Raw genomic sequence first — 62,113 nt, 5'->3', positions numbered from 1 at the left:
TGTCTCTTTTAGTGACACTTTGCAGGTGAAGCAGAAGTCTCAGGTGCTGTTGTTGCTTCAAAAACTGCAGCTGAACACACTGGAGATGAAGAGAGGCTGTCATGTTTCTGTCCAAAACTTCCTGTCACAGCAGATCCACACTGACACTTTTTACAGATATTACTGTATACTAAATACTACAGTACACTATATATATCAAATTGCCCCTCCATCCATGTGTCATGCACTGCAAGTTCGGGGACAAAAGAGGGTCAATTCTCAGAAATCTTACCAGAGTGAGATAAGATAACAGTCAGATAAGACAGACTACATGGAAAATCACCAATATTTGAGGTGCATTAAATCAAATTTCTTGTTTAATGATTTCAAAACATAGTCAGTGTGTGTGTGTGTGTGTGTGTGTGTGTGTGTGTGTGTGTGTGTGTGTGTGTGTGTGTGTGTTGTGAATGTATTTCGTGGTGTTTCTTATTTCAGTGATGCTTCCTCATTATTTTACAATATAAGTGGTTGGCTAGCCACGACCTCCAATATTCACACTTTGGCCATTTGACGTGTGTTTGACAATAACCATGAAAAGGAACAGTAACATTTGGCTTTTCTTTGGAAAATTACAGAAGAGGGTGAGGCTCAGCAGCACATAGTTTGAGGACCCGCCCACTGATACGATCTGGTCCTGATGCTTTGATAAGGGACATTTGAGGGCCTTCCTGGCGCCATGTTCAGAAAGGGTGATATGTGTGAAAGGTGCACCCACCATTTCCATTAACCTCTGCTTCAGCTGTTTTTGCGTGTTGGCTGCCAATGGCCTCAAAGCAAGCATACAAGTTGTTTAGCTCACCTGCTAGAGATGCATCAGCACTTGACAAGGCCCCAGCCCTGAGTTGTAGGCTGCAGTGCGTGTTGCTTCTGTTGTTTTACAAATCAAATCCACCACAGACTCAGTGAATCCATTGATGTCATCTGTGACATTGACTGTGGGGTCCTGGAACGGGTTCCAGACTGCATCATGTAGTGCAGACTGTAGGGCGGCCTCTGGTTGGCCTGACCTAACCTGACAGGTTAGAGGACAGAGTCGTCAGACTACATAGAAAATCCCCAATAAATCAAATTTCTTGTTAATTGATTTCAAAACATGGTGTGTGTGTGTGTGTGTGTGTGTGTGTGTGTGTGTGAATTTATTTCTTGGTGTTTCTTCATTTCAGTGGACTAAAATTGTCAAAAACACCATAAGAATACATCTAAGCAACACATTAATTTAATGGAATACACAAATTCTAAGCGCTGATGCATTCACACAGTGGTGATTTTGCAGCGGTGTTGCTTTTAGCCTGATAATGTGTTTCATGTGATTTCAAAACATAGTGTGTGTGTGTGTGCATGTGAATTTATTTCTTGGTGTTTCTTCATTTCAGTGGTGCTTCCTCATCATTTTACAATAGAAGTGGTTGTTCAAATCAATGCACACACACACTGCGTATGCATGAAAACAAAAATTAAAAACAAATTCAACAGCAGTCATGTTAATATTGTTAAATTACTACAAAACATTCTCTCGTTTTCCTCTTGTGTTATCTAACTATGATGATATTTAGAGAGAGAAATCTCAGAAACTGGGTATATAAAACAAACTATCATGGCTAGATGCAACTTGGCAGAAACAGATATTGATATTTAACAATGTTTTTAAAATCTGATAATATATATCAGCCAATATAAAAAATTTTATGTAAACATATAAACACAGATATTTGATAAGGATTCCTTACACTTGTTATTATTATTAAACAATATCTGTACAGAGGACATTTTACACTTGAAAAATAAACTTTGTTTTCAAAAACATAACACTAACCAGAAAAATAACTGCAAATTTTAAACAATAATTAAAGTGGCAATAGACATTTCCAGTATTATTGTTTGCTCTGCTGTCGCAAAGACAATCGAATCGCTTCCCGTTTCCTCAGAGCCTACCAACAACACAGGACACACTGTTTCCTAATTTCTGTGAAGAAATGATCAGCACCACTTTGTGAAGAAGTGAAATTGTCATAATTTTATATTAAGCAATAACATAGTTTGAGTATTGATCCTAGCAAACAAGTAACTACCGTTAGCAGCCTGGCTACTGTCCAAGCCAAGAAACAACCCTAAGAATCCCAATTTGAACTAGAAACCCAGATGTGAGTGCTATGATAACACTTATTGATCTGGTAGAAAGAATGACAGCTGAATGTCGGTTTGTAACCTTGTTTGTCCAGGAGCCCTCTCCATCCAGTGAATGTCTGTCCGTGGTTCACTCTTGTTTGACCTTGTTTTTTTTCTCTCTCCGTCTTCGCCGTCTTTGTCTCCTCCGTCAACTGGACTCTTTTTGCCATGTAGTTTCCACAGTTACTCCAGTTGTTCCACCGCCTGCAATTTCCGCTTCATGGGGATAGCTACCATAGCTACCAGGGAAAACAGAAGCGCTTTCTTTCTTTTTTTAAGAACTTTATTGAAACAATTATAAAACAAGTTTACAACAGCTTGTATATACAGTGCTAAACAAATTTATTAGACCACCTCTCATAAAATTGAGAAAACACAAATATTTTAGAAATCTGTCAAAAACTTGTTTCAAACTAAAAATTGTTATTTATTAGGCAAATAACAAACTGGAACAACTAAATAGTCCTTATTCACATATATTAACCAAAAATCTTAATATTTTGTATGACCTCCTTTGGCCCTGATAACAGCTTGCATTCTTGCAACCACAAAACAAATTTGTCTGTTCAGGAATGCAAGTAAATAACTGTAATTTGGCATCTCAATCAAGAAATAATAATGGCTTTACTATTTTTTTCTGCTTTTTTGTAAAATAGTAAATTTGAGAATTCATGGATAACAACAATAATTATATTTTAGCATTAAAGATATAATTTGGATTAAAGAGCTTGACTTGCACATATTGGTGGATTAACCATTACAGAAACATAAAATATTTTGGTAATAAGCAATACTGTTAATTTAGGGCAGCGGTGGTAAACACCTTACACTGGGTGGTGGTCTAATAAATTTGTTAAGCACTGTATATGTGTGTGTGTATAAAGAGAACGTTAGAGAGAACGGTAAAATCGCTAACCTCTTTCTGTTTTGGTTGCCATGGTTGACGCACTTTCTTTGTGCAGTAAATCGATATTTATAAGGAACCAATATAAACGCAGATGGTGTCATTATTCCATAATTACATTGCAACATTACATTTACCTCATATTGACACATTAAAGCAAAAAACTTGTCTATTGCCACTTTAAAAGATAATGTTGTGTAAATGTTGCGTCATATGTGGTGAGAGAGACTGTGAAGGAGTAGACAAACAGGTAAACGACCAGGAGGGAGACCAGGACGTCATGTTTCATATTTACTTCTTGGTGTTGTTTTGTCATTTTTGTGATGCTTCCCTATTATTGTTCTGTGGAACTGGTTGGTGGTCCAACGCCCTAACATGTGGTCAAGTCACTGTGAAAGTGCAGAAAAATTAAGTAACAGTCCATGTCAGACTGCACAACAGATGTTACAACATCTATTATTTCTCAGCCATCCAACAACTAAACACCAACACTAAAATCACTAAAGTCACCTTCAAGAGCAACAAAGTCATTTCAACATTTATTAACTCACACTGGGAGCTGCCCAGTAACACTGGAAATCCTCAGAGGCGTAATGTTTCCAAGTGTTCAAATGTGCATAATGCATGCTGACGAATGCATGATGTGCAAACATCAGCAGTGGACAATACAAAGGTGTAATGTTTCAATGTCAAAGAGTCTGAACTAAAAGACTGCACATTAATATTGTAGCAGGTAACATTTGTTATTATTTGTGATTTTGTATGTCATCAAAGTTTTCTGCTCTTAGGCTAAGTTAGATTTCTGTGTTGTACCTGTCTGAGACTTATATTTCCCTTAATAAGCTTGAGAGTTAATGTTTAATTAAGGCAATATATTGTTAACACGTCCATAAAACACCTCAAAGATGTTATGTCTTATGTTACTGTGACAGTTTCTGATGATGTAAAGCGGTGGTATCTTGCTGTTGCTTCCTCTTAGTTTACATGATGTGATTGGTTAGCAGTGAGTATATTAAGACCTGTGTGTTTCAGACTCTTCAGTTCATCAGTCATGGACAAAAGTGTGCTGCTGGTCCTGTTCTGTCTGCAGGCTTTCCTGCTCATCACGGCCTTCACTTCTACTGATGCAGCCGCTCAGGTGACTGATGATCATCAACAACGACAGTCTCTTGAGCTGGTAAGAAGATCCACTGACTGCAACAAGCTTTTCTTGTGTTGTAAGAAGGTCCTTGATGCACATGGTGTTTTCTCATTGCACTGATTAAGTGTAAATATCAAACATGTCGCTGAAGAAGGTGGTTTTCTGTTATACTAATGCTGTTTTTGGTCTCTTTTTGTTACAGGAAGGACCTCCAGGAAAAGTAGTAAAGCCGAAAACTCAGATCAGGAGAAGCTGTCTGGGAAGACCAGGAGCATGTGGCCCTTTCATACGAGTAAGCTTGCTTTACTTTGACTTTATTTCTCTCCTCTCTGTCTGTCTTGCAATATATTAGGAAGCTACACTTTGAAAAATGCTGAAAAAAATCACTATAGAAATTTTTACATCTCAATGTGCTCATCACTGAAAAGTGATATGACAGTTGGTGCATTACTTTGTTGATATTTAAATGACAGTTTGTCTTTCTCTGTCTGTCTCCTGCTGTTTAGCCCCCCACTTCTCATCATAAAGACAAGACCAGTTTGCGTCTTAAGGAAACGAAGAGCACGTCAACCTGATGGAAATGGCCTCAGTTTCAGTCAGCATTCAAACTCCAGAAGTTTGGAACAAGCTTTTCTGCAATGCTACATTGAGGAGTGGAAATGAACATGCTGTATGTTGTATTGCTTATGAAATGTGCAATAACTCATTCGGCTCACAAATTGTTTATTTACAAAATAAAAGGTTTTAAATCAGATATTGAGTGGTTTCTTGCGTCCTTTTTGTTCATTTTGTGTCTTTTTGTGATTGTTTTGTGTCTCTTAGTAGTTGTTTTGGGTGGGTGACCCAGAATAGTTTGATCTAAGCAGCCTGATTCGACTGCCAATCTCACAGTGGCGTGCCTTTTCTGCATCAATTTATGGTGGAAATGTCTTCATTCATGTAAAGGAACACATAAAATTCAGATGCCAGGTGACAATTCAAAATATAATGGAATATAATGCAATAAGGCTCTCTGTATTGCTTTCAAATATTTATCAACTTTTCTCATTTAATGTCACCCTTGCTGAGTCAACACATGTAGGTATGATTTACTCTTCCATCCTCTTTCGTGTCTTTTGTTTTGGGGAAGAAACCTCTTTAAACGTGCATGTGGCACTATGCTGTCCTCGCAAAAAGTTGTTGCAGGCAACGTATCTTTCAGCTATACAGCTAGCTTAACATGATATTCTCCAGCATCATCAAAATACTGTACTCAAACCCAAGACACAGGAACATAAACATGTTGATATAACTGTAAATAGTAGATAACTTGCGGATGAAGCCGTTTTGTGGACTTAAATGCGAAGGATTAAGAGGATTGTTACAATGAGATGCTCACTCTGAACACTTCTTGCTGTTATTCTGAATATTTATCAGCTCACTTCCTCTTCATTTCAGCTATTTGCGAGATGGTACTAAAGAACACTCACTCAAAAAACAATACACTGATTCCAATACGGGCACCTATTCACGTCAATGATCAATTAATTCATTAACTCATTTATAAACCCCTGAATTTTAATAGCTCATATGTTTTTTCAGCAAGATTCCTGCTCATGTTCAAAACTTTCTGCATATTCAAAATATATCTGTGTTTTGAAATGTTATTGAAGTTGATTGAAAACAAGCAAGCTTTAATTATGGGCAGGCAACATTACCTTAAGATTAGTTAGCTAGTTAACAACACTTGAAAAACATCCCCTAGTAGCTCATTTGCTCCCATCTCAACTCACAACTTGGTTTTGAAACTTTTTGAGAAGAAAAAATGCCCTGGTAACAGACCTTCTCTTACTTTTCCCTTCCGGGTTATCAACTGTGGATAGTTGCTTCATCTTCTTTCTTTTTTTATGGCAGATTACAACCATTGCTCTTAGGTTGCCACCACCTACTTTACCTCCGAAACACACGCCTGTGTTTGGATATACTGCAGATTTGTTCAAATCCTATTTACAAATTTTTATTTAGCTGAGGTACAAAATAGGTTGTTTTTGTCAAATATTTTAATACAATATTGTCTAACAGAGAGGTTGTAAAATACCAGTAAGTTTAAGTTATGTAATTTTATGTATATGATATGATCAGGAAATGTCCACGGGGGGTGGCAGAGGAAGGAAGCAGATGCACATCAGTCAAACCAGAAGTCAATATTATGGTTAAATTAGTCTTGTGGTTAAACAAACCATTTCAAATTATGCCTGTGCGTGTGGGTGGGTAATCTTGCATCTGCATGCACCCTCTTAATTGCTTTCTCTTTCTCCACATGAAAGTGGTTGGTTGGCAGGGAGTATTTAAAGACCCGTGTGTTTCACAGCTGTATCAAACTCTTCAGTTCATCAGTCATGGACAGAACTGTGCTGCTGGTCCTGTTGTGTCTGCAGGTTTTCCTGCTCATCACAACCTTCACTTCTACTGATGCAGCCGCTCTGCTGAGAGGTTCTCAACTGTCTTCTGATCCGGTGAGACGATCCACTGATTGTAAAAAGCTTCTGGTATTGTCACAGGGTCCTAATTAGGTCTAAATACCAAGTTCCTGAGAGAAATGTACAAAAGACTGGATGGGTAATGCTTTCAGGTTATAGCTTGCACTTTTATTTCTTTTGTCGGGGGGCAACTAACATGTTATTACTGCTCTGTAACTGTATTTTATTTCATTTTATGCTTTATTGTATTGTTTGTATTTGAATTATTTTCTTTATTTGCATATAAATCACCTTGAGTCGCCTTTGTGTTTGAAATATGCTATATAAAAAAAGCTACCTTGCCTTGCAAATTACAATGTAAATAGCTTATGCATACGGGGTAGTCAAAAAATATTTCACATGTTCCCCAGCACCGATCATTTAGACCATATTAATAATACTAAGTACTGTGTATTTTTGCAATGTAAGTTCTCAAAGTATTATTTTTACATCATCATTTTAAAATGAAGGACAACAACTTTCATTGCAATATTGACACTATTTCCCTGTCTTGTTACCCATTAACAATATTATTGTACCCTGTAATTATTAAATACTATGCCATTAAAAACTTTTTAAAATGTTTTATTCCCTAACCTCTTCTTCCATTGTACTCACATATTTCTCCCAGTATAGATACCCAGAAAGTATTTTGATGATACCCCATATGTACTAAATATTTACACTGTGCGGGCTGTAATTGAAAGCATTTTCAAAGATTTTGTTTTGTTTGAATTTGCATTTTGGAGTTCATCAATTTGTTGAGAGATGACAGACAACTGTAATTTGTTATAGAGAGGGAATGACCACAGCCCACTTGGATACAGACTTGGAAGAGCACTATCCAACTGTAGCTGGAGACCAGGAGCATGTTCATTGGCAGCTTTGAAGGTAAGACCAAGCTTGTTTAACACAGAGTTTATTCTCTTCCATCTTACAATTAGGGGAGACTGAATCTCCCAGAACCTACGTCTCAATAAACAGCTGCTAAAGATCATCACTGTCAGATGTCAACATTTGAATTTGCTCGTTATTGAAAAGGCAGGGGAAGTTGTATCAGTGATAGTTCTGAAAACTGCTGAGGTGTTAATTTGTGCTTTCATAAATACAATTCTTTGAACTGATTTGCTGACTGTGTCCCTGTTACAGCCCAAACGTACTCCTCCTCCTCCTCCTCCTCCTTCTCCACCTCCAGGTAAGAGATCATTCCCCATGTCAACACATGATATATATCCAACATCCTTGATTAAAAGACATAATATAAATTAAAATAATTTAAAGAGTCAGCAGCTAAATAATTTGTGCTGTCAAGCAGCAGGGTTTAGATGTAAAATCAAACAAAATGTTTACAGTTTATGTTTGATTATGTAAAGTAACTTGGACTAGGTTTTCTGTAAACCGTTTGTAAGCATCTGCATTGATATTTGTGTTTATTCTCTTTCTGAACGTGAAATTGACCGTTTGCCAAACCCCTCCCCCAAACAGTGACTGTCCAATCACAGCTTAGTAACTGTAACTAGGCAGGGCAGGTCTGTCAAGCTTGGGATTTCTGCACATATTGAAATATATGTATATGCTGTAATATATGTGAACGCTGCATTAGCCTCAGACTTAGTATCATGATATCATTATGGAGCTAGCGTTAAGCCTTAATTTGCTAGCTTAACAAACATCAATTGATGAGTCATTTTGTGTAACTACTTTCTTTTTCTCTGTCTCCAGACCAGAAAGAAGATCAGGCGGACATATGGATACATCGGGTGATAGATAGATAGATTGATTATTGATTGACATTGTACTTATTGAGCTACTTCCACAGAGATGAATTTTGGTGATCGTGTAACTGCTGCATATATACATACACACAGCTCTAACAGAGAATAACCGAGAATCACTCACTGCTGTGCTAAATCATGTGCTCACATTGTTCCACCACAAGTTTTATACATATCACAATAAAATGTGCTACTGATTAAAAAACAATGAAAAGGTGTAAATTTCCATAAATCTATGCATCTTGTTTTTTTATTCAATGCTATAGTTTCTAACCAATTAGCTGCAAAAGTGATGACATTCCCATCAGCCTCAGCGGGACTAAGATGGAGAACATGGTTAACATACTGCACTGCTAAACATCAGCATGTTAGCATTGTCATTGTTAGCATGCTGATGTTGGTATTTAGCTCCAAGCACTGTTGTGTCTAAGTACGGCCTCACAGGACAGCTAGCGTGGCTTTAGACTCTTAGTCTTGTTAATGTGTGACCATAAATGTCCTGCTCAAACCAAGAGAGAAGCCAGATGGAATATTTTCTCAGTTGGATGATAGCTTGTGATAATTGATAACATTGGTTTCTACATGGCTAACTTAATGTTCACATTTCAGACCTGGGATCAAAACTAACTAATTTTAAGCCAATAATGTAAACACATATTCTAAACAAACACGTTACAGATAATATAACAGTAAATATTAAACAATGAACTCTACTGAAAATTAAAAAAAATATTATGAAACAGAAGAAGATTAGAGTTTTCTGTGTAAAACATTGCATCATTTATCCTCATGTCATCATAGGTGGTTGACTACAGAAAAAGGATGTAAACACACAGGATCCAACTGTTGACAGAGGACAGGATGTCTCCTCATTTACTGCTTGATGATACTTCATCATTATTTTGTTGTCGAAGATGTTGTCCAGGAAAACAATGCGCCTCGGTAAAACTTAACTTGTTGCAGTTGGAGGTCTGGGACAGTGCCTCTGGAGTGGCAGACCAGTGTGACGGTTCCCATTTTTAAGACAGGGGACCAGAGGGTGTGCTCCAATTATTAGGGTATCACACTGCTCAGCCTATTCCAGGGTGCTGGAAAGGAGGCTCCGACCGAGCTCTTTATGCTCACAGGGTTGCTGGGTGGAAGTTTGCCCATCCAGTCTACATGTGTTTTGTGGACTTGGAGAAGGCTTATAACTGTGTCCCCTGGAGGGTCCTGTGGGGGGTACTGCAGGAGTATGGGATATCAGGGCCGTTGCAACAAGCCATCCGGTCCTTATATTACCAAAATGAGAGCTGTGTCCGTGTTCTCAAATACATTTTCGGTGGGTGTTGGACTCGGCCAGGGTTGTCCCTTGTCCCTGATTCTGTCTGTGATATTCGTGGACAGGATCTCAAGGCGCAGCTGGGGGGGGGGGGACCTCAAAATTGCATCGCTGCTCTTTGCAGATGATGTGGTTCTGTTGACTTCATCAGACTATGACCTACAGCACGCACTGGGGCGGTTTTCAGCTGAGCATGAAGCGGTCAAAATGAGAGTCAGCACCTCCAAGTCTGAGGCCATGGTTTTCTGTCGGAAAAAGGTGTATCACTCCGTCGGGGTTGAGAGTGAGGTACTGTCTCAAGCAAAGGAGTTCAAGTATCTCGGGGTCTTGCTGATGAGTGAGAGTAAAGTAGAGCATAAGATAAGATAAACAGGTGAATTGGTGTGGTGTCAGCTGTACTGAACCGTCGTGGTGAAGAGGGAGCTGAGCTGGACGGCAAAGCTTTCCATTTACCAGTCAATCTATGTTCCAAACCTCATGAGCTTTGGGTAGTGACCGAAAGATGGTGGTAGGGGCATCTGATAAAGATGCTGGATGCTGGACGCTGCTGGCATACACTATGTTTACTGATCTGGGCAGAGATGTCAAAGGAGCGATTGCAACAGAAGGAAGCAGAGATTTCAGTTAAACAGGGAGTCAATATTATGATGAAATGGGACTTTAAACAAACAGTTCAGATCACAGCGGCATCAAACTCTTCAGTTCATCAGTCATGGACAGAACTGTGCTGCTGGTCCTGTTGTGTCTGCAGGTTTCCCTGCTCATCACAGCCTTCACTTCTGCTGATGCAGCGGCTCTGGTGACAGATGATCAACAACAACAACAGTCTCCTGAGCGGGTAAGAAGATCCACTGCTGGTCACTGAGTGTATGGAGCTTTCCTGAAGGTTCTTGATTCACATGATGTTTTCTTGTGGGACTGTTGAGGTGTAAATGTCAAACATGTTTCTGAGAGAGAGACAAAGCAAAATAAGTTGTTCTGTTTACAAATTAGAAATGCATAGTGAAACAGTAGAAGGTGATTTCCTGTGCAAAGTAGTGCACTTTGATATAATGATATATTTTGTTGTTCTTTAGGTCATTGCAGAAACCAACAAAAGGGGCTGTTGTGAAGAATATTATCCAGGATCATTAAGCTTCTGGGTAAAACTTAACTTTTTTGATTTTGAGTGTATTTCCTTCTCTCTTGCAATTACAATAAATTCCGCAAAAGCTACATCTTGAAAAACACATCTAAATCGTCTTGTAAATCATCTCCTTTAAATTTCTACATTTTAGTTTGCTCATTGTGGAAAATCCCTCTGGCGTCTGTCTAATCAGTGGTTATATTGAGCATGTTTTATTTGTAGTAACATAACTGTATCATATGTATCATGTAGAGACGGAAGACATTTTCAAAACTGTGAATTATTATTATTTTCAGTGATTTACAGGCATACATAGACCTCCAATGAAAAAGACACAAAAACAAGGATGTCTTTCAGGCTACGTGGTTTATTTCCTTGCTGTCCTAAAATACAATAACTGCGTCCCCCTAATCTCCATCTCAATAACATTCATCAGTCTGCAATATTTTATTTTTCTCATCATTTAAAATGCTGATGCAGCAGGTGAAATACAGTGGTTTAATTGAGTAAAGAAAAAGAAAACAGTGATGTTTATGATACAAACTGGTTACATAAGAATAACCTGTCTCTTGCTTTTATCAAGTTATTTCAATAGGATGTGAAAGTGACCATCGACAAGAGGACCTGAGTGCTCCACTCCTCATTGCTCAACAATCATCAACCCAAGAACAACACATCTCATCTTTTAAGGAAATGAAGAGCATGTCAATGTGAAGGAAACAGCCACCACCAAGTCAAGACTGATTGATTGACTCTGCATTCATTGCTTCTAGAAAGGTGCATTTATTTCTGTTGTATTTCTGATTGAGTTGTTTCTAAATCATTTGTAGTTATTAGTTACTTAATTATTTATTATTAAATGCAGTCATCGATCAAGTAAAACAACAGAGGAATTGAAGACGTCTTCAAGCATGTTGTATATCTGTTAGTTCACTTTGTGTACTTTGCTGCAAACAAAATAAAAATGTTTGAATTAAAAATACACAAGCAGTGCATCATTTTTAAGCCTCCATTACTGATAACATATAAGAAATATTACTGTATTTTTTACTCCACAACATTTATCTGACATTTGTAGTTATTAGTTACTTTTCATATTAAGATTTTACATAAAATAACATGTGATGAGTTTATAAAACACAGTACCTGGTTGAAGATTAAACCAGTGGCTCCCAACTTTATTGACTTTTGACCCTTTGCTATGAAGTCCTGAGTTGTTTGCAGTTCATCCAAAGAGACATTTCCCCTCTAAACGTCTCTGATGGTTTCATTCAAATAAACTGTTCAAATGTTTTTTTGCTGTTGTTGTTTTTTTAAAAAGCAAAGATTGAAGAAAAGTCCAGACAAATGATACACACACATTGTCCAACTTTGTTTCTCCGTCTGTCCTGATCATCTGTAAACAAGACGGCCACATTCAATGGCTCTCCTGAAGGGATTCTCTTCTCATAGACAATAATTGAACGATATTATTGTTGACTTCAACTTTCCTCAGCATCTAGTCTGTGTCATGTCATCATCAACATATAATCAGTTAATACCTTTACATGCACATTATTGTCCCGTTATGACTTATCTTGGTTTTAATTATATTCAGGAGGTGATATGGAAAATATTCCACCAGGGATCGGTACATTTTCTTATCCAGCAAGCTGCTGGCATACACTATGTTTACTGATCTGGGCAGGGATGTCAAAGGAGCGATTGCAACAGAAGGAAGCAGAGATTTCAGTTAAAAATATACAGGGAGTCAATATTATGATGAAATGGGACTTTTTAAACAAACAGTTCAGATCACAGCGGCATCAAACTCTTCAGTTCATCAGTCATGGACAGAACTGTGCTGCTGGTCCTGTTGTGTCTGCAGGTTTCCCTGCTCATCACAGCCTTCACTTCTGCTGATGCAGCCGCTCTGGTGACAGATGATCAACAACAACAACAACAACAACAACAACAACAACAACAGTCTCCTGAGCGGGTAAGAAGATCCACTGCTGGTCACTGACTGTATGGAGCTTTCCTGAAGGTTCTTGATTCACATGATGTTTTCTTGTGGGACTGTTGAGGTGTAAATGTCAAACATGTTTCTGAGAGAGAGACAAAGCAAAATAAGTTGTTCTGTTTACAAATTAGAAATGCATAGTGAAACAGTAGAAGGTGATTTCCTGTGCAAAGTAGTGCACTTTGATATAATGATATATTTTGTTGTTCTTTAGGTCATTGCAGAAACCAACAAAAGGGGCTGTTGTGAAAAATATTTTCCAGGATCATTCAGCTTCTGGGTAAAACTTAACTTTTTTGATTTTGAGTGTATTTCCTTCTCTCTTGCAATTACAATAAATTCCCCAAAAGCTACATCTTAAAAAACACATCTAAATCGTCTTGTTAATCATCTCCTTTAAATTTCTACATTTTAGTTTGCTCATTGTGGAAAAGACAGATAAAATCCCTCTGGCGTCTGTCTAATCAGTGGTTATATTGAGCATGTTTTATTTGTAGTAACATAACTGTATCATATGTATCATGTAGAGATGGAAGACATTTTCAAAACTGTGAATTATTATTATTTTCAGTGATTTACAGGCATACATAGACCTCCAATGAAAAAGACACAAAAACAAGGATGTCTTTCAGGCTACATGGTTTATTTCCTTGCTGTCCTAAAATACAATAACTGCGTCCCCCTAATCTCCATCTCAATAACATTCATCAGTCTGCAATATTTTATTTTGCTCATCATTTAAAATGCTGATGCAGCAGGTGAAATACAGTGGTTTAATTGAGTAAAGAAAAAGAAAACAGTGATGTTTATGATACAAACTGGTTACATAAGAATAACCTCTCTCTTGCTTTTATCAAGTTATTTCTATAGGATGTGAAAGTGATCATCGACAAGAGGACCTGAGTGCTCCACTCCTCATTGCTCAACAATCATCAACCCAAGAACAACACATCTCATCTTTTAAGGAAATGAAGAGCATGTCAATGTGAAGGAAACAGCCACCACCAAGTCAAGACTGATTGATTGACTCTGCATTCATTGCTTCTAGAGAGGTGCATTTATTTCTGTTCTATTTCTGATTGAGTTGTTTCTAAATCATTTGTAGTTATTAGTTACTTAATTATTTATTATTAAATGCAGTCATCGATCAAGTAAAACAACAGAGGAATTGAAGACGTCTTCAAGCATGTTGTATATCTGTTAGTTCACTTTGTGTACTTTGCTGCAAACAAAATAAAAATGTTTGAATTAAAAATACACAAGCAGTGCATCATTCTTAAGCCTCCATTACTGATAACATATAAGAAATATTACTGTACTTTTTACTCCACTACATTTATCTGACATTTGTAGTTATTAGTTACTTTTCATATTAAGATTTTACATAAAATAACATGTGATGAGTTTATAAAACACAGTACCTGGTTGAAGATTAAACCAGTGGCTCCCAACTTTATTGACTTTCGACCCTTTGCTATGAAGTCCTGAGTTGTTTGCAGTTCATCCAAAGAGACATTTCCCCTCTAAACGTCTCTGATGGTTTCATTCAAATAAACTGTTCAAATGTTTTTTTGCTGTTGTTGTTTTTTTAAAAAGCAAAGATTGAAGAAAAGTCCAGACAAATGATACACACACATTGTCCAGCTTTGTTTCTCCGTCTGTCCTGATCATCTGTAAACAAGACGGCCACATTCAATGGCTCTCCTGAAGGGATTCTCTTCTCATAGACAATAATTGAACGATATTATTGTTGACTTCAACTTTCCTCAGCATCTAGTCTGTGTCATGTCATCATCAACATATAATCAGTTAATACCTTTACATGCACATTATTGTCCCGTTATGACTTATCTTGGTTTTAATTATATTCAGGAGGTGATATGGAAAATATTCCACCAGGGATCGGTACATTTTCTTATCCAGCAAGCTGCTGGCATACACTATGTATACTGATCTGGGCAGGGATGTCAAAGGAGCGATTGCAACAGAAGGAGGCAGAGATTTCAGTTAAACATATACAGGGAGTCAATATTATGATGAAATGGGACTTTTTAAACAAGCAGTTCAGATCACAGCGGCATCAAACTCTTCAGTTCATCAGTCATGGACAGAACTGTGCTGCTGGTCCTGTTGTGTCTGCAGGTTTCCCTGCTCATCACAGCCTTCACTTCTGCTGATGCAGCCGCTCTGGTGACGGATGATCAACAACAACAACAACAACAACAACAACAACAGTCTCCTGAGCGGGTAAGAAGATCCACTGCTGGTCACTGACTGTATGGAGCTTTCCTGAAGGTTCTTGATTCACATGATGTTTTCTTGTGGGACTGTTGAGGTGTAAATGTCAAACACGTTTCTGAGAGAGAGACAAAGCAAAATAAGTTGTTCTGTTTACAAATTAGAAATGCATAGTGAAACAGTAGAAGGTGATTTCCTGTGCAAAGTAGTGCACTTTGATATAATGATATATTTTGTTGTTCTTTAGGTCATTGCAGAAACCAACAAAAGGGGCTGTTGTGAAAAATATTTTCCAGGATCATTCAGCTTCTGGGTAAAACTTAACTTTTTTGATTTTGAGTGTATTTCCTTCTCTCTTGCAATTACAATAAATTCCCCAAAAGCTACATCTTAAAAAACACATCTAAATCATCTTGTTAATCATCTCCTTTAAATTTCTACATTTTAGTTTGCTCATTGTGGAAAAGACAGATAAAATCCCTCTGGCGTCTGTCTAATCAGTGGTTATATTGAGCATGTTTTATTTGTAGTAACATAACTGTATCATATGTATCATGTAGAGACGGAAGACATTTTCAAAACTGTGAATTATTATTATTTTCAGTGATTTACAGGCATACATAGACCTCCAATGAAAAAGACACAAAAAAAAGGATGTCTTTCAGGCTACATGGTTTATTTCCTTGCTGTCCTAAAATACAATAACTGCGTCCCCCTAATCTCCATCTCAATAACATTCATCAGTCTGCAATATTTTATTTTGCTCATCATTTAAAATGCTGATGCAGCAGGTGAAATACAGTGGTTTAATTGAGTAAAGAAAAAGAAAACAGTGATGTTTATGATACAAACTGGTTACATAAGAATAACCTCTCTCTTGCTTTTATCAAGTCATTTCGATAGGATGTGAAAGTGATCATCGACAAGAGGACCTGAGTGCTCCACTCCTCATTGCTCAACAATCATCAACCCAAGAACAACACATCTCATCTTTTAAGGAAATGAAGAGCATGTCAATGTGAAGGAAACAGCCACCACCAAGTCAAGACTGATTGATTGACTCTGCATTCATTGCTTCTAGAGAGGTGCATTTATTTCTGTTCTATTTCTGATTGAGTTGTTTCTAAATCATTTGTAGTTATTAGTTACTTAATTATTTATTATTAAATGCAGTCATCGATCAAGTAAAACAACAGAGGAATTGAAGACGTCTTCAAGCATGTTGTATATCTGTTAGTTCACTTTGTGTACTTTGCTGCAAACAAAATAAAAATGTTTGAATTAAAAATACACAAGCAGTGCATCATTTTTAAGCCTCCATTACTGATAACATATAAGAAATATTACTGTATTTTTTACTCCACTACATTTATCTGACATTTGTAGTTATTAGTTACTTTTCATATTAAGATTTTACATAAAATAACATGTGATGAGTTTATAAAACACAGTACCTGGTTGAAGATTAAACCAGTGGCTCCCAACTTTATTGACTTTCGACCCTTTGCTATGAAGTCCTGAGTTGTTTGCAGTTCATCCAAAGAGACATTTCCCCTCTAAACGTCTCTGATGGTTTCATTCAAATAAACTGTTCAAATGTTTTTTTGCTGTTGTTGTTTTTTTAAAAAGCAAAGATTGAAGAAAAGTCCAGACAAATGATATACACACATTGTCCAGCTTTGTTTCTCCGTCTGTCCTGATCATCTGTAAACAAGACGGCCACATTCAATGGCTCTCCTGAAGGGATTCTCTTCTCATAGACAATAATTGAACGATATTATTGTTGACTTCAACTTTCCTCAGCATCTAGTCTGTGTCATGTCATCATCAACATATAATCAGTTAATACCTTTACATGCACATTATTGTCCCGTTATGACTTATCTTGGTTTTAATTATATTCAGGAGGTGATATGGAAAATATTCCACCAGGGATCGGTACATTTTCTTATCCAGCAAGCTGCTGGCATACACTATGTATACTGATCTGGGCAGGGATGTCAAAGGAGCAATTGCAACAGAAGGAAGCAGAGATTTCAGTTAAACATATACAGGGAGTCAATATTATGATGAAATGGGACTTTTTAAACAAGCAGTTCAGATCACAGCGGCATCAAACTCTTCAGTTCATCAGTCATGGACAGAACTGTGCTGCTGGTCCTGTTGTGTCTGCAGGTTTCCCTGCTCATCACAGCCTTCACTTCTGCTGATGCAGCCGCTCTGGTGACGGATGATCAACAACAACAACAACAACAACAGTCTCCTGAGCGGGTAAGAAGATCCACTGCTGGTCACTGACTGTATGGAGCTTTCCTGAAGGTTCTTGATTCACATGATGTTTTCTTGTGGGACTGTTGAGGTGTAAATGTCAAACACGTTTCTGAGAGAGAGACAAAGCAAAATAAGTTGTTCTGTTTACAAATTAGAAATGCATAGTGAAACAGTAGAAGGTGATTTCCTGTGCAAAGTGATGCATTTTGATATAATAATGTATTTTGTTGTTCTTCAGGTGGAGAGCAGGACGTCAAGTAAGGTCGTTGCAAAAACTAACAAAAGGGGCTGTTGTCAAGGATCTTATCCAGGATCATATGGCGCCTTGGTACAACTTAACTTTTTTGATTTTGAGTGTATTTCCTTCTCTCTTGCAATTACAATAAATTCCCCAAAAGCTACATCTTGAAAAACATATCTAAATCGTCTTGTTAATCATCTCCTTTAAATTTCTACATTTTAGTTTGCTCATTGTGGAAAAGACAGATAAAATCCCTCTGGCGTCTGTCTAATCAGTGGTTATATTGAGCATGTTTTATTTGTAGTAACATAACTGTATCATATGTATCATGTAGAGACGGAAGACATTTTCAAATCTGTGAATTATTATTATTTTCAGTGATTTACAGGCATACATAGACCTCCAATGAAAAAGACACAAAAACAAGGATGTCTTTCAGGCTACATGGTTTATTTCCTTGCTGTCCTAAAATACAATAACTGCGTCCCCCTAATCTCCATCTCAATAACATTCATCAGTCTGCAATATTTTATTTTTCTCATCATTTAAAATGCTGATGCAGCAGGTGAAATACAGTGGTTTAATTGAGTAAAGAAAAAGAAAACAATGATGATTATGATGCAACCTGGTTACATAAGAATAACTTCTCTTTCGCTTTTATCAAGAGCCCGGTCTAAAGTATCTGAAAGTGACCATCAACAAGAGGACCTGAGTGCTCCACTCCTCATTGCTCAACAATCATCAACCCAAGAACAACAGATCTCATCTTTTAAGGAAATGAAGAGCATGTCAATGTGAAGGAAACAGCCACCACCAAGTCAAGACTGATTGATTGACTCTGCATTCATTGCTTCTAGAGAGGTGCATTTATTTCTGTTCTATTTCTGATTGAGTTGTTTCTAAATCAGTCATCGATCAAGTAAAATAACAGAGGAATTGAAGACGTCTTCAAGCATGTTGTATATCTTATCTGCTGTAGTTTCAATGTGGTTAAATAGAAAGTATTCCTTTAAGTGCCGCATAATGTGACCACAAGGTGAAGCCAGTCAGCCTTTTTTATTTACAGCAATAGTTCACTTTGTGTACTTTGCTGCAAACAAAATAAAAATGTTTGAATTAAAAATACACAAGCAGTGCATCATTTTTAAGCCTCCATTACTGATAACATATAAGAAATATTACTGTATTTTTTACTCCACTACATTTATCCGACATTTGTAGTTATTAGTTACTTTTCATATTAAGATTTTACATAAAATAACATGTGATGAGTTTATAAAACACAGTACCTGGTTGAAGATTAAACCAGTGGCTCCCAACTTTATTGACTTTCGACCCTTTGCTATGAAGTCCTGAGTTGTTTGCAGTTCATCCAAAGAGACATTTCCCCTCTAAACGTCTCTGATGGTTTCATTCAAATAAACTGTTCAAATGTTTTTTTGCTGTTGTTGTTTTTTTAAAAAGCAAAGATTGAAGAAAAGTCCAGACAAATGATACACACACATTGTCCAGCTTTGTTTCTCCGTCTTACCTGATCATCTGTAAACAAGACGGCCACATTCAATGGCTCTCCTGAAGGGATTCTCTTCTCATAGACAATAATTGAACGATATTATTGTTGACTTCAACTTTCCTCAGCATCTAGTCTGTGTCATGTCATCATCAACATATAATCAGTTAATACCTTTACATGCACATTATTGTCCCGTTACGACTTATCTTGGTTTTAATTATATTCAGGACATGATATGGAAAATATTCCACCAGGGATCGGTACATTTTCTTATCCAACAAGCTGCTGGCATACACTATGTATACTGATCTGGGCAGGGATGTCAAAGGAGCGATTGCAACAGAAGGAGGCAGAGATTTCAGTTAAACATATACAGGGAGTCAATATTATGATGAAATGGGACTTTTTAAACAAGCAGTTCAGATCACAGCGTCATCCAACTCTTCAGTTCATCAGTCATGGACAGAACTGTGCTGCTGGTCCTGTTGTGTCTGCAGGTTTCCCTGCTCATCACAGCCTTCACTTCTGCTGATGCAGCCGCTCTGGTGACAGATGATCAGAAACTTCAACAGTCTCCTGATCTGGTAAGAAGATCCACTGCAGGAGCTTCTCTGGTGTTGTAAAATCTTTGATTCAAATTGTGTTTTCTCACAGGACAGTTTCTGTCTAAATTTTGCTGAAAGAGAGATGATGACTTTATTCTGTTTGTATTGACAGTTTGGGATCACTACATAGATTAATACGTGTGACTTTGAATACATCACAACTGTAGAATAAGGTGGTTTACTTAAATGGCTGATTTCTCCTGATTCTGTTATAGGTGGAGGGAGTAAGTGTGCATCAGAGAGAAAACAGGAGAAAAAGACAAACATCCTACTGTAGTTGGTGGCCAGGTGCATGTTCAATCGTCGGCCAAGTAAGACGAACAGATTTTTTTTTTTTATTTACTGTAAAATAAGTGCATCCCCCAGAATATACATACTTTCATCTTTTTCAAAACAGTTGGTGAGTTTGTTTTGTGTAACTCACAGTACCATATCAAGTAATACATTATTTGTTTGTTTTGTCACAGCTGGATCCTGATTTCGTGAATGAAATGGAACTGAGAGAGGTATACTGAATACCAAACAAAGAAAAAGTATTTACAACAAATAAGTGGAAGAAAATAATGCAAACAAATGAGCAGGTCACATCTGCAATATCAAGACTGTAGCAAGTGGATGAATGAAACCATGAAGCAAGACATTCAATTGTCTGCGGAGAGGAGATCTCAACAGGACTACTCTAGCTTTTACGCATGAGGCACACCGAGCGCAGGTGTGTCCCATGTAGCTGATTGTGCCGCCTTCAGGTACAACAGCTGCAGATAGAAAACAGAGCGCGCAGGCGGGCCGTCCCTGTCACACTTGTGTTTTATTATCTGTGAACTGTGTTGAATTTCTCCTTTTGAGACTCTCTCTTTCTCTCTGTTTATAGTATCCAACAACAAAGCCTTGATTGTCGGTTTTGTCCAGTCAGTGATCAGAAGAAAATCGAACAAGCAAGACGAGAGAACTGAAGACAGACATGAAAACCTGCACTAATACGTCTTCTCTTCAAGAAAGCTGTCATCTTTTGCCTTTTCATTTGCTACAATAGTTTTGTCTTTTAGATGCTATGATAAACTGCTTACAAACTTTTACTTTTAGGATAGATAATGAGGTGATCTTTCACTCACACACACAGGTTTTTCATGAGTAATTCACTTTGTGTACTTGGCTGCAAACAAAATAAAGTGTTTGAAAGAATAATACACAGGAGTGCTTCATCTTTTAGTCTCCCATTACTGACAGCATGCTACATGATGTTAGCTATAACTTTCTGAGAAACATCAAAACTCAGCTGAAGCTTTTTTCCTTTATAATCAATAAAATAAATTCTTTAATTTAAACTTTTATTTATTCTGTTAAAGCAGGAATAAAAACAAAACAAAGTTACAAAGTACCATGGGCGTAACCACGCATTCTTTGGGGGGTTGTGAAAATACCAATACCAGTAGAAAATGTGTTAAATATGTCCTCCTTTTATGTACCTGTCTCTTGTTAATTCCTTATTTATTCCCATTTGTTAAGGAAAACACAAGTGTGTCATTGTATGAAGCGTTGTGGCTTACCACAAAAGAAACAAAAGAAGAAGATACTTGTGCGTGTATATGCACACACACCTTCTGGTAAAAAGAGAGAATAGAAAGTCGAGAATAGAAAGTTTGTAGAAACTTGCTAGCGGCCAACCTCCATATCGCTAGCTGTTGTCCTGAGGTCTCTGTCTCTCTTTGGGTAGTCTGACTCACTGGATGCAGGCTGTTGGGATAAGTCAGCATTCTCCTCCCCTTCAGCCACGTGTGTTAGTGTTTTACAAGGACACCGTCACTGCATCCTGGGCTTAGTGCCGCCCAGATTGTGATTGTTTATTTTAGAAATACAAACAAGCCAGAGCCAGAGTTTTTTTCCACTATCCCAGAATGATAATGGGCTGAGCCAGAGCTTTCTCCGAACTCTCTGGGTTACTTGCTTCACTAAAACTTACATTGGTGATCCTGGATAACTGGTACTGGGTTGTTAAATGCTACGTTACAAGCCACATAATCAGAATCATGAATGAAGTACTGAGATGACAAAAAACGGACAGGTGATAGTACACACTGGAAGAATGCGCTGCTTTACTTTAATGTGCTGATGGCTGGGGTTTTTTCTTCTCTTTTTCTTGGGAGGGTTGGGAGTTCTTTACAGAGGGTCACCTGCACGCACTCTTTCTGAGGTGTCAATCTCCCTCCTACTCAAAAATGATAAAGATCCTCTTCTCAGTGGCAGCTATATGCCCATTTCAATTTTGAATGTAGACCTGAAGATTCTATCAAAGATTCAAGCCCAACGTCTGCAGCAGGTATTACTAGGCTTAATTTCATCCAATCAAACAGGATTCATGCAAGGAAGACACTCGTTCCATAATACAAGGAGGCTTCTTAATGTTCTTAATGTTCTTCTAGCTCTAAACTCCCGGAAGTAATTGTTTTTCTTGATGTAGAGAAGGTATTCGACAGGGTGGAGTGGAGGTACCTTTTCTTCATTCTACAGAAATTTGGTTTTAGCTCTGACTTCTGATTTCTTGGATTAGGTTACTGTATGCTTCTCCAGTCGCCTCAGTCAATACAAATGGACTTCAGTCTACCTTGTTTCCCTTTTACTGAGGGACTAGAAAGGGTTATCCCCTCTCTTCCCTCTTTATCACCCTAGCTATTGAACCCATGGCCATCTGGTTGCATCAGGAGGAAAGGTTTGAGGTATCACCCAGGAAGGAACAATTCATAAATTATCTTTGTATGCAGATAACCTCCTTTTATATGTCCAACCCAGCTACTTCTCTCCCTGTGGTACTCACTACCTTAGAAAAGTTTGCCTCCTACTCAGGATATAAACTGAACCTCCACAAAAGTGAACTTCTTCCCACTAATTCTTTGGACAAAAATATACCTTAATTCCCTCCCTTTCAAACGTGTGACTGTTTTTGTTACTAATTCAATTACGGACATTTTTTCTAAAAATCTCTAACCCCTTTTTGAAAGGTGTAAACTTGACTTTGGTAAATGGGCTGGCTGTCCATTATCTCTGGTGGATCGGGTTAAACTGGTTGAAATAGTCAAGAAATACCCAAGTTCCAATACGTTTTCCAACACATCCCAGTGCTCATCAAGAAGTCCTTCTTCAGATAAATTTATCAACTAATAAGTTATTTTCTGTGGGGCAGCAAAACTATAAATTGGGAGATCCGTTTTACAGCTCTCGCCGGATGTTGGTGGCCTGGCATTGCCAAATTTCATTCACTACTACTGATCTTTTAGAATTCATAAACTTTTATACTGGCTTGATAATATATCTAATAATCTACGCCCCTCATGGATAAATATGAAGCTTTCATCCTCTGAACTCTCTTTGTTCCCTGGTTTGTTTTCCACTCCCCTTGGCTGCTATTAATTTTACCTCTAACCCAATAGTTATTAACTCTATCAAAATTTGGACTCAAATCAGGAAGAGTCAGGGCCTTCATGGAGCCTCCCCCACTTTAAATTGATGATTTATTTTTACCCTCTTGCACAGACTCAACCCTCCGTGTTTGGTTTAACAGAGGTACCGTATAACTACATTAAAGGATCTTCATGAACATAGGGTTTTGATGTCCTTTGCAGAGCTTTCAAATAAGTTTTTTTTCCAAATAAGCATTTTATACAGAATCAAAATCCCAAATTCCTTCGTCGTCCCCCAGAAACCCTCATTGATTCCTCATAAGCTCTTGACCTGAATCAAAAAAAGCTAAACTATTATATTTACCGTATCATTACTTCTACCACTGAGCACCCGACAAAGAGCCCTAAGGACTCTTGGGAGCGGAAATGCAACATGTTCTAGCCTTTACCACCTTATTGGCAAGCTGATTTATTCTTCTTGACTGGAAACATGTTCTGCCTCTGACTCATAATAGGTGGGTGAAGGCTACTTTACTGTCCATTAGACAAGCTTAGAATTAATTTGGGTTTTTTAATTCTTTTGAAAGGACTTGGAGACTTCACCTAAACAATATTGAATCTCCGACCTCCTTGTCTGGTTGTGACGACTGAGCCCCCATGTTTGTTGTTTTTTTTCTTGCATGTGTATTGTTATTTTTGCTGTCACCACTGCCTTTAAGTCTGGTTAAAACTGTGTTGCCATTAGTATGATGGCAGTTATTCCTTTTATGTTTGTTCCAGTCCCTCTTTTGGGGGAAGGAGGGCAGGTAAACATGTTCACGCATGTTTAAAAAAATATAAGGTTTCCTAACCCTAACCCTGGTTCTTGGTGTCTGTCACTTATGGTAAGACCGGTGCCTGAACTGACTATTGGGTGTATTCACATTACAGACATGAGTCAAAGCCTGTACTGCAGCTACTATAATCCTGTAAGTCATTTGTGATATTATATTTGATTGAATCTGATTTTGGGGACACTTGCCAATCTAGTATTCCCAGATTCAAATCTAAACAATAAGAGGAAAATACTACTTGACCAGAATGTTCCCAATGTCAGAATGGCTTTTATACTGTGCATTTACTCAAATACTGTACTTAGTACAACTTTGAGGTACTTGTACTTTACCTGAGTGTTTCCATTTTATGCTATGTCATACTTGTACTCCACTACATTTCTGTGTAAAATATTGTACTTTTTGCTCCACTACATTTATCTGGCAGTTGTTACTTTCCATAGAATCACAGGGGCCATTTTGTTTGTTTTGGATTTTTGATACTTTAAGTACATTGTGCTTATAATACCTCTTTTACTTCAGTAAGATTTTGAATGCAGGACTTTTACTTGTAATTAAGTATTTTCAGGTTGGTAGTTTTTCTTAAGAAAAGGATCTAAGTACTTCTTCCACCACTGATCATCTGTAAAGAAGGCAGTTTTTGGCCAAACACGATCCTCTCCTGAGGTGATTCTCTTCTCATAGGCAATTATTGAATTATATTTTAGTTTAATTCAACTTTCCTGAGCTTCTAGTCTGTGTCATGTCATCATCAACACATAATAAATGAGTACCTTTACATGCACATTAGTGTCATTTTATGAATTATTCTGGTTTTAATAATATTAAGGATGTGATATGGAACATATTTTCTTATTAACAAGCTGCTTGTACTAATATGGGAAAGGTTGTCAAAGGAGGGATTGCAACAGAAGGAAGCAGAGATTTCAGTTAAACATACAGGAAGTCAATATCATGACGACATTGGACTTCTTACATCAAGCATTTCAAGATGTGCAGGTTATATTGCATATGCCCTCTTAATTCCCTCCTCTTTGTTCACATGGACCTGATCAGCTGTCAGTGAGTATATAAAGACCTGCATGTTTCACAGCAGCATCAAACTCTTCAGTTCATCAGTCATGGACAGAACTGTGCTGCTGGTCCTGTTGTGTCTGCAGGTTTCCCTGCTCATCACAGCCTTCACTTCTGCTGATGCAGCCGCTCTGGTGACAGATGATCAGAAACTTCAACAGTCTCCTGATCTGGTAAGAAGATCCATGCAGGAGCTTCTCTGGTGTTGTAAAATCTTTGATTCAAATTGTGTTTTCTCACAGGACAGTTTCAGTCTAAATTCTGCTGATGAGAGAGATGATGTTTGTATTGACAGTTTGGGATCACTACATTGATTAATACACGTGACTTTGAATAAGAAATTGACAACAACATCACAACTGTAGAATAAGGTGGTTTTCTCTTAATTCTGTTATAGGTGGAGGGAGTAAGTGTGCACCAGAGAGGAAGGAGGAGAAAAGGTGGAAAACGAAAAGGACTCTTCTTCCCACACCCCTGTAGTTTTAGGCCAGGTGCATGTTCACTCATCGGCAAGGTAAGAAAACAAAACATAAAGATATATGAATTTTTTTTTTTTAAGTAAAATAAGTGCATCCCTCAGAATCCACCTTGAATACTCTGTGAGTTTGTTTTGTGTTGATCACAGTGCCGATATCAATTAGTAATTATTTGTGTTTGTTCTGTCACAGGTTGAAGAAAAGGAAATCGGAGAGGTATGCTGAATACTGAAAAAAATAAGTATTTACAACAAATGATACAAATAAATGAGCAGGTCAAGTCTGTGACATCAGGAGTGTAGCAAGTGGATGAATGAGTGTGTCCTGCAAAAGAAAACATGAAGCAACACATTCATTTGTCTGCGGAGACGAGATCTCAACCGGACTACTCTAGCTTTTACGCATGAGGCACACCGAGCGCAGGTGTGTCCCATGTAGCCGATTGTGCCGCCTTCAGGTACAACAGCTGCAGATAGAAAACAGAGCGCGCAGGCGGGCCGTCACTGTCACACTTGTGTTTTATTATCTGTGAACTGTGTTGAATTTCTCCTTTTCTTTTTCTCTCTGTTTTCAGATTCTAAAAGCAAAGCATTGACTGTCCAAAAAAGAGACCAAATCTGGGCCCGTTATTGTGTAAGTGAACAAAATGTAAACATATATTTCATTTGATGAGTTAAGTTGATGAGCAGAGACCTGTTTTGGGGATCCTGTATTTGCTCCATTACACATATTGAGATGTTTCTTCCTGCTCTCCATCTCAGTGACTTTTCTTTCTTTTTTTTCTGTCAGTGATCGGAAGAAAATCGAACAAGCAAGACGAGAGAACTGAAGAAAGACATGAAAACCTGCGCTAATACGTCTTCTCTTCAAGAAAGCAGTCATCCTTTGCCTTTCCATTTGCTACAATAGTTTTGTCTCTTAGATGCTATGATAAACTGCTTACAAACTTCTACTTTTAGGGTAAATAATGTGCTGTTGATTTTTTTTTCATATGAATAATTCCCTTTGTGTACTTGGTTGCAAACAAAATAAAGTGTTTGAAATAAGATTACACAAACAGTGAGTCATATTGTAGTCTCCCATTACTGATAGCATGGTACATGATGTTAGCTATAACAACACAACTCAGAAGACGCTTTATAATCAATAAAGCAGTTTAATTTAAATTCTATTTATTATTCTGTTAAAGCTGGACAATCATGTTTTGCAGCAGGAACACAGTTCCACACATTTAAACTGGGAGCTTCCCAGTATAACCACAATCTGTTACTGATAGACAGAGATTCCAGCTGTGAAAGTGTTAGTCTCTCTGCTATTAGTGTGCAGTGGTCAGCAGAGTTAGCACATAATGTACATTTCTACAGATTCTAATGTGAAAATCAAAGCAGAGGAGGACTAGTATATGTTATGTAAACAAGATATAACAAGATGATTTGTTAAAATCTCTTGGATTTGTGTCGTTCAACACAAGATTCTTCGACAAAGACTTTGTATATTTCAGTGAAGTTTAGGTAAAGTAACTTCAAGCACAAAAATTATCAAAAGTAACATTTCTCTGTAAAGCTGCCGGTATATCTTTACTGAAATGTACAAGGAGGGACTGCAGGGGTAGGAAACTGAGATATCAGTGAAATACACAGAGAATCTTGTGGTTAAACAAACCATTTCAGTCTGTGTGCATGTACAGTATTTGCCCTCTTTATTTCCCCCTCTTTGTCCACATTGAACTAATTGATGGCAGTGAGTTTATAAAGACCCGTGTGTTTCACAGCAAACTCTACAATCTTCATCAGTCATGGACAGAACTGTGCTGCTGGTTTTCCTGCTCATCACAGCCTTCAGTCTGTCGACAAATCAAACGTATCCTCTGGTTAGAAGATCCACTGACAGCGAGGAGCTTTCCTCCAGTTGTAAGAAGGTCCTCTCCTCAAACTGCATTTTCTCGTGAGATGTTTAGATCTCATTTCTTTGATTTATCTTATTTTATTTATCATGTTTTTGGTGAGAGAAAACAAAGACTAACGCGTTTGTTCTGTTTGGATTTGCAGTTTGAGGTCACAGAGATCATAACTTTTATTGTCCAACAGCCACAGAATATATCCTGATCATCACATTAACGTTCTTTCACTGACGGTAAACAACTTCATTCACAGCAGTGAGTATAATCACTTATACTGACATTAGAAGGATAATAATACACATGATAATATGAACTACTTGAAAGTGGTGTATGTATGGTTTTACTCTGCGTGTGTCCAATAGAAACCAAAACACTTTAACAAGAGTCCAGTGTATATGTTTTCTGTTACTGGGCGGTGCAGCTCAGTAACAGCTGGCCTCCGAGGGTAAAAAATGAAACATTGTGCCACAGATTAAAACTGAAAGGTAATCTTCCACATTCCTTGTGGTTTTAGCTGCGACGAGGTTATTAACACCATGGGTGTGGAAGTAAAATGAAATACAGTAAAGACACCACAGGTCCATGATTTTTAGAGGCACTGGGATTTGCTTTAACACTGAGTAATTAACAAGCTTCATCTGTCATCAAAGTTTTCTCAAGTGCAGGTTAAGCTTTTATGTTTGGTGTAATGACTTATTGTTTGGGTTGTTTCTTTGGTGATGAAATGCCGTTAACATATCGGCTTTTGTCTCAGTGTAAACATGTTCACGCATGTTTAAATGAAATAAAAAAAGTTTCCTCAATTAACGCCCCAAACAAACAGTTTGGTTCTGACTTTGTTTTCGGTCGTTTGTCACTTGACGTCTGTCTCCCTCCCTCTCTCTCTCTCTGAGTCATCCTTCTCAGAAGTGTGTTTATAGTGTGTGGAGCTACAAGACTCAGCTGGATTTCAAACTGGACTGATTCCCGACTCTCTGGCCAGAGAAGCAAAGCAGTGACTTACGGTAAGACTGGTTTCTGAACTGACTATTGGGTGTATTCACGTTCCAGACATGAGTCAGATCCTGTAGTGCAGCTACTATAATCCTCTAAAGTGGTGAAATCTACGAGTCATTTGTGAGTTTATGATTGATTGAATCAGATTTTTGGGACACTTGCCAATCTAATATTCTCAATAGATTAAAATTCTAACAAGAATGGGTTTTATACTGTGCAGTAAGTTGCTTTATGTGGTCTATTTCTTATGTTATAACTGCATGCATAAGATACAACAGATGACAGCTCTGAGTGGTATTTTTGGACACAGGGTCTCTTAGGGTGTAAGTATATACTTAAGGGCATAATTTCTTCTGGGGACTGGGGAGACATCTCCCCCTCACTCTTATTGTGTCAGGTTGACTTTCTTACTAAATGTTTTCTTACTGAACGTTGTTCTCTTATTGCTCTGCCATCAAAGTCCAGATGAGAGAAGATCTGAGTGGATAACAACGTTTATATACACATATATATACACTGAGTCGCCTCCTATTACCATATGCTCAAAGCAATTAACTTAACCAGCAGTGGCACTCCTGATACATTCAGGCAGCCCTGCGTTATTGATTAAGGGGCTTATTGTTGGGCCTGTATGCAGCCTGAAAAGAATACCTGCAGACATAACTCAGGGCAGAAAAGCCAACTTAATTTTCTGGGTAGTACTGATATATAGGCCACAGCATGTGGTGGAAGTACTCAGATGGCCCATTTCAGAGTATATTATATTATATTATTATTGGTTATAATTATTGACGCATTAATACATCTCTTTAATTAAAGGCGGGGCTAATTCTAATTACTAGATATACTGCTGGGTAGCTTGTGAATTTCACCAAGAGATCAATAAAGTCGAATCTTTATTTAAAATAATACACCATCATTTATTTGTATCATTAATCTCTGCAAAGTAACCAAAGGTATCAAATACGATATTTGCCTCTGAATTGTAGTGAAGTAGAAGTATAAAGTAGCATATTAAAAACAGCACCTAAAAATTGTACTTAAGTACAGTACTTGAGTAAATGTACTATGTCACTTTCCACCAGACGCCAGAAACATGAGGGGACAGTGAAGCACAGGGAGATGTAAACGTTACCTTTCAGAAAGTACCGGGTATCTATGAGGTATCTAAAGGAAGGGTCCGATTACTAATACAGATGTTTATTCCGTTTCTCTTTGAGTTTGTACGTGCCAAGTGCCAATATAGTGTGTGTGTGTGTGTGTGTGTGTGTGCCCTAACCCTTATACTATCGTAACCATTTTTTACAACACCCTTGCTTATACAGCGCCAGAATAAACCACACGTGCACTTTGCATGCTGTAATTAGAGGGAAATAGCTGCCACGCGCAGATCCGTTGGGGGCATTTATACAGTTTTTCCGTGGCGCGTTGGCTCTCGCTCATTTTGTTCTTTGCTGAGAAAATGGTATCCTCAAGTCGAGCGCACAACTCTCATAACGCTGTTTTTCCGCCCGTAACTTCCCACCCACTTGTGCTGCGCGGGTGTTAAATCAATCGAACCCTCCTCTGCACAGCGCACGTAGTCTAAAGTCACTCTGCAGCTTTGAGCGGAGCTTCCACGGAGCAAACAGGCGGGACAGGTAGGCGAGTATGCATCAAACACCGCGTGCAGCTACAGTTTGACCTGTTTACCTTTCATCTGTACTGTTACATCTTTGTTTTCTAACAGTTTATCAGCTGTGTGGTCCACCAGAAACCTTTGTTCCCACCACTGCTCGCACTAATACTTAAATATAATTAATTAATTCGTTTATTTCACTCTATGTGCAGGTTTTCTCTTTACTGTCAGGGGTAAAAAGTCATTTAATTGTACCTTATATGATTACATGTTACAAATAAACTTGATAGATTGAATAGTGAATAGTGTTCATTATGCAGAACAACATGTTATTAGAAATATTATCTCTGCATTATGAGTACTTTAAATACAATTTGCTATTGTGTGTCTTTTAAGTATAAAAAGTTAAAAAATACTTCCTCCACAAGCTACATTTTATGCATTTATTTTATATACTGTTCATATATTTCTATGTACAATCTTAATCTGCAAAGTAACTAACTATCAGAAGCAGAGTCAAGTTTATTGCCAAGTAGGTTTTCACATACAAGGAATTTGCCTTAGTTTATTGGTGCATAAGGATGTCTGAGACTTCTTGTGGCACGAAGTTTTGGTCCTGATGGACTGCCAGAGGGGAGTGATCGAAACAGTTTGTGTCCGGGGTGGGAGGGGTCAGCCACAATCTTTCCTGCGTGCGTCAGGGTCCTGGAGGGATGGCAGATTGCAGCCAATCACCTTCTCTGCAGAGCGAATGATACGCTGCAGTCTGCCCTTGTCCTGATGGAGGTGAGGATGGACTCAGTGATGGTGGTGTAGAAGTGCACCATCATTGACTGGCAGGTTGAATTTCTTCAGCTGCCGCAGGAAGTTCATCCTCTGCTGATGCTGGGCTGGATGTTCAGCTCCCACTTGAGGTCCTGGGCGATGATGGTGCCCAGGAGGCAGAAGGGAGGCTGGGTCTTTTCTGTAATCCACTACCATCTCCACTGTCCTCACAGCGTTGAGCTTCAAGTTGTTCAGCCTGCACCAGGTCAAAAGAGGAAACAGGGACACCTCTCCTGCACTGAACTTAAAATAAACAGTGTTTATGTTTCCCAAAGGAGTTGGGGAAAAAAGGTGGCAATCTAAAGGCAACATGTTACTCTGCCAGATAAATGTAGTGGAGTAAGAAATACAAGAATTCCATCTGAATTGTAGTGGAGGAGAAGTTTAAAGGATCATAAAATGGAAATACTCAAGTAAATACCTCAATAGTACCGTACTTGAGTACCTAAAGTATCAAAAGTACTTTAATAATCAATGATTCAGTATGACTCTGCATTCTGTATTTGAGGTGTCCTTGTTTTAAATACATTTAGAGAGTAGAAATGTCAGCAGGGGGATCTCCAGGGGAATTTCATAGTTGATACAATCTGCACTTGTGGAAACTTTGTGCTCTCTGAACTATCACACTGCAGAGAGGCCGAATGAACTCACATTATTTATCTGGGAGAGGGTACAACAGGGAGGAACAGTTCAGGACAGGATGTCCAGATGTTGACGGTGATGTTATCACGGAACAATAATTAGCCTACAAGCACAAAATCATTTGCAGGCTTTAATGTTTCGTCTTTAGATGTATTTTCTCAAACTAGAAGATTATTTTGTTTCAACATACAGTATTCTCCTGTTTTACAGCCAGTTACAGAACAGACAGCTCATTTCTGAAAGCCTCATTGTAATGAGAAAATTAAATCCAGACACTGGCTCTGAGGTTGCTTGTGGTTTTAGTGGAGTTATTACACTAAATTATCATGACTTTTGGCAATTTTAGACATGTGTTCCTTCTTGATTTAAGATTTCCTCCGCCACTCAACTCTTAAGTGTGAACACACTGTTGCTCAAGCTGAATTCTGCAGTGAAATTAAAAATACATTTTCCAAGTTCTGTGTTCTTGTGTTAATTGTTCATTTATCTCTATATCTATATCTATGTATATCTACTGTTGAGAAAGTCTGTGTTCCAAGGTGGGATTTTCAGTTATTAACGTTGTTTTAAATGTCAGTGGGATTTTGAGTGAGGTTTTCTTTCTTCTGGAACTGAACCCAGAAGTTCTGGTTTCATTTCGGCTCTCTATAAATCTGCACTTAACCGTTAAATGTGGGTAGCTAGCAGAGCAATATCATAGAAGGTGTGGAGTTTTGTTTAGCTCTATATTCACACCCACTTCTTTTCACAATCCAATTTCAGAGATTTCAGATCCCGTAACTAAATCCTGCCCACATACCATTAATGCTATTAACCGTCACTCAGAAAGTTCTCAGATTACAGAAGCTGAAGATGGTCTAACTGCCACGGTGACTTTAGCTTTGTATATTGTTGCACAAGCAGAGCTGTGAATGTTTGAAGGTCACAGACAAGTAATTCAAAATGTCCTCCCTCACAGCTTCATCTGATTAGCATGGATGTCTCAGAGGAGGACGACTACTATTACCATGAAAACATCAGCTTCAACTTCAGCTATGACGACTACCCCGCCCTCTGTGAGAAGGGTGACGTCCGTTCCTTCGCAGCCCTCTTCCTCCCCATCATGTATACCGCGTGTCTGGTGGTGGGGCTGGCAGGAAACGCCTTAGTCGTGGCTGTCTACGCCTACCACAAACGCCTCAAGACCATGACGGACACCTTCCTGACCCACCTGGCTGTGGCCGACCTGTTCCTGCTCTTCACGCTGCCTTTCTGGGCTGCGGATGCGGCGAGGGGCTGGGAGCTGGGGGAGGTTGTCTGTAAGATCGTGTCAGCCTGCTACACGGTTAACTTCACCTGCTGCATGCTGCTGCTGGCCTGCATCAGCCTGGATCGCTACTTAGCATTAGCCAGGGCGCAAGGTAGAGACCAAAGAGGGCGGCTGCAGAGGATATTCAACAGGAGACATTGTTGGAAGATGTGTTTAGTTGTCTGGGCGACAGCTTTCGTGCTTGGTCTTCCTGATTTAATACTCTCAGAAGTGAGATGGGCATCTAATAGGAGCATCTGTCTGGCTATCTACCCTCCAGCAATGGCTGGAGGGGGGAAAGCTGCCCTGGAGATGGCAGAGGTGCTGCTGGGATTCCTGCTTCCTCTCCTGGTTATGGTGATCTGTTACTGGAGTGTGGGCTGGGCACTAAAGGGCCTCCCTGTCGAGAGCAGAGGCAAGAAGTGGAAAGCTCTTCGTGTTCTCCTGACAGTGGTGGGGGTGTTTGTGGTCACTCAGCTGCCTTATAACGCACTGAAGGTGTATCGAGCGATGGACTCGGTCTACTTCTTAGTGACCCACTGTGGGACGAGTAAAGTGTTGGATCAGGCGGCTCAGGTGGCCGAGAGCTTGGCCCTCACTCACTGCTGCCTCAACCCGATCCTCTATGCCTTCGTGGGGTCCTCCTTCAGGCAGCACATGATGAAAGTGGCCAAGAGGTTTGGCGAGAAGCAGAGAAAGAGGAGGACGAGGAGGGAAAATCCTGCAGAGGAGGAAGGCATGGACATGTCATTTAACTCCCACAGTGCATCCCAAGAGACAAACACATTCTCAATATGAGTTACCACTACTCTGTGTATCAGAATCACTTATGTGTACTTACTTGTACAAGTTTTCCACTGACGTTTTAACACTCAATTCCCTCCACATCAAAAAACAGGAGGTTGTTATTGTTTGGTATGAGTCTTTTCCTCCTCCAGCTTATTATTTAAATATATGTCTCTGCTTACATTTTCAAGCAATGAAGAATAAAAAGATTAATTTGTTTATGTTTTGGTTTGATGTTTTGTCAGTTTTTATACCCTGGTCCACAAGAAGCAATATTTCATTTCAACTGAATTTCTTATGGTAGGCATGACAACAAACTCTGTGAACTTTGACTTGAAGTAGAAATGATGGTGGTGTTTAGCCGGTACAATGCTTAGGATCTTAGTTTTAGCGTGTTAGCATACTAACATTTGCTAATTAGCACTAAACAGAAAGCACAGCTGAGGTTGATGGGAATGCAGGTATTTGGTCATAAAATAAAGTGTTGGGCAGATAAAATCTTTGATCTGTTGATTGCTCAAGAGGAACCGTCGGGATCACAAACATTATTCCAATTTATCCTGAGTGGGACATGAATGTCTGAACCAAATTTATGGCAATCCATCCAATAGTTGTTGAGATATTTCAGTTTGGACCAAAGCGATTGAAAGACAGACTGGCTGCAGCTGGTGTGGCTAAAAATGAATTTGGCCTTTATGTTTTGTCCAGTGTTTTCTCAGTTTTGGTCCAAAAGAAACAATAATTCAACTGTATTTTTCGTAGTCGGAGTGATGATGAACTCTTACGACTTGACCGATGACTTAAAAAACTTCGGCTCACAAGATGAAATGTTTTTAGTTTATCCACATCTGTGAGATAACAGATATTTTTCCAGGATTTCACAAGAGACATTCAAACCTTTCCCAGCTGCCTGCACAGTACAAAGTGCAAATAAGGTAAACGCTTGAACTTGATACTCTTCATCACACATTTTACAGCCACAAATGAAATGGAAGAAGAAAAAACAAGCAAATAACTTTGTAACTGCATCTTGTTTGAAATAATGTTTGTTTAAACAGCAATCACTTTAAGTAAACACTCCTGGCCCACTTGATGTTACACATCTGCACATGCTATAAACCAGATGTACTTACATATGCCTGCATATTAAAGCATGATTTTCAAGCATTGTCCCAGATGACCTATGTACTTTCTGATCAAGTATTCTATTTCTCAGCTCAACATGACTTTGATTTCCTGAAAATTAAAAGATAACACATACCAAACCATCCACCAGTGCTTGTTTTTTTTGCACTGGCGGTGTTGCTGGCAGAGTCTTGTGCCAAGTCAACATCCAATGGGATTTAACTCTCTTTCAGGAGGGAAAGCCACGGCTTTGTTGTTTTCTGAATTCCTCAGAACATCTGAGACACATTTACTGCACACGTGCTTCACAGTTTACCTCTGAGCAGTCAGACAAGTCTGAACAACAGACCGACAAGAAACCTTTTTTAACGAGTTGATGATGAAAAGATCTTATTTTATCATTACAGATGTTTTTGATAGAAATATTCTTCGCATCAACATATGAGGAGGGTTGCACACATTCAGTCATTTAGTAGTGCACTTGTGAAAAGTCCAGTATTGGTGCACTCTGCACCTATTTAGATAAACGCAGGTCAGTGTTATTTTGCTTGCTCTTTGCAAACTGGTTACAGCAAACCCTAGTTCAAAAGGCAAGGCAAGTTTGTGTAGCACCTTTCAACAATAAGGCAATTTGAAGTGTTTACTTAAGACAAAAAGGCATTAAGGAAAGATATGAAACAAGCAAGACGATACATAAAGACAGTTTGTCTTTGGGTCCCAGGACAATTTCTGTTTTATTTTTAACTGGAAGAAATGTTGGCACATCCAATCATTGACTTGTTTAAAGTATGGGACAATAGTCACCTGTTGAAATTGGTCTGTCCTCTGAATAATTATGGTAAGATATTTTGTTTTCCATAATCAGCGCTAGAGGGAGCATGTAGATGCTGAACAGAAGAGGCCCGACAATGGAGCCTTGGGGGACTCCACATCATGTTTGTACGCTCAGATGTGTTTTTCTTATCGACACAAAATAGTCCCTATCCTTCAAATAGGATTAAAACCAGTTTTACACTGCACCAGAAAAGTCAACCCAGTTTTCCAGTCTGTCTAGTAATATGTTGTGGTCGAGGGTGTTGAATGTAGAATGTAAACACATTTAGTGGCCACTGCATGTTAGAAGTTCTTCATAGTAGTTCTTCGTTTGTTTAGTTGTCTTCCTGTGTCCCAGCTGGTACAAATCAAGTGATGGTTTATCAAGTGATGCCACAGATCATGCTCTGGCACGTGTGCAGTCTTGGGGAAACCATTTGACTGAGCTTTGCCATCTGTTAACTGAGAAAAAAACCCAACACATTTTACTCAACCAACACAGAAACTCAAACTGTTGTAAGTGTGTGATTAACAAAGCCTTCTGTATGGTATGACAACCTTGACAATTGCCAAAGAAACAGTCTTACACAACATAACGAAAGCTAACTACATGTTGATGTAATCTGATTGTTTGCTTGTTGCTTCTCTCATTTTATATTTTCAAATTAAACTATGATCATTACTTGTCAGAAAAGAAGAGTTTGCAAGTTGAGATTAAACCCATTTATTGAAAAACTTTCAAAAATGTGCAAATAAACAACAAAATGTAACAAAAAACAAACAAAAGAGTTCTTGTAATCAAAGAAAAACTATAAATATACAAAAATGTACTTTAACATCTGATATTTTAGATCAGAAATATGGCTAATTCACTTTTTAAATTACGATTAAGGCAGTCAACCAGCTTCAGTTTCAACAAACTAGAACCAAGAATTATTTTTTCTTAAATTAAGTAAAAAATATTAGTTATTCAAATATATAACTGTAAATATAAAGACTTTTTTTTAAAACAAAAACTCGAGAGGCCTAAAACGGCAGTGTCACAATAATTTAGAAAAGAAAACTCTGGCATTTTCACATGAGAACTAGGTTACAAAACATAACCAAAACATTCACTCATTAAATACAATATGCCATTCTATGAAATATAACTCTGGAATTGGTTAGTTTTCTTTCTTTTACACAATATGCTTTCCATGTAAAGAACTTTACTTGTTTACAGACCCTGAACTAGATCATCAACCCTGTATCAAATGTTAGAAAGGAGCCAATACTGAATTGTTACGAGTTACTGTGAATATCCGCTAAAGCAAAACACTGTCACAGTCCCAACTGTTCAATAACACAGTAAAGCAGTTGTCTTCAAGTCTCAGGCTTTCCACTGGATGTGGAAAAATACATACGTAAGATATGTACATGCAAAAGTGCAGTAGGAGGCTGAAGGATTTCTCTGGAATGTTGTAGATATTTACCCAGTAAACAATTAAAAACTCCAATGACACATTATGACTCATGGCTACATAAACATCTTATTGTAAATTAAATCAGACACTGTTTTGTGTTGGCTGAGGGCAAACGGCCAGTATAGTAAACTGGTGATGTCTGGTGGACAGCGCTATATAGGTTTTTTTTTTTAGGATGGTATGTTTAAATATCAGCTGTGCAATTATATCAAGAATGGAAGGAGGTATGTTCGAAGCGTCGTTAGAGAGAGCTTCCCACGACTGTGTAAGTGTACAGCAGAGGCGCTATTCGCCATCAGTAATTGAGGATCTGCACATCAAACAGGTCACACACTCCCTCATTGTCGTCCAGGTTGAAGCTGTAGTCTATACCTGTGTGAGGAGAGAGGAGCATTAAGAAGAAAATATGTTGTAAAACTACAGTAAGACAAAGACTGACAGAAAGACTAAGCATAGATTATTAGCCAAGCTAACAGCATAACTCTAGTGATGGCAGCATTGGTGAGTCAGCAATTTCCGTCCAGTCTGAAATATCTAAAAAACTATTGTTTGGATTGCCATGAAATTTGGTACATTTGGTGATCCTCTGACTTTTCTTCTGGCGCCACCAGCAGGTCAAAGAAAGGTTTGCAGGTACTTGTTTATGACCAAATACCTGCAAACTACTGACATTCCCATCAGCCCCAGCTGTACTTTGTGTTTAGTGCCAATTAGCAAATGTTAGCAATGTTTCCTTGTTGCTTATTTAGTGAGCACCGCTTTGCCCAAGTAGCTGGCTGTAGACTCTGAGTTTTGTTGATTATCTTTTTCAATATACTGTATTTGCAAATATTTATACACAATGTTTCATTTATAAAGTTGGATGCTTACCATCAGTAGACATTAGCTCATCAATCAGGTCAACAGCTCCTACAAGAGAATTAAAAACAGGTTTCTATTTCACAGTATAGTGAACCATTCAAAGCTGGATTAAGTACTATATTAAAATATCAGTATATTATTCAGACTTTCTCTCTCAAAGCTTGGGCTCAAAACTCTGAATAAAAGCAAGCTTAGATCTTAAAGCCTTTACAGAACCATAACTGAAACGAATATGAAGCAAACATTAAATTGCCTCCGAGCTACACTGCTGGATGATATTATAGAATAAAATACCCTCTCTGTCGTCCTTCATGTGATCTCCAGCAGCATTGAGCTTCAGCAGGCTGCTCACGTCCAGCACAGACTGGAACTCTGAGCCCACCAGGTCCATCTGCTGCTGCTCCAACACTGCTGCTGACTGTTTGTGACACCCTACAGAGAGATTGGGAGGTGTAACAAGAATACTTAGCTATACAGTGAAGCCCCTTTTAGAAAATGAAACCTGCAACATTACAGGGTTTAGTTATCTGGACCTAAGATTATAAGACGAGGATGTGAAGCACTGAGAGAGAGATAGCTGAGTTAATGAATACCAGGTGTGTTAACACAGGACTGAATCCACATGTGCACCCTCTGAACTTACAGACTGAGCCTTGGTGGACTTTTGTCATACCTACCGAGGGTGTTGTGAGACGGGACTTGAGACCCCAAAGTGTTTCCATGGACATTCATTTAAAATAAAGTTTTTTTTTCTGAACAGTTCATAACAGTATACTGACAACTAACACATGACATGTGCAGGTCTGCTGCACTACATAGTAGCCATAAAAGTAGAGAAAAAAAAACAACCTTTGCCCGTCATTTTGCAGAATATAACAAGGCTATTCAGCTTAAACACATTATGTATGTTGAATATCAAACGTTCCTACATCAATTAACTTATACAACGAACATGAAAACAGTAAATGTCGTAAAAAGATAAATATGGTGCATATTATTATTTTACATAGTCACATCCATATCACTATGGATTATCGGTCTGCAGAAGTCTGCTTCAGGTCTCTTGTGGACTTGCAGTAATGAGTTGTGAATTTCCCCACAGCCTTCAGCAAGTGGGGCTGCAAGTGCCAAGTCTTGGCAAAGCCGTAAATGTCATTGTGTTATTGTTAATTCCTCATTTTTTCCTGGACGGTAAGGTCTGACTGGATTTCTCTTTCACAATTTTACCCAGTTCTTTTTATGCTTACACACTTAAGACAACAGTGAGTCACCCTTTTATAAATCTAGATCAGGAGAAGGAAGTGGTTTGTCTTTCACACATACTGGAAGTCTCCTACAGTCTAGTCTCTTCCCATGACATATGTGGGAACAGTCTCAAACGCAGTCTTGCTGCCTGAGTTGTGAAACTGGGCAATGCAGGGTGTTGTGCGATACACATGCAAGATGTCTCTTTATTGTTTTATTTATTTACTATTTAGTGATATTAAAGTTCTGCAAATCTGAATGATCATTTCATTGTCTATGCAAGTAGGTAACCGTTGTCGATCACATTTCTATCTACAAGTTTTCTTTAGAATCAAAATCTACTGTTGCAATCACAGACTGACATAAGCGTCATACGCAAGAACCTTGTGGCCTGTCTTGTGCTTTACCTAAGGGTGTTGTTGCTTAGTTACCACTAGAGCTGTTCTACAGCTGTTATAGAAAAGAAATTAGACTGAACATTTACGAGTAAAGGTTGACGTATGAAAAGGTTTATGAAAGGAAAGGTTGTCACCCCCCCATTCACTTTTTCTGCTGTATATTTTAATTTTAAAAGTGGGGAAGAATTTTAGGTATTCAAATCATTGGGCTTACAAAGTTAAGAACACTACTTTTAATGTCTTGGAATTAGACACCATATCTGAAATCTTTCGTGAGACAGGTAAGCCCTTATGACTGACACAGCGCTTTTATTATGCTATGATCACATGGTATCATGGACGTTTCCTGTTCTTGCATGTCAGGACACTTGGACATCTGATATTTCTGAATCAGCAGGCAGACAAACTTTTCAAAAACAATGATCAACCAAATTCACATGATTCGTTTCATAACGGCAGTGTTTTGTTACTGTTTGACCTCAGGATTTGATTTCCTCACAACACAGCTCCGCAAATCAATTCTTTCAGTTCTTGGACATGGGAACTGACTGCAACACCGAGTCTTGAAAAAGTGTCTCTGCTTGCAATTGTATTGCCACACACACAAAAAAACACTTGAAAAACTGCTGCATACACTCAGTTGCCAAACCAGTGCTAAAATGAACGCAGTCTAATTCAACATCCCAGCAATAAATCCTAGAAAAGTATGATGTTCAGTTTTTGTTGAATGGTGTTGATTCCACTTTGTGTTCATTTTGGAGGCTGTAGATTGTGGTGTGTTGTATTATACTGCTTCATACTGGAAGGTGTTTAATATTTAGTCTACCCTCATCTTCGACTCATTTGCGAGACACATTTGCTTCCCGACGCAAATTGACCTTCAGTTTGCTCCAATTCAAAGTTAAATCTGATTGGACTCCAATGTCCAGCCAGTCTGACAGAGAACAGGGATCTACCTCTCATTCAGGAAATATTGTTCGCTTATGTTCTTGTTTAATAACTGTACGGCAAAATAATACAAGCAGCAGAGAAGGAAGCATGCTGCTTGTCTGTAGTGACATTGTCAGACGTTAATGACAATAAAATGTTTGATAAGAAGCTGTATAATTTACAACAGCCACAACACACAAGTAAATTTCACCAGGCGAATTTTGGTCTGACTGCAGCTTAACACATCTACCTGCTCCTGATAATGCTTTTAAAAAAGGCCCTGCACACCCACCCAGGTGTTTTCACTTATTCTGCCTGATTAGCCCACTGCTCAGACTGAGGTCAGGTGAAGCTATTCTGGAAATTTCAAGAGGTCAGTTACCTCAACAGAGACTGAGGGAGAGGTCAGTCATGCACAGTCCGTACACTCCCACACAGTCATGAGATATGTAATCAGGTCAAATAAAAGAAAGCACTTGTGGCAGTGCACCATGACTACAGGGCCTGAATAGTAAAAGCAAAAGCAAAAGCTGGAAATATGGAAGTAGATATGCCTCTGTAACTCAACAGCACCACAAAAAACACCTATTCAAAACACTTAAACAAACATTAAAACAATATAACTTTCTAGGATTTATTGCAGGGCCATTGTATTAAACTGCTGCATTCGTTTTAGCTACGTCGACCGAATTAAGTGGCAGCTGAGTCTATATGACTGACGGTGGGAGTAACATCCTCTGACTCATGTGGCGAACGGCGTTAGCTCAGCTAGATCATGAGGAGGATTTGAGAAAGACAAGATTAAACTTTGTACAGTGGTACTTTTTACCATTGTTAAACATACTGTGTAGACTGAAAATGTGAACTTGAAGCTGTGGCTGGCTTTATTCATTTAATCTTTTGTTATGTTTAAAGCTTCTCCTCTATGTATGAAATGTGTCAATGTACAAAATATTAAAATCATAGTGTAAAGACACACTTTTGCCTTATAAATGTTGTTCACTGCAGCCTAGGAGAAGCCATTAAAAGTCAGTTTAGTTTTCTAGAGGAATTTAATAAGCATGAAAAGTCCCCGTCCTTACCCATCTGTACATCAGGAGGGGTGGACGATGGCGTCAGCACTTCATCATGTTCTGGCAGCACCATCTGGTGGTCTGAGCAGAGAGAGTCCTGGCTGCAGTAGGAGGAGGTGGTGTTGGAGGTGGAGTACACGGACGTGGAGAGCGGGAACCTCTGCAGACTGGCGGGGGTGCTGGGCGGAGTTGGCATTGGACAGACGTCATCAGTGGGCGGCACAGAGAAGACCACAGGGATTGTGGAGTCTGAATCCCTGTTGATGAGCATGACCTGGATGGGAGCCGAGTGGCTGCGTAGGTTCACCTGGTACTTCTTCTGACCACTCTGGCCCTAAGAAGCAGCAGTGTGGGGATAATTTTATAGTCATTACAGTAGCCATAATATATATAGTATATAGCCATCAATTTGTTTATATACACAATGGATCACATGCATTTATTTGTGAAAGGGGACAAAACAACATTATCACACCATATTGCAGTTTCCCTCAGCTCTAAGGAGCATTTTAGCATCTATCAGCTCATTTTTTACTCGTTTTACGGCCTGCAATTTTCACTGCTCTCATTTCCAGCCGCAGCAGGCAGCCGTTTCCAATGAGAAAGATCTAAAACCTCACCGTCAACTACTGATCAGCACCAAACGGTAGACAGACACATTTACACAGTGACTAGCTGGTGAACATAGTGGAGCATTTAGCAGCTAAAGAGCCAGACATTTCCCTCAGGAGTTGGTAGAGACCAGAAACTAGAGCTAAAAGAGAGTGAATATTGGATTTACATTAATAAGGTAGCCAGAAACACGACCCCAAATGAATACTTATGTACTGGAGGTTTAAATGGGCAACCTTTTTGCTAACAAGTTTGCCATATCAACTGAAAATAAATGATGAAGTGGTGTGTTCACAGCTTGTTTCCGCTGCCCCCAAGTGGCTGTAGGTTTCATTTCTTCACAGGTTAGGAGAGTAGTCATTTAGACTGGGATGTTTATGAATCTAAAACAAAGAACAGCTCCTCTGAAGGGCCTCACTCAAGAAATCCTAATCAGGTATCACATGGAGCTGAACCTGGCACTTAATAATCTCTCCCTAATAATCACATTGCACTACTACTTACACAAAGTTTTGTGTCAGTTAATGACACTATGTTGATCAACGTATATACATGGCAAAAATATTTTATATAATTTTCTATCTGTACTTATTTCTGTCTTGTGCTGCTGCAACACCTGAATTTCCCCTCTGAGGATCAATAAAGGCTTATCTTAAAATAAGGAATAAATATGGTGACATCTGGTCTTTCTGGTGACTATTACCAATAACATAGTGCAGAACAAAACTCCATGTATCCCAATCATTATAGGAAGCTTGTAAGAAGTGACCAACCATTTCAGGTAGCGGCACCTCCAGCTGAGTCCCAGCAGGAGCCACTACAGCAAGAAGAGTGTCTCCGCAGAAGGCACTGCAGATGTCCTCATGTGTCACAAATTTATAAGTGGAGAGGTGTTAAGGAAACAGGACCAGGATTACTTATGGGGAGGAAAATGGAGACAATAAACTGGAAAAACAAGACTGTGAGCATTGTGCAAGTCAGGATTAGGCTGGCTGCGATTTCACAAGAGACTGACAATAGCAATTACATTTATAATCCTCCCTTTATAACATTTTCTCTGTTCAATAAGCAAACAATGTTAAAAAGGGATCAAGTAGGGATTTTTTCCCCTCTGAAATGAATAATTCGGACCCCAAGAGGACTAGAATTACAAACTGGAGAGAATACAATGCACACCAGGTGACGTGTCACTGGAATGACATAAAACGTAAAGGAGTAGTAAATGTTTTAAACACTTAATATGTTCAGTCCAACAGTAAGTTGCTGTTTGTAGGAATGGGGGTGTGTCCACTTTTAACTTGCCTCAACTTGATTTGTTACACAAAATTGTGCACTTCATGTTATAGAAAAGGATGAGTGAAAAAAAGAGATACACAAAAACATTGACCTGAACTGGACTAAACAAAAACTGAACCTTGAAATAAGTACAAGCAAAACATCTCCACTTAATGCCAGATGGCATAAAAGGATATGTGCTGGTGATGGAATCGTGGTTAAGGTGTTTGATGTTCTCCTCTAGCCAGGCCTTCTGGTTGTCCAGCTCTTTCTCTTGGGCCTCCAGCTCAGAAATTTGGGCCTTCAAACCCTTAACCTGCTCCACCACCTCCTGTGTTTGGCTGCCTGAGTTTTCTCCCCTGGACATGAGGAAGATAACAGATGACGAGAAAGCAAGAACAAGTGACATACTAGTAATGTTATGACATTAACAGTCAGTATTTGCTCTATAAAATCAGCCAATTTAAAATTAGAGCATAAAAATAATGTTGAATTCATCAGCTGCTGAGCTTAAGGCAAGTGCTCTAAAGAAGTGCAAAGATATTGAAGGCAATTAAAAATGTCAGTAGCAAAGTAAATTTTCACTGATTCTAAAATACAAAAATAGTTTTTCCGACCTCCACTGGATTATGTTCTTGTTTTTCTTCTCAATCAACCCCACTCCTTCCAGTACATTGGTGATGTCGTATATCCTCCTCTTCTGCTTCACTGCCAAGCTGTCTGCAGCCTGTTAATTCAGGCAGACATTTCCATAAAGGGTCTTACTCAGTGGCAGCTTAATATGAACCCTTGTTGACAAGATACATCACAGACACTTTTAACAGACATTGATAGGAAACCCCAACATTTCTGAGGCAAACACTTATTGAGGTGGAAAAAAGAGAGAGGCGAGAGCAAAGCCAACAAATGAAGGATTTGGTCAATTAAGCTGCACAAACAGCAAATAAAAACCCCTTGGCAGAGAAGGACAGTTACACAATAGGAGAGGAGGAAGGAGGAGGGAAAGGGTTTGAGGAGCCTGCTGTGTAAACATTACCCAGCTTTGGCGCGCAAGAAGAGAGGGAAAACTACTTATCACTGTGATGAAAAGAAGGTAGATTTGTGGAAGACACTTTAGGTAGGTTTGGCAAAGATACACACAAGTCAAAACACTAAAAAGGCAGCGAGTAGATGGTACAAGTCTATCACAACATTAATATTTGAGGGGAAGGGGTTTAATAATGTCACCATTCACTCTTAATTTCTAGAGTATAGTAGCAGCTGACAGCAGACATCTATAAGATAATAGAATAAATTTGAGAGATGGCAGGAAGAAAACACATTATTATTATATTCATATATAAATTAATCAGACAATCATCTTCTTGATTAGTCTTTCATCTATAAAGTATCAGAAAACTAAGAAATGTCCATCCCAGTTTCTCAGAGTCAAAGGCGACATGTTTGTTTGGTCCACAACAGTCCAAAACCCAAAGATGTTCAGTTTACTATAATAAAAGCAGCACATCAGGAGAAGCTGGAACAATAGAATTTGATCTACTAATTGTTATATATAGGATTGGGAACCACTGTGCTAGACAGACAGACAGCTGTTAACAAATATGGTGGTTCCCCAAATGCCCTCTGGGGACCTCAGCAGGTCATTAAAAAGGGGTTTCAGTGGAGTCTGAATTAAAATCAGCAATTTAATTCCACTCTGATTTGATAAGGATAATTCTAGTTGGGTTATTTCAAAAGAGGCTCCATAATATATGTAGTTCTACACTGAACTTTAATTAACATGGTGTTAAATGGGACTACCTCATGACTTTAGCTTTGTTTTGTTTGTCTCTGTTTTATCTATGGAGGGGGGAGATCATTAATAGGAGACATAACATTTTGGGACCCCTGGCCTCACTTTTAAAAAAGGTACAATATAATCTGGATTTTTGCCATTAACAATTTGACAGCAAACTGGTAGTTTACACATACCCTCTGCAAACCAGTACAACTTTACAGCTTGTGAGTTTGTGTTTTAGAACCCACAAACGAGCAGGCCTGGGTAATGGCGGCTAGCTGAGCCCACCTGTTAAACAAACCAATGCACCTGACCGGCCCCATTTATGACTGACAGCCCTTTGTTCACAACTGCAGTCTGGAGGGAGGCACTAGACAACACCGCTTAATACCCCCCATACACCCCCAAGAAACAACCCCCAAACGACAACACTTGAACCCTGCCATCGCCGTTTCACTGACCACTTTCAAATCAAGGACGCCATCCTTCGCTTCTTGTAGCAGACGGACAAACTTCATCGTCAGGAGCCCCAAACTTTTCTCGTGGCGACTCGGTGTCGAGCGTACAGTCTCCTCCGTCGTCTCAAACTCCATCTTCTTTCTATAAAAGAGAGTGCTACTGATTTTTAGTGAGCCGCCCGTGTTTAACTACAAGTAACGAACATTTATTTCCATCCACATAACGTCTGTTACCTTAACGGGACGACGGCAGTACCTGAAGGGTTTTTAAATCGACGGACGTTACGTTACGTTAGGTTAGGTTGCCAGGGCAACCCTTGCCCCCCCCCCCCCCCCCATGTCAGCAACGCCCCTCCCCTCAACCCGAACCCTTGACCCCGCCCTCCCTCTTTTCAACCGGACAGACAGGTACTGATAAATCAAACCTCTTTCTGAATTGTATGGAAGCCGAAAAAGTAAAGCAAATACAATATAAATACTCATGGTATGTCAAAATTACGAGACTCTTGCATCAAAATGTTGATTTAATAAGTCAAAATTATGAGATAGAAAGTCTGACTTACTAACTTGGCTTAAGACAAGACAAGCTTGAAGGACTTAAAGTACATTCAGACAGTAGATCCCTGCCTGTAAATAGTTATTAACTATGTTGTCAAGTCTTCAGTTATGTTCTCTGCTATGCTTATTTAACTATTAATCTGGTTCCCAGTCTACTTTGTGTGTGCTATATGAATAAAGGTTTATTATTATTACTTCCCACAGAACCCTGGGTTTTAATCTTGCATTAGTGTTGAAACAATTTTTTAAAAAAAGACAAAAATATGCACAAGAAAGAATTTATTAAATATATCATGATATACTAAAAAACAAAAACTTAACATACAAAAATAGAAAAAAATTACCATCAAAATTAAAATAAATAAATTGCTTTATTTAAAAAAATACAACTATTCTCTTGTGTTTAAATCCACACATTGCCATAGCTGCAAATAAGTCATATTTATGTGTTAAAAGTCTTTTAGTACACTTGTGAGACGCTTCATTTTCTCTTCCATGATTCTCTTGTTAGTTTCCGTCTCCCCCAGGAGCTGACGCATCTCCTCCTCCACTTCAAATACCTGAGGAAGACAAACGCACATGCACAAAGTCGTTCCTTGTATTGCTCATTTTCAAAATGTATTGGTCTATTTTTCTTTTTCTCATATTCACAAAGGACTGCTGGAACACGATGATCTGCTGTGTCCAAGACATTTTCAGTGACAAAATCTTTCTCATTATGTATAATGAATTATAAATCCGACAGTAAACTAAGCAACAGAGGCCTGTAACCATTGGTAACCACTTTCAAAACGTCTTCTTTTGAACACGGTGAAGAACGTAAAACATTAGAAAATCCTACTTACGTACGATATCAAATATTAAGACTATTTTACTATATTTACTACACAGACTTATCCATATTAGATTGAGGGTTAGACTTGGCTTTTGTTCATATGTGTAACATATAAACACACTGGCACAAAGCACCTGTTCTGCCTTCCAACTTGGAGGAAAACCGAGCATTTTTCTGGAAAAAGTGTCTGTATTTTACCTTCTGATTGGCTTGTTCAATCTGTTTCTGCTTTTCATTCGCCAGTCGAAGCAGCTCAGCTTGATGGGTAGCCTGGCCAGACTCTAGCTGTCGACGAAATGCATCATCCATACAGCGTAACTTCTCTACTGCAGCTCTGCCGGACAGACAACAACAAATAAAACATGTTACATAGGTTAAGGCACCTGGAGGATGACATTTTTTAGGGTGGACGACTCTAAAGGATGAGTCTTCAGAGCTCTATAGCTTTTGGGTTTGTGAGAGAGAGAGGGAAGAGGCATGTATTTAACAAATATCCCAAAACATTTCAGAGTGAGACATACTGTATTTGGTCTTCCTTTTAAGCTTTGGATGAGAGCATTTTATTTTTATTCTTGACCTAGGAGATAACTTCCCTCTCCTCCAGGATTAAGGAAAGCTGCAGAGCGGTCCTAGCCTGTTCCCAGCAGGGGGACAATGACAGGACAAACATGAGTGCATATTCTGGTAGATCTCAAAGCTACAATACTACTCAAATTTGATAACTTCCCTACAAGTTTGCATCAAATTAGTTTTTTGGTTGTGTAAGCATGATCCTTGATTTTTCCAATTCATAGGAGGGATTCTGAGATGCTTGATAACTATTGTACACAGAACAGCAGCATTTTTGCTCTTATTTGATATTGTGTCATACTTGTGTGCTTCTGTTGCTTTATCTCTTTCTTCCAGCAGCAAATGTTCCTTGGAATCAAAGTTGTCCTTCATGCGCTTCACCTGGCTCTCCAGCTGTGTAAGCAGGTCTGCCTTCTCCTGCCACTTCTTGCTGGAATCACTAATAGAAAGAATAAATAGAGAGAAAGAGAAAAAAACTGAACATAATGATGGTGAAGAAACTGAATAATGAGGGTCTGGGTTGAGTTTGGGCGTACTATAAACAGTGCAACAACATTAGTTATTCCTATTAACTAATACTTCTAAATTACTTTTATAAATTACAATGATACATTGATTATAATGCAGAATTTTTCTGGTACTTCTATGCGTTTGTGATGGGATGCTTGCCTGTAAACTCTTTTGACCTCCTCAAGCTCTGCCTCCTTGTCCTCCAGCTGCTGTTTCAGCTCCTCCTTGCGCAGGCTCAGATGCTCCAGCCGCTCCCTCTGCTCAGCCTGCCGAGCTGCTTCCTCCTCCAGCTGCTGCTGGAGCCTCTTCTGGGCCTGCACCGCTTCCTCGCGCACCCTACGTATCTGATCATCACGCTCCTGCGAGACCTTAGACAGCAGGAAGGCAGAGGAGAAGGAGAAACTGCTTAAGCGTGTCTCAAGATAAAAGCAGGATAAGGATAGATGGATTCATATATGCAAATATACACCAACTCACATACAACTCTCATGGTAAAATACACAAATATGAACACTGAAGTCATGGTTTGTAGTGTTGTTTTGCTTTTAGAACACACTGATTTCAATAATCAAAGTGTTCCACTACCTCTTTGAGCTTGCGGATGGTCTCTGTCTGGTCATCAATGATTTTGGCTTTGATTTTTAGGGTGTCAATGTCCCTCTCGTTCTGTTTCTTCTGAGTCTCCAGCTCAGCGCCCAGCACCTCTATCCTGGCCTCCAGGCGTCCACGATCCTGAGCCAAGGACGCTCCTAGTAAATAGAAACACATCAAATCCATCAAAAATCCATCATCTTAATGTTAAAGTTTATTACTTTAACATCTATTATTACTTTGTCAGTGTTTATTATTTCATTCCTTCTTCATTTAACTTATCTCGGTACCTTTAAAATGTTGTTTCTGTGCATTTTAATTCCTTACACAAACGTTTTTAAAATGTTCTTTTTGAAAAGGTCCACTATTGTATGTACAATTAACTTGCTTAACCTTGCCTCAAGTGTGTAAGAGTGTGTTTCTCCCAAATAACCACTAGATGGCAGGCTGTTCTTGATACAGATGAACTCAACTGTCAGCACAAACAGTATTAAGCCAAACAGCTAATGTCTCCTTCATACTGACTCTAAAGTAGAATCAAAATGTTAAGAGTGATCTCTTTGCTCATGGCCAATATGGAGCCATCTCAGGCCAATGCATCCTAGAGTAAGATGGACTCAAGGGAAGACCTGAACTAGTGTTTGTTTATATAAACAACTATGTGTGTCATGCACTATAAGGCTTATTCAAAGTGGACCTTGCTGAGCGAGCTCCTGGCCCCAGATCCTCCTCTCTGCTCTGAGGCCGTCTATCACCGACTCCTGGGCCGTGAGCTGAGACAACAGTCGGGCCTTGTCTTTCTTGAGCAACTCGAGCTGCAGGCCGAGCCGCCGATCCTGCTCTACCTCTGCTTCCAAGGAATGCAGACGGCTCTGGCAGAGGGACAGACAGAGAGACGGTACTAATGATCAGCGGCCATCTGTCACCACTGACAGATGGAAAGGCAGCAGGATCATTCAGCATTCATGACATCTCAAAGTAGATTGGCTCCTACAGGCTCAGGCCAACAATTTTTTGAAAAGGCCACACCTGATCAGATAATTTATTCTTGATTTCTGAAGTGCTTAAGTGCTGAAGAAAAACATTCAGTCAGATATCCCTCTTTTACTTTGGTGTCGTACCTTCAGATCAGTGACAGCGCCTCTCTTGGCTTTGATGAGTTCAGAGATGCGGCTCTTCTGTTCTTTGACCATGGACGTGAGCTCCTGCACCAGAGAGCCCAACTTCTTCTCCCTCTGCTGGGACTGGGCGAGGGTTGCCTTGAGCCTCGACAGCTCCGCAGTCATCTGATCACAAGCCTCCTTTACCTACAGAAGCAGAGCGAGGATGTGGAACTGAATGTGAATAAGACATCTAGGAGCCGAACAGAGTGAAGGACTTTTGGTCCAAGAACAATTTTATCAATGAATGACACATTCAAGGTCTAACAGAAAAGTTTTAAGAGTTGCAGATTTTTTAAAGATTTCCATGAGTGAGAGTTTTGCTGGCAATCTGTATCTTTTTTCAGACTTTTCCACCGGTCAAAGGTTGGAGACTTAAAGTAGAAAATTGTGCAAGTGGTAGCAATCAAGAGTAGATTACATTTTGTGCAGAGGCTGAAATGAAATCTGTAACCATAACGAGAAAGTACAGATTGATTCAAATCCAATCCTTTTGTATAGCTTTCTTCCTGTGGCAATCACTTCGCTACGAGTCCAAAGTGATGATCCTAATTCAATCTCAGCTTTCACCATCAGGCTGAAAAATCCACTATCTAGATTGGGTTCAATTCCAGTTCAATCATTTCACTTTTTACTGGAGACAGTAATCATTTATCAGCTGGACTGTACAGAGAGCGTAGAGTAAACTTCAGGACAACACTTCAGTGATTACAGGCCATCTGTATGGCAGGTGTCCATCTTTTAGCAGACCTCAGAGAAGCGAGCAGCCTCGATGGTTAGTGCCATGCGGAACTCGTCCTCCAGGGCAGCGTACTGTTTCCTGCCCTCTGCCAGTTTCTCCTGCAGCTCCACCTCCCTGTGTGCGTGTTTCTGTTCCACTGATGCGACTTCTTTTGCCACCGCCTCATGGAAATCTGCTCCACCAGGCTGCAGCCGCATATCCATCTGTTTCCTGTGATACAATGCAAACAAGGATGGTACATTGACCTGTTTAAAAGGCTACTGGGGCCTTAACACAACCAGGAGAGCCTACACTTTGTGGGTCATGACGTGAAATTCTAACTGTATATTTAAAAATACATTTTAAAAAGATTCAAAATAAATACAGTAAGTTGAGGGCTCAATAAATACTATTCTACTTTTCGTAGAAAATGTTGCATCTGTGTTGGAGCCTTATAGGAACAAGGTTGATGGAGAAAATGCATTTTCAAGGCCTATACAAAGGGGGTAAAGTTGATATTAAGTAAGACTTTTTCCAGGTGTACCTGTGTTCTTGTTCCCTGGACGCCAACAGTTCATGCAGCTGCTGCAGTTTGTCTTTATGCTGATGTACCGAGACTCTCTGGATGTCCAACTCTCTCTTCAGAGCTGCTGCCTTGTTCTCCAGCTCCTGGTGCCACTTCATCTGAGGAAGGTCAGCACATGTTTCATACCAGCCTGTCACATACTGTCAGAGCCGAAGGACCTGTCTGCATGTATTCACTCTGCAGCTAAACTGCTACAGCATGATTTTATATTTGTATGACTTTAAATTAACTTGCTCTGATTTATTACTCCCTTATTTATCGAAATGGTGATACAAGTGTTCTCGGGTATACTAAACCGGCTATTGTACCTCCTCAGCCTGCTGGCGAGCCCTGAGTGTCTCTCCATGGGAGATGCTTTCCTCCAGTCTGCGCAGTGCAGTCTTGTGTTGTTCTTCACTGCTGCCGGCCTGCTCCAGCTGCTGGGTTAGTGACTGACACCTCCCCTCCAGCTCCTCAACACGAGTCTGCAGTTCAGAGCGCCCCGATCGCTCCTTTAGCAGCATTTCTTTCAGTCTGGACGGGGGAGAAAGCATGATAAGCGTGTGCAAAAGCAGCATTAGTAATACCCCAAATGTCTATTTTTACTGTGTATGGAAACTGGTATAAGCAACCGCTACCAATTATGTGATAACCTTGATCGTCCTCTGTGCTTTATCTCCCACTGTTAAAAATGTGATAGCCTGTGAAATTGAAGAAATCTGACATTATAGCCAAAATCTTATCTCAAGGGGGAGAAAATGGAAATGCAGGGAAAATGGAAATAGGAAAAAAACATTATACAGAAGGGCAGTGTGGTGAAAAGAAAAAACAATTGAAAAAAACAAGCTTGGAGAATTCAGGACACACACTACAACTACGAAACTGTACAACCACCTACATGTAGTCCCCTCTTTAAACTTCGATTTAAACCATGATGAGTAATTTCTCTGTAATCTGTCTCCTGATGAGAGAGGGAGACAACAGTAGCAGCCGTGTTCAGCGTCATTAGAAAGTGACAGTTAAGACTGATTCACGTAATACTGCTGACATATGCTTGTCACCAGGCTTCTAATTACACCCATAATGCAGATTTATCTAAGCAGGGTGTGAAGCAAGCATGAACAGTGCAGAAAATAGTTACACCTGGCCCTATCTGTGCAGTGCAGAAGGAAGGATGCTTACAGCCAAACGGTCTTACGTGTGGGTCGGGACAGATAGGAATATTTAATTCTAGATAATTATAGCCTCTGGAATTTAAATATAAGGTATATAAGCAGGATGGCTGCGTAGGCTAGTGATCTTTCTACTAAATAGCTTTAATATCACAGATAACTGCAGGCAGACTTTAAGGTTTTGGGGTAATGGAGCCTCAATGTGTGCTTGAGGACAATGATAGTGAGGAGTTTTAATGGTGGGATGGATACTCATTGTTCAAGAATGAGACAGGCAGCAGGCCCTGGTCTCAGGAGAGCCAATAGAAAAGATGAAGAGGGTAGAAATGGATGAGAATCCATTATGCAGTTGACAACTAAAATCCAGAGACAAGTTCAATTATCCCTGTTCAACATGATATCTGCATCGATTCATGTGGAAGTTTGAGTGCTAACTGCATTCATGTGCATCTGTGTGTACAACCAGTTTTCCTCTTGCCTGTCAGTGGTGTGCAGGGCCATGCTCTGAAGGTCCTTTTCCTCGCTGACTTTTGTCTGCAGGCACTTTAGATCCTCTGTTAGTTTCCTCACAGCCTGCTCAGCCTTCCAACGCCTCTCCCTTTCCTGGTCACGCTCTTCCACAATAGTCTGAGAGCACATACACAACACAAATACTAAGGGATGAACAATTAAACAACACTGAAGGTTTCAAAAGTGTTTTGAAGTATGAAAGTCTGTTTACAGGTCTTGAGGAGAACTACTGCATGTGTGAAAAAAGTTGTATAAAGACTTTTGTGGCCCCAGAGGGAGCTGTGTGAAATCTGATAAAACAGTGTCGGTTGAGTTTGAAGACTACAAGTCTGAAAATGAAAAAACTCTGGGGTTGTGGGGTTAGAAAGACGTGAGCTTACCAGACCTCTGTAGCCCGCTCCTCATCTCTGCTTGAGGCTAAATTAGCTGCACGCAAATCTCCATATGAACTGTTAGCACTCGAGTTGCACTGTGTTGCACTGTGGGTAATGTAGGCGCCAAGTTTTGACAAAAAGATGATATCTCTGGTTCCAGTTAAAAATATAAAAAATACAGTTAAATTACATTTTTGAGCATGGCTGGGATACTAAGCCGGTGAAGGTTGTGGTTAAATATAACAAGAAAAATGGTGGTGCTTGCTTGCGCTCGCTAGTGTAACACAATGATTAACTTCAAACACAATGTTATTTTATATTATGTATGTATGTTTTTGAGTGTTCCTAAACCATTTCTTCAATTTCATTTATTTTTGGATTTATTTTTTACTTTAATAACCAAAGAGATGGTGGACTCCTGACTGTAAACATGTTTTATGATTACATTTCAAATAATGTATCATGGAAGCACCGGGCCATAGTTAGAGTCCGTTATTTTAGGTTGTTGACCTCAAAAAGTCGAATGAAAAATGTTGTTATTCTTATTTTGTTATTTTTTACAAATGGTGGTGCTGTATGTGCATGTTTTTGTGTAATAGTGTTGTGTAAATTAAAAAGAAATACAAACAAAAGTATGCTTTCACAGAGATATGGGTACAAATCCTCAGAGGACGTCAACTCCCCTCTTGTACGGGGACAAAACCTTTTTCATATTACATTCATTCATTAAAAATAGAAACTGCCATTCAGTCTGCAGGTGACTTATCCATGTTGTACCCTGTAGGTTTCCTCCTCCTCAGTGGATTTGGTTTTCACGTCGCTTGAGGCCTTAGCAGCTCTCAAAGGTGCCCTCCTTGTTGGCCCTGCTGCGTCTATGCAACCTGCGCCGCCAGCCTTCCTCCTGGGCCCCACAGCAGACTTTGAACTCCTCTGTTTATGATTCTCCTGATCGCTACACATAAAACAAATCACAAGTATTGAACCAGCTGTGAAATTGATTATAAACAGCCCTCAAGCTAATGTCTGACTCAATAAAGATCAAAGCAGATGACTTGCTCACTTTTAAAGGTAGGCAAAGTTTGAACAACTTTGAATTGAATTTGGAGGTAATATTTTAAAATCACCTTGCTTTTGATGAGGAAAGTTGGGAGCTTACTTAAGTTAAATTACTGAATCCTAAGCACATGTCATCAGTGGCTGATGAAATAAGATGAGGGGGTAGACCATAGAAGCACAGTCGTTAATCATGGGAGTGAGATGACAGTTGTAATTTCTAACAGAGAGGAGGAAAGTTCACCACATCGCTCAGAGGAGAAAATGTACCACCCCGTTTCAGCTGAGAGGTAAAAGGACTTCCTCTATAATCAAGAGACCTGACGATATTAGCTGTATAGATATTATATATATATAGATATATATACACACATACATATTTATACACACACACACACACACATATATATATATATATATATATATATATATATTATACTGAACAAAATTAATATCCAATATCCATTGCTGCATATTGTGTTTGATCATTATGAACACAGACTTTGGTATACTCCCTGTTTGTTTTGTGTCCAATAGCGCTTAAAATGTCTGGAATTTGGGGCTTTGTGGGGGTGGCAGTTAGCTACTATAACAAAATCAGGAAGTATACATGTAAACATGATGGCCAAACAACTTATTTTCACTACAGAGGAGATAACCTGACAGATGAAATATCTTAGATATGCAGGTACAGAATCACCTGTCTGATCTCCTGCCCTTGGGGGTCGTCCTCGATGTGACGCTGTTAAGATGTTTGGGGATCCTGGTGCGCCTCCTGTTTTCCTTCCCGCTGTCACACTCACTCTCTGACGTGCGGTCTGTGTCCCTCTTGGCTTTCCGTACCGTCACCACAGAATGAACATAGCTACTGGATTTGTCTCCTGCAGGGGCCTAAATAAACATTGCAGAAATACAGATAATATGTGAGGGGATAAAACTAGAAATTCAACAGTCTACATGTTTGGATAAATACAAAGTAAATGAATTAAATGTAGGGTATATTTGATATTTAGTCTACAGACAAATTAAGCAGTCCAAATAGGCATCTTTAGGGAGGAATGTTCTCTTAAATTTGAAAATGGTAAAACACTCCTATTTCTAATACTTTATGTGATTAATAACCTATTTTTTTAAAGAGGACCCTTAGCCAAGCAGGCTAAATACTATATTTAAATACAACCCATATATATATTCATCTCTTTATCTACTCTCACCTGCTATACACCTCACACACATACTTCTTAATAAACGAGTTAATGGCTGTCAGCAGTGTTAAATGAGCACCTGCTGGATGAGCTGGGACACCTGGTGCTCCAGTTTCCTGATGCGTTGTTCATTAACGGGGTCTGCCGGATCAGCCGCGGCAGAGCGAACCGGTTGGAAGCTCTGGCGATCCGGTTGTGAGTCTGGATCTGCGATTGCTTCAGAGGGAATCCGCCGACGAAACTGGGTCAGCACCTCATCGATGCGCGGTGTGGTGAGAGGGACATCCCCTCTGACCTGCAATGGAAACTTTAATATGCTTTTTCCATTTCACTAAGAACACTCTCTTATGTCAGGGTTGTCACTGTGGTTGTATTACACTGCAGCTGGTCTTGCTAATGAGAAAAACAGATGGATATTGCCATCTGGTGCAATTAATGTGTGAAGCGACTTATTGGTAAAGAAATGTGATTCTCAAACTTTCACTATCCTGGTGTAAATAAAAAGAAAATTACAAAATATTCCAGCAATTCAGTGGCCACTGGGAATCTGCTATTTACAACAACTACTTGGGCTACAGGGTGACACAGTGGATCAATGAACGACACTGTCACCTCACAGAAACATGGTCCTAGATGGAAGTAAGTCTTCCAACCACGTTCAGTAACTTGACAAAATTGCATTTTTGTATTATGCACTCTAAACTTAAATGCTGCCTTCATATCAGGTATTCAAAAACCACATTCTCACTGTTTCAAAGTGAAGCTTCTCTCTCTCTTGTCCTATTTTATTGTGATATACATGAAGGTTGTTATAACCTTGTTCATAACTTTGACACCATGATTGTCCATATCCATCTATTGCATGTCTATTATCCTGGGAGAGGGATCCCTCCTCTGTTGCTCTTCCTGAGGTTTCTTCCATTTTTCTCCTGTTAAAAGTTTTTTTGGGGAAGTTTTTCCTCATTCTACACGAAGGTCTAAGGCCAGAGGGTGTCATATGCTGCACAGACTGATAAGCCATTGAGGCAAAATTGTGATTTGTGATATTGGGCTATATAAATAAAATTTACTTGACCTGATTATATTAATTGTGTGTGTTCTTCTGTGACTATGTGTTAACACTGTTGGCTGAATGACATGTTGGCCAGGTGTCTCTTGCAAAAAATCTAATGAGAAGATAATTTATATCAAGATACTTCCTGGTTAAATAAATATTTAATTAAGAAAACTAACTAGAATATAATGGTACAACTATAATGCTACTAATGGTAGTATCACAAATTACCGCTTCATTGTGACTGGTATCCGAGGATAGCAGGAGGTCCACATAGTCCTCCAGACCAGGGATATCACAGGGACTCCCTAGACCTCCATGTGATGGATTTCCCAGCCTGTCCATGCCATCCAGAACAGAGATCTGTGGCAATGACTGCATAACAATCTCCCTGTACCCTGCAGCAAGACACACACACACACACACACACACATTACAAAAAACCTGACCAGACTAGACCTGTGTGACTCTCTGAACACCATTATTCAGTTCTGTCACATCAGTGGTTTATGACCTGGGTAAAACACCAGGCGTTATGGTGGTTATATTGCATAAAATCAAATAATCTATATCTAAATAAATAATCTCTCTTCTGCCTGTGCTATCCTCATATGCACTATTGATGTGGCTCACTTAATGAGAACCGAGCACTCCTAATATAAGTGTACCTACGCATATTGACAGCAAGGGTTGTGAGAATGCTTTAAGTATGCCCTCATGGATTTAAATACGTGCTTTTAACAGCTACTGCTGCTACTGCTGGGAAAAGGAAATAAACACAGTACATACTATCAGTGGCTGTCAATTTAAACAACACTGATTTTCATTGTGCTTTCATTACAGACAATACAGCACAGGTTATGTGTCAGTTACTCTACAAAAATGAACAATTATCCTCTGGATTAGTGAGTGATTCATCAAAAACAACAGAGAGAGATTTTAAAAATCTGCTGCTTATAGCACATACTGATGATGTCTACCTTTCCTATACACTCAGTTGCCAGTTTAACTACTGCAGTCTACCACACACCTGCAATAAATCCTGCCTTCATGGTGATTATAGTGTTCAGACTTTAGAGAGAGTTGATTTGGGAGGCTGTGTATTATACTGAAAAGTGTTTTTAATATTTAGTCTACCCTCATTGATACAAATGTGGAAGACAGAATAGCAAAATATAAAGCCTCCAAAAGGGCCATAAAGTTGAATCAACAAAACAGTTTCAACATAAACTGAACATTATTACCTTCATAAAGTTAAGGTTTTGTGCAGGGCAGATGTGTAGCATTACATTACGTTCTTTTGGCAGACATTTTTGCAACTTATAATAAGTGTGTTCAGAACTAGATGTCTTCAAAAATTGGAAATGCTTCCATCCCAAACAAACAACTAGAAGCACACTCAGTGCTACAGTTATATACTGTAGAGGGATTTTTTTTTTTTAGAAAAGGTGGTGAGTAAGTGCTAACATGGGGGGTCGAGGTGTAGTCTAAAAAGGTGGGTTTCCAGCCTGCAGTGGAAAATAAAACTGGATTTATAATAAACTGGTAACTGAGCGTACACATAAACACACAATTTAACAAAATGACCTTTTCATGTCCTACCTGGTGACCTACACACAGGGTTGTCTCTGCCATCCTGGCTTAAAGTGACCTCTCTTAAACCTTGCAGTCCAAGCAGGCACTGCAGGAGGTGATCGATGCCGTCCAGGTGGTTGCTATGGAGACTGAGGTGCTTCAGCTTGTATTCCAGGCCATGAAGATACAACAAGCCTAATTAGGGCATCAAGATCACTTGTTAGTGTTCTCATTTGAGTGTAGAAAAAGAAATGTCTGTTCAGTCGGTATTCAACTCACCAGTGAGGGTGTTTATCTGATTGTAGGACAAATTTAATCTTGTCAGGTTCACGAGGCCATTCAGTCCTGAGGAAAAGGGGGGGGACATTAACAACTGAGCGATTTTACAGCCTATAAAGCAGTGACAGCAAAGTCAGAGTTAACAAAGACTCTGTAATGAAGAATTATTACTTGGAGAACACCCACAAACTTGAAACATTTATTGTGAGTAAAACGGTGACTAAATACTCACCTTCAACCTTGGTGATTAAGTTACAGGATAAATTTAAAGTCCTCAGGGAAGTGAGGGAACTTAGACCCTCAATTTTAGAAATGCAATTGGAGGAAAGGTCTAAGTGCCGCAGGTGCCAAGCTGAGGTCAGGCCCTCGATCCTTGGGATGTGATTGCAGTGCAGATTGAGCGATGTTACAGTGGGACTCAGGGGGAAATCTCGCAAACTAGACAGAAAGCAACAGAGTGGAACAAAAGATTCACCATGGAAGAAAATTTATTGTTTAGTTTATAAAAAGTCAAAAAAATTGTGGAAAAACGCCCATCACATGTTTTGAGAACTCAAGGTGACGTTTTCAAATATCTTGTTTTGTCCGATCAACAATCCAAAACCAAAACACAGAAAAATAGAAACTAGTAAATATTTGGCATTTTTGTTTGATTTAATGACGAAATGATTAAGCGATTATCAAAATTGTTGCAGATTAACTTTCCGTCGATCAACTAATTGTTTCAGATCTAAAAGCTGGTGTTCAACGGCCTAAAGAAGTGTTCCCCTTATGGGATTGTGACCTTTTAACATGAAGCAAGACCTACTTGTGATGCCTCATCACAGGTTACGGTTTTAATGTGGATATAAATTGTGAGCAGTTCACTCAAAGATTCATCTCTCTATCTCAGATTGTTTCATTCTAAGTAATGTTAAAGGCCCCAAGGAGTTGAAAGTATTAGAGTTGAAACAATTAGTCTATCAGCAGAATAATAAGTGGCAAATATTTGGATAATTAATAAAATTAGTTCCAGCTTCTCAGATGTGAGGATTTACTGCTGTTCTTTGTGCCATGTTAAAGTAAACTGAATATTTCTGGGGTTTGGACTGTTAGCCAGTCACAACAAGCAATATTAAAACATAATTTTAGGTTTACTCAAATAGAATTTAGTACAGTTTTTGTTATCACTTTCAACTTTTACTCCACCACAGTTCAGAGGGAAACACTGTACTTTTTTACTCCCTTATGTTTATCTGACAATGCAGAGAAGATTTTACATACACAAACATGTGACGATCTTATAAAATGCAATGAATTGGTATTGATTAAACAACCCAACAATATATAAAACTGTTAAAATTAAATTGCCCTTGACCAGCCACAACATTAAACTGCTACTTACACATTAATGTATCAGTAATACTGATCAAATAGTAGTAATAAGCTAATATTGTAAAATAGCTTTTCCTTGTAATGTAGTATTTTTCATTCAGTACTTTTAATTAGCTAAGTTGGGAATTAATTCAACGTTCAACTCAGGGCACCTTTTTAGTAAACTATCGAACAAAGCCAAAAAAAAAGAAGAAAAGATTAGTTAACGTTACCTTGTAATATTCTTGTCAATAAGACTCAGCTCCTTGTCTCCCATAACGATGACATGCAAGCTAACTTAGCTTAACCGTTTGTACTGTTGACTGTGTTACCGTTACGCATAAAGGCTGCAAGCTTATAAAACAAAGGCATCTACCACTGCTGTCATATTAGGCTAAATGTGCAGAAAACTTGCAAGAAATTAGCCAACACATCCCGAGAGTCTTTAGCTAACGTCAAGTTACTTAGGTTAGCAGCCTAGCAAAAGTTTATTTGCGATCTAGCCCAGGAGGCAAACTCATTCTGGGCCGATTAAAAAGCCAACAGCCAACAAGTGTAGTTTTATATTTTATCACAACTAAAGCAGCATTTGTGAGTTCGTTAAATCATTTGTTGTTGTTTTTAGCCTCTCCTGTGTCGAGTTGAACTAGCCGCTTCTGGCATCGGATTTCCTGTTTACATGACGTTGTTAACGGTAACATCCGGGAAATCTTGACTCCGCCCGCCCGCCCACCCAACCTACTACTACTACTACTACTACTACTACTACTACTACTACTACTACTACTTTAAGTAAACATAGATTATAAAAGTGTATTAAATGTCATATTAGAGGTACATATATGATATATAGTTACTATATCTTAGACAGTGTACTAGCAATACTGTTGCATGTGTACTGAAACAAGATTTATAACTCAACACCCCCAGTTAGTAACGCAGGTTTTCCATCAATAACATGAAGTCTCAAGGTTTTCCTATGCACTTTTGGGACTTTTCATTCACGCGGGCTTCAAAGTTGAGCTTCAAAGTTCATTCTTGTCAACAATGTAAGCTCAATGTCCATTTAGTGGCAGTTTTGGAGCTTTTGGTCTTTATAAGCAGAAGAAGCTACTAAATGGACCTTGAGATGAGATTTTTCAACTACAGTTTACAAGGTTAAGAGTGAACTTTTCAGCTCATTGATGGGGTTATAAGCCAATAACATACAGCATACAGACTAAATTCATGCAAGTCAAAATTTACAAACACTGTTTGTCCATAGGCAAACCATATACATTTCAAGTTTTACAGTATTTATAATTCTTACAGATTTGTTTATCTCACCAGCCCCATAATGTTAATCACTCACACATCATTCAGTGTGTATGTGTGTATGCATCCATCACTCCCTGTGTTTAACTGACATTGTTTCTTTTTGTTTATTTCCTTCTCTTGAAGCTCAGTCAAAAGAGGGACATCTAATTAAAACTAAAGCACATATTGGTTAGCTTCCAGTTTTTCACATCTTCATGCTTGATTCTTTTTAAGTACCAGCTGCTTCCCTCAGAATTTGTACTCGGTCCTTGCAGCAATCTTGCAGACACAAACAAACATGTTGCATGACAAATACAACATGTTAGGCCTGCCAAAACAAACAACCTTTGGTGTGTAAAATTTTGGTTTGTTACAAAGCAACCATAGAATTATTGCCTTCAAATTGCTCCTCCTTTTGCCATTTGTATGTCTAATTTAACAAATAGTTTCACAAACAAATATAATATAATATAATATAATATAATATAATCTCCCTGTGGATGCATGGAAATGATATACTGTGTGTCTCTATAGGATGCCTCAGACAGACTCCAGAATCTTTAAAGGTAATATACAGTATGTTTAATACAAACCAATGTTAATATGCATCTCCATACCTGAATTCAAGATTTATTTCCAAAAATAGTGCTAATGCAGAATTAATATTGGTATTTGGCCTCTCCTACAAAGTTATTAAAACCTTTTGCATGTGGACATGAACGGTATATATCTCACACCTCACAAATATTTTTAAATTGTCATGCACATGAGCAAATATGTGACAAATTGCATCCAGTAATAGTGTGTGAATGGAAAAAACAGAATTTGGGGTATAATTAGAGTCAAAGTTTAATATAAGAACTTAAGCCATGGAGTTACAAGAACATAAAGCTGATGAATGAAGACTTTGCAATTTCTTCATTATTAAGAGCATAATATTCAATATAAATGGGTCCTTTTATGTTTGCTTTCCCTAAGATATAACTCATATAACTTCCTACATTAGCTCTGTCTTAGATTTATAGGCCT

At 38.9% G+C, this 62,113-nt stretch overlaps 3 protein-coding genes and 2 long non-coding RNA genes across 5 annotated transcripts; 3 read left to right on the top strand and 2 right to left on the bottom strand.

Annotated features, from left to right (window-relative positions):
- The first annotated feature begins 10,253 nt into the window (after positions 1-10,253).
- LOC139296924 (uncharacterized) lies at positions 10,254-12,027 on the top strand. Its single transcript, XR_011598458.1, has 3 exons — positions 10,254-10,682; positions 10,921-10,986; positions 11,554-12,027. It is a non-coding gene; the product is annotated as an uncharacterized lncRNA (long non-coding RNA).
- A 723-nt stretch (positions 12,028-12,750) lies between these two features.
- On the top strand, positions 12,751-14,221 carry LOC139297057 (uncharacterized). The gene is made up of 3 exons (XR_011598462.1): positions 12,751-12,948; positions 13,187-13,252; positions 13,831-14,221. It is a non-coding gene; the product is annotated as an uncharacterized lncRNA (long non-coding RNA).
- A 14,261-nt stretch (positions 14,222-28,482) lies between these two features.
- ackr4a (atypical chemokine receptor 4a) lies at positions 28,483-34,938 on the top strand. The gene is made up of 2 exons (XM_070918935.1): positions 28,483-28,522; positions 32,558-34,938. The coding sequence occupies exon 2, from the start codon at positions 32,573-32,575 to the stop codon at positions 33,683-33,685; it is 1,113 nt and encodes a 370-aa protein (XP_070775036.1). The 5' UTR covers positions 28,483-28,522; positions 32,558-32,572; the 3' UTR covers positions 33,686-34,938.
- Positions 34,939-37,369: 2,431 nt separating this feature from the next.
- On the bottom strand, positions 37,370-45,841 carry e2f5 (E2F transcription factor 5). Its single transcript, XM_070919423.1, has 8 exons — positions 45,707-45,841; positions 44,086-44,195; positions 43,666-43,827; positions 42,967-43,075; positions 41,591-41,915; positions 38,230-38,367; positions 37,945-37,983; positions 37,370-37,446 (listed from the first exon to the last, which is right to left on the bottom strand). Exons 1-8 carry the CDS (start codon positions 45,836-45,838, stop codon positions 37,370-37,372), a joined length of 1,092 nt encoding a protein of 363 aa, XP_070775524.1. The 5' UTR covers positions 45,839-45,841.
- A 772-nt stretch (positions 45,842-46,613) lies between these two features.
- Positions 46,614-60,074, bottom strand: lrrcc1 (leucine rich repeat and coiled-coil centrosomal protein 1). Its single transcript, XM_070919329.1, has 19 exons — positions 60,022-60,074; positions 58,668-58,873; positions 58,436-58,501; positions 58,184-58,351; positions 56,813-56,979; positions 55,607-55,822; positions 55,023-55,213; positions 54,047-54,221; positions 52,864-53,012; positions 51,543-51,747; positions 51,193-51,332; positions 50,678-50,879; positions 49,889-50,074; positions 49,465-49,639; positions 48,762-48,925; positions 48,336-48,544; positions 47,968-48,105; positions 47,295-47,430; positions 46,614-46,821 (listed from the first exon to the last, which is right to left on the bottom strand). Exons 1-19 carry the CDS (start codon positions 60,063-60,065, stop codon positions 46,711-46,713), a joined length of 3,048 nt encoding a protein of 1,015 aa, XP_070775430.1. The 5' UTR covers positions 60,066-60,074; the 3' UTR covers positions 46,614-46,710.
- Between the last annotated feature and the right edge of the window lie 2,039 nt (positions 60,075-62,113).

The sequence above is a fragment of the Enoplosus armatus genome, chromosome 14 (assembly GCF_043641665.1).
Source record: "Enoplosus armatus isolate fEnoArm2 chromosome 14, fEnoArm2.hap1, whole genome shotgun sequence".
NCBI lineage: Eukaryota > Metazoa > Chordata > Actinopteri > Centrarchiformes > Enoplosidae > Enoplosus > Enoplosus armatus.
This window is presented reverse-complemented; position numbering and strand designations above follow the sequence as displayed.

What these genes read in the sequence shown, in the direction of transcription:
- lrrcc1 (XM_070919329.1), bottom strand. Translation starts at nt 60,065, where the DNA reads ATGGGAGACAAGGAGCTGAGTCTTATTGACAAGAATATTACAAG. An exon ending in AGGAGGAGGAAACCTACAGG is followed by an intron (nt 53,013 to 54,046) that starts GTACAACATGGA and finishes ATGTGCTCTCAG; the next exon opens with ACTATTGTGGAAGAGCGTGA. An exon ending in CCAGGAGCTCGCTCAGCAAG is followed by an intron (nt 48,926 to 49,464) that starts GTCCACTTTGAA and finishes TCTATTTACTAG; the next exon opens with GAGCGTCCTTGGCTCAGGAT.
- ackr4a (XM_070918935.1), top strand. Translation starts at nt 32,573, where the DNA reads ATGGATGTCTCAGAGGAGGACGACTACTATTACCATGAAAACATCAGC.
- e2f5 (XM_070919423.1), bottom strand. Translation starts at nt 45,838, where the DNA reads ATGGAGTTTGAGACGACGGAGGAGACTGTACGCTCGACACCGAGTCGC. An exon ending in AGGTGCCGCTACCTGAAATG is followed by an intron (nt 41,916 to 42,966) that starts GTTGGTCACTTC and finishes GCTGCTTCTTAG; the next exon opens with GGCCAGAGTGGTCAGAAGAA. An exon ending in CATGAAGGACGACAGAGAGG is followed by an intron (nt 37,984 to 38,229) that starts GTATTTTATTCT and finishes ATTCTCTTGTAG; the next exon opens with GAGCTGTTGACCTGATTGAT.